General features: G+C 37.2%; 3 protein-coding genes across 4 annotated transcripts in view; 1 reads left to right on the forward strand and 2 right to left on the reverse strand.

Annotated features, from left to right (window-relative positions):
- LOC131150518 (uncharacterized) overlaps positions 1-1925 on the forward strand; it is a 21766-nt gene extending 19841 nt beyond the window's left edge. For both annotated transcript variants that reach the window (XM_058101276.1, XM_058101277.1), the window contains exons 10-14: positions 60-123; positions 212-308; positions 394-512; positions 1417-1439; positions 1543-1925. In XM_058101276.1, coding sequence (XP_057957259.1) covers positions 60-123; positions 212-308; positions 394-512; positions 1417-1439; positions 1543-1633 — 394 coding nt within the window. In that variant the 3' untranslated portion in view covers positions 1634-1925. The remainder of the gene's footprint in view (positions 1-59; positions 124-211; positions 309-393; positions 513-1416; positions 1440-1542) is intronic.
- A 7965-nt stretch (positions 1926-9890) lies between these two features.
- On the reverse strand, positions 9891-25319 carry LOC131150519 (large ribosomal subunit protein mL43). Its single transcript, XM_058101279.1, has 4 exons — positions 25145-25319; positions 24583-24687; positions 11756-11862; positions 9891-10359 (listed from the first exon to the last, which is right to left on the reverse strand). The coding sequence occupies exons 2-4, from the start codon at positions 24660-24662 to the stop codon at positions 10187-10189; spliced, it is 360 nt and encodes a 119-aa protein (XP_057957262.1). The 5' UTR covers positions 24663-24687; positions 25145-25319; the 3' UTR covers positions 9891-10186.
- Positions 25320-26525: 1206 nt separating this feature from the next.
- On the reverse strand, positions 26526-46926 carry LOC131150520 (protein THALLO). The gene is made up of 16 exons (XM_058101280.1): positions 46327-46926; positions 45312-45403; positions 44809-44890; positions 43777-43925; positions 43397-43543; positions 43126-43265; positions 33006-33093; positions 30628-30807; positions 29324-29497; positions 29149-29226; positions 28783-28925; positions 28543-28684; positions 27625-27881; positions 27319-27379; positions 27157-27225; positions 26526-27037 (listed from the first exon to the last, which is right to left on the reverse strand). Exons 1-16 carry the CDS (start codon positions 46430-46432, stop codon positions 26906-26908), a joined length of 2040 nt encoding a protein of 679 aa, XP_057957263.1. The 5' UTR covers positions 46433-46926; the 3' UTR covers positions 26526-26905.
- Between the last annotated feature and the right edge of the window lie 16044 nt (positions 46927-62970).

Raw genomic sequence — 62970 nt, forward strand, 5'->3', positions numbered from 1 at the left:
TGGTTGGATGTAAGCTTATCTACTAAGTCATTTAGTAATGTCTTCCTTTACTATTGAAGGATTAGGATATTTCTCTACGATGGATCTTTATACTTCAAGAAGATGTTTGACAAGTTGTACCAGGTCAGTATTGTCAGCGACCTTTCTCTTAACTGCTTTTGAACCAGCTTCTCTTGCTCAAATATTTTATTTTCATATACATTATACACAGGTTGAGTGGAAACCAGTATCTGCAGATAAGTTTGGGGAAATAGCTGATCTTGTTAAGTCTGTTGACTCATTAAAGATTGAAGAAACGAAAACCCAAGGTTTATATCCTCTATAGAGTTAAATATTTGTCTGATTTGGAATTTTTCAAAAATCTTGGTTCATTGGAGTGGCTGGTTCATTCAGGACAAGGGTTAAAATCCACTCAAGCCTCCCGGAAACCAACCCCTTCCAATCCTTCTGCACAGAAACCTGCTGCATATCGACCACCACATGCTAAGACTGCAGCTGCCATTCAGGCAGAAGTATGTGTCTTTTTACATAAATGTTTTTTGTTTGTTTCTATCATGGACTGGGCCTACTGTTTTAGTGCTTTGGACATTCACATGGTGCATAATTTTCTTGTTTCTTCTAGGGGCATTCGGGCTTTATATGTAGATGGAAGCAGTCCATATTATTTTCTTTCCCTTATTTGAAATGATGTTTTCTTTTCATTTGTTAAAGTTTTAAACAGTTGCAATGGATTGCAATCTACTTGCAGTATATTATAAATGAGGTCATTATGTTATCATAGCGAATGGCCTCATTTATGTTGGTGATGATGTTGATTTTTTGGTGTTGGGAAACATTTTTGTGACAAACCTTATTTATTAGTGTTAGCAAGAATGAATATGACTACTTCTACTTGCTATTGAGAATGTGATTTCTTTTTCTTCTTTGGGGTTTTGGTTGGACATTACCTTTACCGCACCTGCAAGATATACTACCGTCTTATTCTTCTTTCTTGATGGGGGTTCCAAAGGGTCTCCAAGTTGACAGGCCCATGCCTTGCTATCTTTCCAGAGGGAACATCTGACCTCCTTTTTAAGAATGATGTGTAATGCATCGGACCCATGATCACACACACACAAACATGTAGAGGATTAGGTAACTGGACTCGATTGATCATGACAGAGAGCTATGAATGATGGTCATTATAGCACAACTGAATTTCATTTGTGAGGGCATAATTCACAACTGTAGTTCGCATCTCATTTCAACATAGTTCTAATTTCCTGATTGCAAAGCTCAAGTTCACCGCCTTGAGTCATCCTTAATTATGCCTGCTTCTCTTTAAATGTGCCTTTAATTGTTTTATTTTGAAATGAGCATTGGACTGACTGAAATAAATTTTCTGTTCTGCAAATACCAATGGCTCTGCAACAACAGCTGTTTGGAGGGAGTCCTACAGAGTAAGTACTCTCCATGCTTGTGTTTTCTGTTTTTTTCATTCTTCATTTACATGTTTTACAAGAAGGCTAATTGTGCCATTATATATGCTCATTGATTATATAGAGAAACGAGCAAGAACGCATCAAGGAATAAGAAAAAAAGGGAGAAACAAAAGGAAAAGAAGGCGGCTGCTGCTGCTGCTAATGATTCATGAAAGAATGTGCGATAGCTGTAGAATAGCTTCTTAATGTATTGTATGCCGTCAACATAAATACCCAGATTCAAGCCATGAAGCTTCAGGCTTAGTTCCTCGCAGAAGATTTGATTGTAATATTGCTTCTTCAGCAGGCCTACATTTTGTCTTTTCCAAAGGAAAATTTTGGTATTATTAGAATTAACTTATGCAGAACAAGTATTTGGTTTTGTAGGTTAAGTTTTTCTTCTATCTATTGTTTGTTTCAACAACATAAGTTCCTATAATTGCATGTGTTTTATGTTTACAACTATATGTATCAGTATGGAAGCTAGTCCTAGGCTCTGATTGCTCTTATCTTGTGCTTTTAATTATGCTAAGAGTGGCTAGGCTTTGTTAAAAGTATTTAGCCCTTTTTGTGTTAAAAGAAGGTAAAAGATGGCGACTCTGTAGTCCATATGGACAATAGTCTGTAGTCCATATAGACAATAGATGTGAGATACAACAATAGCCAATATTTCGTAAAATTTAATAATATAGAATCATCACCATGCTTGGATGACAAGTCATAAACATTTTCAAAAAAATGAGAATCTTGTTCTTGAAAATATAGGATGTTCACTTAGTGAAATATTTTTATTAATTGTAAGATTATAGAAAATATAAAATGTTTGTATTAGTGTATGGTTTAACATAAAAATCTTTTAAGACATTTTGAAAGGAAGGAGTTCTATGAATGATAACATATGAATAGTCACTTTTTTACACAAAAAGATTATGGAAAAGTTCTAAAATTATCAAAATTGAGATCCTCTCGCACAGAAAAGCAACAGTGGAGGATATAGAAGGTTGATATCACTAGGTGAATCCTCAAGTCAAACTTCTCGTTCTGGGGGAAATTTTAAGAAGATAAGACATGATATAAAAATGGAAGAGAAAATTCTGTACTGTCCTCTTCATTATCGACACAAACATATGTATACACACACACACACACACACACACACACACACATATATATATAAATACATTATAATCTCGGGCATTTAATGAATGTGCATGAGGAAATTTCCCCTCGTTCGAAGAAACTGGCTTCTGTGTGAGTTTCCAAAAAATTTGAAAGTATCAAGTCTTTCTTTAATTTCCTGCAATGACTGCCTTCAACGCCACACCACCTCTTTCATCTAGAACTTTTCCCTATTAAGAACTCATTCATAGGTGCCAAAAGTCTTTCTTTAATTTCCTGCACTGATTGCCTTCAACGCCACACCTTCTCTTTCATCTAGAAATTTTCCCTATTAAGAACTCATTCATAGGTGCCAAATTCTCACAAAACTTGCAATTGTGATCAGCAGATTTTTTTGGCTCATCTTAATTGGTTTCCTTGAGGCCCTTGCTCTTGAACATCCTGCCCATTTCCAGCACTCTTTGCCTCTAAAACTTGTTTCTGTTGTTGTTCCAATCTTGAATTTTCAGTCATATAAAGTGAGATCTTCTTGTGCGAAAATGCAGGATGGAGCATATGGACGGTGAAAATTGTTGGCAGATCAGAATTGATACGCAATGTTAAAGAAAATTCTGTACTACCCTCTTCACTATCTGGATTAACATATAACACGACAGCCTTGGGCATTAAATGTGCCTTGAAAAATAACTATTACTGCAGCCATTTTTGCATTCTCTAGACTTCACATTTTGGAACTAGACTCATAAAAATTAACTTCCCTTAAGTTGTTAATAATCAAAGTAAACTCAGCAAATGCCACCCGTGACGTTTCCTTTGATCAGGAATGGGTGAGAATTGGATAGCTAATTTTTAGTTGGGAGACTATTGTCAGCTTAAGGCTAAGAGGAGTCTAAATATGGATAATTTGGTGTCCAAAAAGAGTTCCCTCTAGCATAAAGTGATAATCAAAAGCAAATCTGCTTTGCAAGATAACAGTGGGACAGCAAAGCTACCCACTAGAGTCCTTGGAAGTTCATTTCACAAATACATTCTTTGTTTTCCCTTCTCTTAAGCATGAAGTGGGTGATAGATCTCACATATGTTTCTCGGAGGAAGTGTGGGTGGGGGAAAGCCTCCTTTTCTATCTTCTCCTCTTGTATTTATAGACTTCATTTGATATTTAAGCTTCTACTTCTTCATTCATGGTTTTAGGAAAGGATTCTCTTTCTTGGAATTTTCACTTTTGAAGAAATCTTAATTAATGGTCATGAGGCTGTTGATCTTTCTTGACAGTGCAGTTTGTTAGATACTTTCGGTCTTCATTTAATTTAGGAGGGATTCTAGAGTTTGGACTTTGGATGGTTGTATGACTTTTGCTTGCAATTCTTTCCTCTCTCATATAATTTCTTCTCATGTGTCTTCCTCTTGCTATTTTCATTTGGACAGCTTAGGTTTTTGTTAAGGTTAAGGCATTCATTTAGAAGCTACTCTTAATAGAGTTAACGTCAACAAGCTGCTACAAAAAAGAAGGCCAAATAAGGCTTCATTCCCTCTTTATTTTTTATTTTTGAAATGATGTTATTTGAACCCTTTTGAACACTCGACTAATCCACTAGGATACTCGACCGATTCTTCCACCCTATTTAACCATTATCTAACCGGGTCTCTACTCCATTGATGAGTTCAACTGGTGTTTTACCAGATTCGATCATGTTGAACCACTTTTTTTATTTTAATTTCTTTTTTATCTTTTTTTTTTTTAAAGATGTTTTAAAAATTCACAAAATTTAATAAAAATGAGTGAAAATCATAAAAAAATTGCAGAAAATTACTGAAAAATTCTAGTGAGTATCCTAGTGGATTAGTCGAGTGTTTAAAATTATGAGATTTTAAATTAAAAAAAATCCAAAAAATATATATTTAAAATAAAAAATAGGAAAATTTTGAAATAATTCATTTAAAATCATAAAAATTGTAGAAAATTACTAAAAAAAAAAAAAGGAAAATTTTCATAAATTCCTTGCCTGTTTTTGGCAATTTTCTAGTATGTTTTGAATTTTTTCTGAATTTTCATTGCACGATTTTACCTGATTTCATGCCTATGTGTGCCTCGTGTGCTTGTGTGTGTGTGTACACCACTCCCATGAGAAAGAATTTAATAAAGCAAGATTATATAGTCCTCAATCGGCTCCATCGTTAATCGTTCTCCTATTCCAATAATGAAATTTGAAAGATAAATGCATGATAGGTTTGAGGAGTAATGCAACAAGGTGGAAATCATACATACACAAATTATCAACAAAAATATTGGAATGGAATTGAATATAATTCGTCTTTATAATTTTAAATATTCATCATAAATATAACTTTTCATTCTATTCCAATCCCATAATTCCATTCTAAAAATTCCAGAATACCAAACATTATGTAACTATGAAACTCTTCAAGAAAATAATTTGAAGTACTAATTAAAATTTGACATATCTACAATCTACTACACCAATAATAAAAGTACAAGATAAAATTTGTTAATTCTACCTTGTCAAGTTAGAGATCATTAATAAATTACAACTATAATTAAGAGCGTGCAAACTCGCAGCTAGATCCTAAACTCTACTTCGATCATACATGTTCCTTAAAATTCATCAAAATCAAATTTCAAGTGACCCTCCCTTTTTGGCTATTTCAAAGACATAGAAATGTTGAATTTATAAATTAAGCTTTAAACTAGCTCCTAATCATTTTATTTCAAAATGATCATTGAACTTACTGAATTGATTTTTCTGTTCTAGCTATTGGGAGGGATTCCTACGAAGTACTCCCATGCATGCTTGTGCATGCTACGATTGCTCTATAGATTTGCACCGTCCAGAATCTACTATTATTAGAAAACCTTACTCTCCATACACCCATTTACGTCCACTTGAGCCAACTCTTGAAGGCTTAGCATCGATCACAAACAATCTCTCGAAAGTTTAGCATCGATAAAACAATCTCTTATGGATTGAAACAAAAGAGCTAGAAACACGAATTAAACCCAATCCATGGATTGACATTACAGATTAAATGCTTCGACAAAAGCGTACGTACGTAGGTAGCTAGGATGGACTAACATTATTTCTCACACATATGCAAGCACGTTGACGTACGCCATGAATGCATGGCCATTACACATACTATATAAATTCAGAGGCAAATCCCACCCGCAGAGGGAATGTTCATGCAAAGGCCATTGCAGCAGTCTGTTGGGTTAGCATTGGGGTCGCACTGTTCACCTGAATAAAGGCATCGGACGGGTTGGACCCCCAGCTGCTGCAGGATGGTTTGGAAGACGAGGAGTCTGTTCGGGGTGGGGCGGCCGGCGGAGGCCGGCGGAGCAAAATTGGCCAGAACTACCACGGCCGCCATCACCGCCACCACCAAGCTACGAACCTTCTTGCTCTCCATGTATGTATGAAAATGATGATGGATGGGATGCTGTCTAGCTAATTGCCTTTCTTCACTTCTAATGCATTTTCCTCTCAACGTACGTGTATCATTTTTATAGCCACGAGAGAGAGATCACTAGCAAATAAATTACTTATCCTACCCCAGCTCCCAAAAGAAAAAAAAAAAAAAAAAACCCACTGACGATATTCACCCTCGGATTAGTTTTATAATATTCACCCACGTTATAATATTCATCCTCGTGGGTCACGCGTTTAGGGTTTTCATCTACGAGAGAGTTCACTAGCTAATAATTAATACAAGCACACACACAGTATTAATTAAGAGCAGGCTTGATAATTTTTTAACTATCTATATTTTTGAATTACCCCCCTAAAGAAAAATTCCAATACCCTTTTTCGCCCATCTGTCTGGATTAAGAATTTTACTTAAGAAAATGAAAGAAAAAAAATATGAGAGAAATTCTTTTTTTTTTTTTAATATTTTCTTCTCTATTGATTACTATAAAAAATAAAAATTTATTTTAACATAATAAAAATTTTAAAAGAATTAAATATTAATGATGAGTAAAATTATAGATTTTGTATATTTTTTATTTTCTTTTTCACTTTCTTTGATAACCAACCGTAAAAAAAAAATTTTACCCTAATATTTTCCGAGTTTCAAATGAAGTCTTTCTGTTTTACATATTTTTTATTTGAAATTAATAGGTTAGATACATAATATTATATTTCACTCATTGATTTTTAAATTTTTCTATGCATGTCCCCCATTCTTCTCAATCATAATTCATAATATCTTTTTTAGTTGTAAATCTAACCTTTAATTGAGTTTGCATAAGATCAAACATAATCATCCCTATATAATTTAGCGGTATCTTTTCTTACCTATAAATCCATTAAAAGATAATCTTAAAAAATGCATGATCAGTGAGGGTCAACGTATGATATATATATATATATATAATCCATTGTTCATAATTTGATGCACAAGGGTCGATTGTGGACACTGTAGTGTAAGATATATAGATAAGAGTGGTGAGGCTCGAGTATTATATTATTGTTCAGAGCCTTGGCAATATCACTGTCAACCACTATTTTCCTTACTACACACCGGGAATAATAATTGAAGTGAAACGACGCTCAGTAAGTATAGGCTAGATTATTATCAGTGTGTAGTTGAAATGAGATTTACAGTGTAAAATATTAATTTAATGAATTTAACAATTAAAAACCTCATATATATATATATATATATATATAAATATACATACTGTCCTTCAAATCATCATTTAGGCCTATTAAATGGTCATGATCACATAAATATATAAATATGTATCAAAAACTCTTTTGGCCTATTGGTGTCATGTTTACCCTCATGACAGGATTGTGCGGTCCGAAAATTGGACTTAATATACATACTGTCCTTCAAATCATCATTTAGGCCTATTAAATGGTCATGATCACATAAATATATAAATATGTATCAAAAACTCTTTTGGCCTATTGGTGTCATGTTTACCCTCATGACAGGATTGTGCGGTCCGAAAATTGGACTTAACTGGTTGATCGACCAAACTAAATCAAACATTATGTTTGTAAGTGAGATTTTTCTATCACATCCTGGTCCGGACAAACTCACTGTCATCCACCAACACTTACATAACAGTGTGGCTGCACTCATACTCATCTGTAGTTACGGTACCGAGCATCCACAACCTTTGAGCCATCAGGGTTCTTAAAACATACAATTATAATTTATATAGTAAAAACAGTATCATAATAATTATGTCCGATTATTTTACTATCAAATCATTGATACTTATAGTACATATACATATATGTTCAAAAATTGTATACTATTTTTTTTATATATAATTCTTAATGTGTAGGGTTTGCAATTGTCACAACATCAACACAATGCCATGCATTACAGTCGAATGGAACTTTTGATTTTTTTTTTGTATTTTTTTTTTATTTGAACAGATGGAATTTGTATAATTTATTTGTATTTGTATTTGAATTTGAATTTTGAATAATTTATGAATTTTTTAGCAATGATGGTTTAATGTTACGTATGCAAAATTGTAATTACAAATTTTTACAGGAATTAGTGATTAAATTATTAGTGACGGTTTTAAAATCATCACTAATAACTGTCCATTTTTTAAGTATTAGTGAAATTTTCAAAACCGTCACTAATAATAGAATATTAGTAGTAACGAATATCAAAAGCGTCACCATACCCTTATTATTAGTAACGGTTTCAAAATCATCACTAATAATTACCCATTTTTTAAGTATTAGTAAAGGTTTCAAAATTGTCACTAATAGTAAAGTATAAGTGACGAATTTTAAAAGTGTCACTAAAGTCTAATTATTAGTGACGATTTTGAAATCTTTACTAATGCTTGTGAGTAATAGTGACGACTTTAAAATCGTCACTAATAATATACTATTAGTGACGAATTTAAAATCGTCACTAATACTATGACTTTAGTGACGATTTTGAGTCGAACCAATGTAGAATTTATAGTGACGGTCTTAAATTTTTAGTGATGGTTCTAGTCCATCACTAATAAGTATCAGTAACTGCAGATATAGCGACAAATTCTAAAAGATTGTGCACTCGCTTTCATTAGGTAAGAACTCTCTCTCTCTCTCTCTCTCTCTCTCTCTCTCTCTCTCTCTTCTTTTCTTTTCTTTTCTCTTAAACCCAACCACAGAGCTGATGTTTCTCTTCTTTTTTGTTAAACAGAGGCCCCACATACTCTTTTTTCCTTTTTAAGAGACAAAGAAGGGCTTTTATTAAAACCAAAAAACCTTGGGCTCAAGCAAGTAGCTTGATTAACAGAAACAACATCCAGGAATAAGGGAGAACTGAGTATACAAACTTGAAGAGAATCAACAAGGCTAAATAAACAAAAGTAAGCTAACCAAGATAGACTCCGAATACGAGACCAGAGGGAGGAAAGCACTGGTCTCCTCCCTAATCACACTGGAAGGCCAATAGCTGCCTGAAGTCTCCCTAATCCAAATCTACCATGCGCTTGCTAACTCGACTCCAAGTAGAAACAGCCTGGGACTCAAAAAGAGCAATATAATGACCTCAATAGGGAGTTTAAAACCATTATACATCATGTTCATAGGTGACAGTAGGTAGGCACACGATCAATTCCCTATGAAGGCTTGTGGGACATGCTACCGGGCATGCCATACTTTTGACGGTCAATATTATGATGGACGAGAGAGAGAGAGAGAGAGAGAGAGAGAGAGAGAGAGAGAGAGTACATGATTTATGAGAGGATCATTATGCTGGTTATATATATAAAAAATTTTGGGAGGGTGCGTTAATCAGCTGCGGTGTTCATGAATGAATGGGCTCTCTCCTCTGGTACTATAAAAAGGAAAATGTTTAAAGTCGCAGGTTCTTGATGATGCGGGCTCACGTAAATGCTTTCTCCTTCTCTTGTGACTATAAAAAGGAAAATATTTTAAAGTCACAGGTTCGTAATGATACGAACTCACAAAAATTAACTGGACAATGCATACATGAGTGAGAAGGTCGCTTATCATTGGGTGGTGGTGTTATGGCAGCCATGGTTGTTTTGGCCAGCTTCCTCATCCTCCAAAAGATAACCCAGCTGGACCTGGGTGCAGACCGCGGAGCCCAACCCACTGGTCGCCTAGCTAAGGGTGAAACCTGCGCTCCCTCTGACCCTCACTAGTTTGGATTTATTTGTATTAATTTTGAATTGGCTCTGCTATATTATTATTACTTCCATGTACTAGGTCGGATTTATTTATGTTAATTGAATTAAGTGTATTTGTGTTATTTTCACTTTTCACAGCCGCAGAATTGAAGCTGCATTAATTTAATACAAAATTTTCTTTTATAAATCATACAACCCTTCTATTATTATAGTACTACTCCACTTTAAAGCACAATGATATACAAGCTAGAAGTTGGAAAAAAAGAGGTGAGAGAGAGAGAGAGGAGGAGAAGAAAAAAATTTATAGCAATACATGCAGTAGCAGGGCAATACCAACAGTTCCCATTGAGCCTTCTCTTGACAGCAATAAATCGCATTACAGACCATACACCTTGCCTTGAAAAATTGAATGCCATGGGAACTAAACAGAACTACTCTAAAACAAGGTAGCTGTCTTTTTCCCTGAAACTCAAATTTTAACATCAGTTGTCCATGTACCTTGCACGCTAGGGTGTTTTGTGACATGTCTGGTTCTCAGCTTCACCACCTTTCTACCCAATGCATTCCTCAACCGGGTTGCATGTAAGAGTACTTCTTCTGGAGTCATATTCCTCACGCACACTACCCTCTGGTTCTTGTTCTCTGTGCATTGAGCAAACAGAACAATTGTCAAAAATCAGAGAGAGAGAGAGAGAGAACATGCAGGCAGAGGGGAGGCCTCCTTTTGTTAAAAATGGTTAGAGATATTATATGTTAAACACTAGTCACAAAAATGGGAAATTGTCATTATAAATAGAAAGAACAAGCTTCAGTTTCATAAATCTGAGAGTATGAAACATTTGAAAAATTAAAACACAAAATATTGGATGGATCAAACAACAATAAACCACCTTGAAAAACATAAGGCCGCACAACCAAAAATTTTAGAATTTAAGGATCTGTTTGGTATCATTGTTATTTTCTATTTCTATTTCTGTTTCCCCACAATGAAGAAATAGATTATAAAAACGCATTTGTTTATGTTGTCAGCTTTCTATTTCTGTTGTCGTTTTTAGTTGTTTGCCAAAAAATTGAATATCAGATTTTATGATTTTCGGTTGTTTTCGCAACCTATTGTTAGAAAGTTTAATATCCAAAAATAGTTTTTTCGAATTAAATTATTCATTTTATACACTTTCAAATTAAAATCAAAATTAAATTATCATATGAATTTAAATATAATTCAAATAAAATATACATAAATTTCAAAAATAATAATAAATCCAATTACAAGACATTTTCACTTTTTTCCAATTTTCATGTCCAATAAATTTTTTATTGTAAAGTAAAATTTAAAAGTAAAACAATTAAGTAAAATAACTATAATAAAATTCATTTTTATTATAATAATTTTTTTCATGTGTATTCTTTGTAATTTTATTATTTTAATCATATTTTTATAATATTATTTGATTTAAAGATGAAAATGAGTATTTTATAACTTATTTTTTAATTTATATTAGTTTTAAAAATGTTAACCAAAAAAAGTTGGTTTCTGGTTTTTAGCTATTGTTTCTCTAATTTTTGACACCAATACCAAACGACTCCTAAAGTGTTTCCATCCATTTCCTATGCATCTCTGCACTTCTGCAGCAATGTTTTTAATTTGATCATCAATTGTAAATATAAGATTCAATTCCTTACAAATGAAAGAATTTGAATAGAAGACCATGTACAATTTGTTCATTCAATTGGCTTAAAGTGGCGCAAGATATCTCCCATCTAGACCAACAAAATTGGATAATCTAAAATGAGAATATAGTCCATCAAAGAGAGAAAGTTCAATTAATGGGATATAAATATATGGATTATCAAAATGCCCAAACTGAAAAATTAGTAACCTCTGCTGCAGAGCAGCAACATCATAAAATAAAAGGAATAAATATTTAGAAAAGAAAAAATACACAACAATAATCAAATTTATAGGTCTCATATAGCAGAACTCGCAATAATTAAAACAAAAATTCTGAGCAGGAGAGAGAGAGAGAGAGAATCATACTGTAAAATCCCTTTAAATGTGGGTGCTGACCACGGATGAGTTCAGTAACCACCTCTAGTTGAGGATTGTGATCCTTAAATGCAGGTAGATGCGACTCCATAAATGCCCTGCCACAGCAAATATTAAATCATTGGTTGCTATTAAGAAAATGAAAGGGTACTAAAAACCGCCAGTTTAATTTTCGACAGGCATATAATGGACTATTAACAACTTATAATATATCACCAAGGAAGATATCTAAGCATGCAAGTCATTGTCATTCCAGGTAAATGCTGCTGAATGCAAAGTTCTAGGAAGCACTGATGTGCATACAGGATTAAGGGTAAAATATGATATGGTGTAGTGACAAGAAAAATATTGAAAAAACTGGATATGTTAGAACAAGGATATGCTAATAACATGCACATACAAATGAGATGAAATGCTCATACGTGGTTTACCAGCTGTGTTCAATAACTATGTATTTTGAACGTCAATATCCATATACAAATATTTTGGCATGTGAGTTTTTGACATATATCCAAAATTATTCAATAGAGTTAATATGGATAAAACTACCCTCTACAAGTATCTGTGCTCCATAGAAAAGGCCGTTCCCACTTTCCCCTTCAAAAAAAGGGCGGGGGGGAGGAATAAATGAGATGTGTATAACAAAATAAGAAATACCGAACAATCAAGGGAGGGCTTATCCATACAGAAAATTGATGAACGAGACAGTGGGTTGGATGCTAGCCTGCAGCAAAGAGAGAGATGGGATTGCTTTGGACAACTGATGAGTGTATGGGTCAATTAGGCAAAGCAATTATACTAGTAAAGGAATACAAGGCTCTCAAGGAATGATTGGAAGCAGCCAGGGCTTGACGTGTTTCCAGGATCAATGTTGAGGGGTGCTCCAAGCTTATAATAGACTGCTTGAATACGAACTAGGAAGCATCAAACCCCCTGGCATCTTTGGTCCCTTTTGAGAGATATTAATGTTCTTACAATGCAATTCCAATAAATCAAATTTCCCATGTCTATAAAGAAGCAAATCAGGTTGTCAATGCCTTGGCCAATCCAGGCCATTCACACTGGTTTATCAATTCTCTGTGTACTACCCCCTCCAATGACTGCTTACACATTATACACAACATGGCAATAGGCGCAGTGTATGAAAGCATGAGCCACACCCACATCTTGCAAAGCATTCTCATAAATGACAACCTTAGAGCCATCAAAAGCATTAAAAGTCTATAGCGATGAGACAAGGGGTACTCAACTTTTTCCCCCCTCCTTAGCAAGCAACAAAGCTGTTTTTTTTTCCAGCAAGAAGGAATAAAGAAAGGTGGAAGTAGGCCAAAGATTAGAAGGGTAGAAGTAAGGATTTAGCATCCTTAGATATTTTTGAGAGAGAACTCAGTTTGTGATGCACTTAATGTCTTAATATTTTCACACACAACCGGTCCCAAGCCTAGGTAAATGAGGAGGGTTGTGATAGGTAGCTGACAATCAGCGTAAAATTTGTCAGATCACTATGATATGAATCCTTATTGAATATTCGCTGGGGCACCCCTTACAAACGACACATTGTACCTATACGACCCGGGTGTAGCGTAAGTGAACGAGAGTGGTCAAGGTTGTCGCCCCGAAGTGATGCATTGTATCGGCGCCCAAATATGATGTCAAATATGCAAGAGTTCCCACATCATTCTAGACGTGGGCGGATAAAGAAGTTAATTCAGGATCTTAGGATTAGATTAACATATAGGGACACTTACAAGTAAAAGCATAGAAATAGTGAACACTATGATTAGAAGAAAATTACTATAATTTGCCTTCAAGAAACTAAGTGGATGGGCAAAAAAGCTAAATAAATTGATAAATCAGAATTTAAACTTTGATACATTGGAAAAGAAAAATATAAAATGGGGTAGGAATTATTGTAGACAAAAATTTTAAAAATATTGTAGACGTAAATAGAGTAGGGAATAGAATTATAAAAATCAAGATGATTTTAGGCCAAGAGATAATAAATTATGCTCCTCAAGTAGGCTTAGCAAAAAATCTTAGGAGACAATTTTGGAAAGATATAGATAGTATTATACAAGGCATATCATGAACTAAGAAAATATTCATAGGAACAAATCTGAATTAATGTGTTGGAAGGGATAATAAAGGTTATGAGAGGATTCGTGGAGGATACGAATATAGAGACAAAAATAAGCCTGAGGAAATTATCATAGACTTCACTATGCCTTATGATTTTATTACAATGAATGCTTGCTTTAAGAAGCGAGAAGAACACCTAATAACCTTTAAAAGTGGAAAAAATAAAAGTAAAATAGATTTTTTCTTAGTTAGGAGGGTAGATCATTTATCATGTAAGGTTTGTAAAGTTATCTCAAGTGAAAACTTAACCATACAACACAGAATTTTAGTGTTAGATATATGTATTAAAAAATGGGAGAGAAATGATAAAATAAACCAATATAAGAGAACTAGGTAGTGGAACCTAAAGGGAGAAAATATAATAAAATTTAAAGATATTGTGACTAGACCATAGAGGATCGTATAGATACAAATAATCTTTGAAGTAAGATAGCTAGCTCTATTAAAAAGATAGCAAAATAGATTTTAGGTGAATTAAGAGGAAGATTCTCGAATAGCAAAGAAAGTTAGTGATGGGATCAAGATGTCCAAAAAGCAATAAAGACCAAAATACTTTGGTATAAAACATGGCAAAAATGTAGAAACATAGATAAGTTTGAAAAGTATAAAGAGACGAGAAGAGATGTAAAAAAGATCGTTAGCGAAGCTAAACATAGATCATTTAATAATTTGTATAATAAATTAGATACAAAAAATAGGGAAAGAGATGAGCTAAAGAAAGAAAGAGTAAGGATTATAACTTTGAAAAGCATAAAGAGAAGAGAAAAGATGCAAAAAAGGTCGTTAGTGAAGCTAAACATAGATCATTTAATAATTTGTATAATAGATTAGATACAATATATGGGGAAAGAGATATATTTAAACTTATTAAAGCTAAAGAAAGAAAGAGAAAGGACTAAATTATAAAAATAAAAAATTAAATAAATAAATTTTAACTTAATAAACAATTTTATACTATTGTGTAATTGTTCTAACTTATTATATTTATTATTTATATTTATTACTATAGTAATATTACTTAGATTACCATATTATATAACTAATATATTAGATATTAGAATAATAATATATTAGAATATACAACTATATTATAACTATATAATATAGAATATTAAACTATTCAAAGAGTAAGGACTTAGGTAATGTAAAATGTATAAAAAGTGTGGATAATATCGTCTTCGTTAAGGAAGAAGACAAAAAGAAAGATGATGAAGTTACTTCAGTAAGCTATTTAATGAAAACCAAATAAAAGGCTTAAACTTAGAATTGAAAAATGAGAAAAAGACTAAAAATATGATATTTATTCATAAGATTAGAGTTAATGAAGTTAAGTTTGCACTAAAGAAGATGTAAAATGGAAAAGCTATAGGAAAAAAAAACATCCCAATTGAAGTTTGGAAATGCTTGGGTGATAACGAAGTTATATGGTTAACTAATTTATTTAACATAATTATAAAACAAAGAAAATGTCAGATGAATGGAGGCAAAATATTTTAATACCTATATATACAAAAATAAAGGGGATATTCAAAATTATAATAATTATCGTGGAATTGAACTTATGAGTCATATAATGAAAATATGGGAAAGGGTAGTTGAACAAAAAATTAATGTTAGAAACGAAGGTCTCAAAAAATTAATTTGATTTTATGCCTGAGAGATCTACTACAGAAACTATATATTTTTTAATAAGATTAATGGAAAAGATCAGGGAAAAGAAGGGGACTTGCATATAGTATTTATTGACTTAAAGAAAGCGTATGATAGAATGCCGAGGGAAGTACTATGGTGGGTTTTAGAAAAAAAGGGTGTATATAGTAGGTATATTGATATCATTAAGGATATGTAATGACTAGTGCAAGGACTATAGGTAAAGTGACTAGAGAATTTTCAATCACTATAGGTGTACATCAAGGATCTACTTTGAGCCCTTATCTTTTTGCTTTAGTGATGGATCAACTGACTAGGAGCATCCAAAATGAGGTTCCATGGTGTATGTTATTTGCAGATGATATTGTATTGATTACTGAAACTAGGGATGGAGTAGAGGCTAAGTTAGAATTATGGAGAAAAGCTTTAGAATCTAGAGGCTTTAGAATAAGTAGAAATAAAACAAATAATTTCAATAATAGTATGAGGAATATTGGAGATAAAGTTAAACTTGATGATAAATAAATAAATAGCACTTTTAGATTTCGATACCTCACATCTATTATGCAAACTGAAGGAGAAATTGAAGAGGAGGTAATGCATAGAATTGAAGCAGGTTGGGTAGAATGGAGAAGTGCTTCAAGTGTTCTTTGTGATTGTAGAATGCACTTACATTAGAAGGAAAGTTTAATAGGACGATTATAAGACCAATTATGCTATATGAATCAAAATGTTGGGCAACTAAGAAACAGCATATCCAAAAAGTAAAAGTTAGCGAAATGAGAATATTTAGATAAATGAGTGGTATAACATTGAAAGATAAATTAAGAAATGAACATATTCGCGGTAAGTTAGATGTAGCTCCTATATAAGATAAAATAAGGGAGAGACAACTAAGTGGTTTGGGCACTTGCAGCATAGGTCACATAGTGCGCCAGTGTGAAAAAGTGAGTTGCTGTGAGGGGCAGCAGGAATAGGGGTAGACCTAAAATAACTTAGAATAAGATAGTAAGTAAGGATTTAATAGCTCTGTATTTGTTGAAATAAAGTTTCCATGATCGCATAAATTGGTGAAAAAGGATTCATGTAGACAACCCCACTTAGTGGGACTTAAGGCTTGGTTTCGTTATTGTTGTTGTAGATATTTCTAAGAGAGAATGGAAGAAAAGGATTCATGTAGTCTGTCCCAACTAGTATGAGATTAAAGCTTTGAGAGTTATTCAATTGCAAATGATTCATTTAGGGGGGATAGAGTGCTACACAATAAGTTAGATAGTTTTATTTACTGAAAGTATGGGAATTGTTTCCTGATCTCGCTCAATAGATTCTAGCTAGGCCTGTTTCTGATCAGTTTCATGTTTATTTTGAGTCCAGAAATGTTGGACGGGCCCCTACTCCATTTCGGTTTGAGAACATAAGGATGGATTATCATGGTTTTCTTAAATTGATGGATTATCATGGTTTTAATTCGGCCAAGGAGTCTTGGAGTAGTTGTGATGTTATTGGTTGGGAAGGATTTAGATTTATTAAGAATCTTGAAGAGTTGAATGAGGAGTTTAAAAAGTGGAATTTGGAGATGTTTGGAGATATTAAAGTTATAAAAGCGAGCATTTTGAGTGAGCTGATTGTGTTAGGTAGGAAAGAGATTGGGGAGGGGCTTTCTAAAGAGGAGAGTGAGGATAGATAGTTTGAAGAATGAACTAGAGAGTGTCCTTCTAAAGGAGGTAACCTTCTATTTGGTTTTTGGAATGGAAAACACAAGAATGGAGTTAAGTAGGAATAGAATTGAGGCAATAATGGAATCCACTTCAGAATGTGACTACCATGTTCGGTTACTCACGTGGAATGAGTCTCTCAATGGAATGAAATATTAGGCATTTTCCAAAGTACACTTTTAAAATCAAAATTCTGATTTTATTTTTATTCTGTATCTTGAAATTTCTTTTACAGAAATCTAATATTTTAAAAATTTTAATTTCAAGATCTTGGAGATAATGAACCTTGTTGTCAGAGAAAAGGGCACTACTCAAAACAATTCCTAAGGAGAATAAGGTGAGAGCTGCATCATCTCTGAACAAGTCCTCAAGGTCATCAAACGACGATGTCAACAGATTTGCAGTTTCCACCAGTCTCCATTTTGAATGAAAATCATTTCTGCAGTTGTTTTGTTGGGATAAATGAATGAGGATATGATTTTCAACTAGCCATGATCTCCGAAAAGCCATAATTTCTGACCATGGCAACACCTGCCACTTGCTGAAGGCTCAGGAGGGGGAGGGCATGGGTTCTATTATGGGAAATGGAAGTGATTCCATGGAAGGAATAAGGATTCCAGCCCATCTGGACTGGAATAATCAAATTCAAAATCCCATTTTCAAACCAAACATAGGAATGGGAAATAAGGCCTAAATTTTTATTCCATTTTGGCTCTGATGCCGCAAACCAATTGGAGTAAGGAGTTGAAGCCAAAAACTAAATTTTAATGGGTTAGGGAGGGGGATTGCAATTCTAAAATTTTTCATAAGGTGGCAAATGGGAAAGCATAATCATATGAGAAATGGAGTTGAGATCTGGGCAAATAGTGATTGATGAGAGAATGACAACAGATAAGGACACTAATTTTTTTTAAAATTTGTTCAACGAGGAAGATTTAGAGAGATCTATGATCTAGGGGTTGGAGTAGAGTCCTATTCCGGGCCTTCAAAAGTCTTCGTTGGAGAGGCCTTTTGAGGAAGAGAAAGTGAGGGTAGTAGCTTTTAGTTGTGAGATGAAAAGATTCCTAAGCCTGATGGGTTTAATATAGCTTTTCTTCAGCAGAGTAGGGATATGATGAAAGGGAGTTTAATGGAGGTTTTTAATGAGTTTCATGGTAATGTTAAACTGGGGGATGAGTGTGAATTCTTCCTTTATCTCACTAAGCCTAAGAAGAATAGGTTGATTAAGGTTTTAAACTTTCGGCCAATTAGTATAGAATCTAGCTTGTATAAGATCATAACTAAGGTGCTTGCTAATAAGCTAATTTTGTCCAAGTGATGCCCTTTCTCTAGCTCGGCTTTTGTGAGAGAAAGGCATCTTGTGGATGCTATCTTGGTTGTTAATGAGGTAGGGGGGGGGGGTGTTCGTTATAGGAAGAATAGTGGTAAAGTGTTTAAATTAGACTTTAAAAAGGCTTGTGATAGAGTTAGTTGGGATTTCTTGGGTAGGGTGCGTAGGAGGAAAATTATTGGAGTGGGGTGAGGAGGAGCAGGATTAAGGGATGTCCATCTAATGCATATTTTTCTGTAATTATTATTGGGCAACCTAAAGATTTGTTTTTTTATTCTAGGGGAGTTAGAAGTTAGGCAAGGGGAGCCATTAATATCCCTTTATTTTGACCTTATGTTAGATGTGTTGAGAAAAATGATAGATAGGGCAGAAGGATTGTGAGAGGTATTGAGGTAGGTAAGGAGGAGGTTGATGTGTCTCATTTGCAATTTGCAGATGACACCATTATCTTTTTAGATGACCATGGCGACTCTTTTGTTAAACTATTCAACAGATTTTTTCATCCCTGGTCTTAGAACAAATTTGGGAAGAGTGGTATTGATCTGACTAATGTTAGTAGCAGGAGGGCCTAAACTAGGTGTGGTCTTCTGCAGTGGCCTTGATCTATTTAGGAGTTCCTTTGGGTGGCAAGCCTCTTTCATTAACCTTTTGGGACCCAATGGTTGTGCCTAGATAATAAAGCAATTAGATGGGTCAAAAGAAGCTTTGTTTTCTTTAAATGGTAGAATTACTCTTACTCATACCAGCCTTTCTACAATCCTTCCATTTTTTTTTCAATCTCCTTTTAGGATTCAAGATGTGTAACTCAACATATAGAGTGGATTATGAGGGATTTTCTTTGGTCAATTGTAGGGGAGAGGAGAAATTATTTGGTTAGGTCATAGGTGGGAGGTGGTCTGTAGGTCAAAAGAAGAAGGTGGATTGGCTATTGATAATTTGTGCCTAAAAACATTTCTCTTGCTAAACGATTGTGGAGGTTTCACTTGGAGGTGAATTCTCTCAGCACAGAGCAATAAAAAATTATATATGGCTTACAAAATAATGGGGTGGGATGCTAATTGGGATGCATGAAGCTCTTTTTAGTGTCCTTGGAGGTTCATTTCTCAGGTTTATCTTTCTCTTCTTCCACTGAAAAAATTTCAAGTAGGGAGAGGTAATCATATTAGGTTTTGGGTAGATGTTTGGTTTTGCTTTTTTTTTGGGGAGGGGGGGTGGGGGGTTGGGGAGAGAGAGAGGGGTGGACGCATTATCTTCTTCTGCTCAATTATACCACCTCTGTCCCTGTCATAATGACATGATCCTCATTTATCATTCATGAGAGGATTACTTTTCCTAGGTTTTCATTTTAAACGGGAATTTAAATGATAAAGAGGTGAAGGAGCTGTCCTCTTTAATTATTTTACTGGAGGGTTGCTGTATCTCCAGTAGAAGTGATAATAAAGATTGGCTTTTGGACTCTTTGAGGGGATTATTCTTGTAAATCTTTCTCATCCATCTAAGATTAATGTGATCTTTCCTCTATAGGGGTGTTTGGGAAGCTAAAGTTCCTTCAAAGATAAAACTTTTCCTTGGGTGGTGGTCCTTAATAGAATTAACACCAGCTAAGTGCTGCAGAGTAGGGAACCTTCTAAATCTCTATTGCCAAATATGTGTTTCTTGTGAGAAAATAGTTCAGAGGATGTGTTTCACTTGTTTATTCATTGTTATTTTGCTTGGAACTTTCTCTTTGAGGTGCTTGGAGATATATGGGTCGATTCAACTTCATTGTGATGTATGTGTGGTTTTTAGATCTAGTTCTAAGGTATGCTTTAGAAAATTGAGAACTAGACGCAAGATAAGATTTTAGTAGATTTTTTATTTTAGCTTAGATTAATTTTGTTTTAGTTTAGATTGCTTAGGGTAGGTGGTGTGGGTTTTAGTTTTTGCTTTTTTGTCTTTGTGAAATAAGTTTGCATTAAAAAAAAAAATAATTTTAAATTATTAAAAACACACACACACACACACACAAAATTGTTGATTCTTGTACTTCGCCTATGTGACACAAATTATCTTTGTACACACAGTCAGTCCCAAGCCCGAATAAAGGAGTAGGGTTGCATTAGGTAGCTAACAATCAACTTAAAACTTGTAAAATATTTATGACATGAATCCTTACCAAATTATCACAGGGGTGTTCCCTACAAGCTATGCTTTGCACTTGTACCACCCTAGTGCAGTGAGAAATGGATTGGGTGGAGTAGATTGAATCAGTCTAAAAGGGTGGGGGCTAAGAATTTTGCACACGAAACTAAGATTAGATTAGCAACTTGAATATAGGGGCGTTTGCAAACAAAAGCATAGACAATTAGAAGGAAAATAACTTAATCTACCTTCAAGAGACTAAATGGGTAGGGGAGAAAACTAGAGAAACTGAAAAATCAAGATTTAAACTTTGGTACAGTAGAAAAGAGAAACATAAAAACAAGTTGGAAATCATTATAGACAAAAACCTAAAACATAATGTAGCATATGTTAAAATAATAGGGGATAGGATCATCAAAATCAAGATAGCTCTAAGCTTAAATATAGTAAACTTCACTAGTGTGTATGCTCCCCATAGGCTTAACAGAAAATCTTAGAAGACAATTTTGGGAGATATGGATAGTATTATAGAAGAAATAGCAACGACTAAAAAGATATTTATAGGACTTTATGTGAATGGACACATTGAAAAGGGCAATATAGGTTGTGAGCATGGTCTTAAATTTCCACGAAATTGTCGAAATTTCTGTCAAAATTTCCGATTTCCGTCACCCTCAAAATCGAAATAGCAGTCAATTTCCGTCTTGCATAATTTCTGTCGAAATCTCAATGAATCATCCGAAATTTATCGAAAGCTCGAAATATTAGCGAAATTTGTCGAAATTTTAACTACACAATGAAATTTTGTCAAAATTCAAACGAGAGATTCAAGAGTGAAGTGAAATTTCTCTTTTAATTTATTTTATTGAAACAAAAGGTTACCACAAGTGCTTTTGAAATTATATGAAAAAATAAACTTATAGTAATTTTTCATTTAACCATTCATGTCTAAATTATCAATATTTGTATAATAAATAATATTTAAATGAATTATGAATTTCATTTGCATTAACTGAATCTGTTTAATGTACATTATCTTACAAACATGTTTGATACACATACTATTTTACAACTTTTCCACCCTATACAAAACATAGATGTATTTAATTTGTAATATATTAGTCTTAAAACTTAAATTATTATATTTGTTAACCATTTCTAAAGTTTCACAAAGAATTCCATGCTTTACTACTAGTTTCCGTTATTTTTTCAAATCAAAATCGAAATTTCCGTTCTTTTGGAGCTTCGAAATTTGACTCGAAATCGAAATTTAAGACCTTGGTTGTGAGATGATCCATGAAGACTATAGATATGGAGATAGAAATGAGGCAGGTGAAACAATTTTAAATTTTTCAATGTCCTACAATTAGTTATATTGAATGCTTGTTTTATAAAATAAGAAGAACATCTAATAACTTTCAAGAGTGGGCAAAATAAAATGCCAAATAGATTTTTTATTTACTAAGACAAAGGATTGTCTATCATGTAAAGATTGTAAAGTTATCCAAGGTGAAATTTTGACTACACGACATAGAGTCCTAGAAGTAGTTTATATACTAAAAAATGGAAGAGAAAGAACAACATAAATCAATGCAGAAGGAGTAGGTGGTGGAGCTTAAAGGGAGAAGATATATTCAAATTCAAAGATAAAATGATTGAAGAGAGTGATTGGACAATAATGGATAAGGTAGATGCGAGCACTATGGGGATTTAATAGCTAACTCTATCAAATTAGCAAAGGATATTTTAGGTGAATCCAGAGAAAGATACATGGGTAGTAAAGAAAGTTGGTGATAGGATCAAGATGTCCAAAAATCCGTAAAAAAAAAAAATGAAATTGGAATAAAACATGATAAAGTTGTAGAAATATAGAGAATTTTTAAAAGTATAAAGAGACAAGAAAAAATGCAAAAAAAGGTCGTTAATAAAGCTAAACATAAAGCTTATGATACTTTATATACTAGACTAGATAAAAAAGAAGGAGAAAGATACATTTATAAAACTTGCTATAGCTAGAGAAAGAAAATGCAAAAATTAAATAATATAAAATGTATAGAGGACAAGAATGATAATGCCTTAATCAAAGAAGAAGACATAAAAAAGAGGTGGTGGAGATGACAAATGAGGAAAATACCAACAATAGGAGATTTATTTTGCAAAATTAAAGTCCTCGAAGTTAAGATGGCTATAAAAAAGATAAAAGTCGGAAATCTATAGGGTATGTTGTTTGCAAATGATATTGTCTTGATTGATGAAAGTAGGAGTGGAATGAAATCTAACTTAGAACTTTGGAGAACTATTTTAGAGTCTAAAGGTTTTAGGATAAGTAGGGTTGTAGGAAAAATACAGAACATAAGAAATGTAATTTCAGTAATGTAAGGAGGAGTATTGGACAAAAAATTAAACTTGATAATCAAGAAATTAATAGTACTAGTAGATTTTGATATCTTGGATCTATTATGCAAGCACAAAGAAAAATTAAAGAAGATGTAACAAAAAGTTAAAGCAAGTTAGGTAAAATGGAAGGGTGAGCAAGGCGTATTGTGTAATCGTAGAATACCCTTAAAATAAAAAAAGAAAATTCTATAAGGCGGCAATAAAACCAGCTATACTTTATGAATCAAAATGTTGGGCAACTAAGTAACAACATATACAAAACGTAAAAGCTGTTGAAATGCAAATGTTAAGGTAGATGAGTACTATAACATTAAAAGATAAATTAAGAAATGTACATACATGCAATAAACTAGGTATAGCACCAGTTCAAGACAAGAAAAGGGATGGACGTCTTAAATAGTTGGACATTTGAAACACAAGCATAGTAGCACACCTATGAGGAGGAGCGAGTCAGTCATTGTTCTAGTATTAAAAGGGATTGGGTAGACCTAAAATAACCTGAATTGAGGTAGTGTTTAAGGATTTAATAGCTCTTAAGTTAAAGGAGAAAAATGCTCTCAATCGAGTGAATTGGCAGAAAAAGATTCACGTAGCCAACCCGCCTAGTGGGACTAAGGCTTGTTATTATTGTTGTTGTTGTTCAAATTCAATGAGATATAAGTTGTCTATTTCTTTTGCTAGAGGGAAAAGTAAGGATGCTAAAAGGTTGTGTAATGTGCTGGTGGGGACTGTGCTGTGGGGAATTTGCCTGGAAACAAATGCTAGCAGTTTACAGAAAAGATATTAGCAATGGCATTTGTTTAGGACCAGGATTTGATACTTGGCTTCTCTTTGGGCTTATAATGCAGGCTGTTTTAAGGGTTTCTGTTTTCAAGATGTCAGAAAAAACCAGAATGCTTTATAAGATAATGTAGTTTTTTTTATTTTGCTCTTATATTTGAGGACAACTTGTTCTCTTTTTTTTTATCTTTTTCTTCTTCAAGTTTTTAATAAAGCTTCTTTCTCTATCAAAAAAAAGAAAAAAAGTTCTTCTTTGGCCCTAAAAAATACTCCCATCTTGAAATTTTCATTTTGATGGTTGGCTTCTCCTTTTTCAAGATCTGTATAGGATTCAGCAAAGAATCCCCTTTGAGAGGCATTTTGAATGTTATACGTTTTTAATAGTTTTTTTTATACTTGCAATAGGCAGAGGCATTGATGCATACACAACAAGTTCTATCATTCTTTGAAGATGACTGACTCAATCTCCATTAAAAATACTTAGGTGCCATACTCGACAGGGAACATCTTCTAATAACCGCACTCCATTTGATTCTGCCATTGTTTGACTCGCTCTATTTTTTTTCCCTGTTTTATGTTTTTGGTTTTCTAGAATAGGAGGGGGATTGCAAGGAAAATACAAGCAAGGCACAACTAATATCCAACATTAAACAAGACCGTGCAATATAATGATTTAGAAGGCATACCTGATGCCCCTGCTACTTCCCCCCCAATCACAATAGCTCACAATCAGTTTTTGAAGTTGCCACACACCCCTCAGAGCCATTTCAACTTCAAATCAACTATTTTTTCTGGGGAATGATGCAAAAATAGATATCATAAATAAATTTAAAAAATAAATAAATAGATAACAGAAGATTTTTCATTTGCTTCATCAACAGTAATTAGGATTAACAAAAGGCTGCCACAGAATAATGCCTTCCAATCAAACACAGCATTTAGGTTTTAGAGGTGCCCAAAATCCCAGTACATGAATGAGTAAACCAATGAGAATCAAGGTTTTGAATGGCAGCTTTAGCACTAATTTTGAACACAGATAATATGAAATAATACACCACGCTTTTATACAAGTGAGAAATCAAAAGACGCGAAACCAAACACAAACGATGAATAAATCGATTAGAAAACAAGCACAATAGGAGTCGCAACAAACAGTGGAGGTTAGCGTCTGAGAAGCCAATTAGGGTTCATATAGAGAAGAAGAAGAAGAAGAAGAAGAAGAAGAAGAAGAAGAGAAACAGATCATACCTTGGGAATGGCCGCCCCTGCCGACCGGGAGCAAAGAGACGGCTATTGAGTATTGAGCTTTTGGGGACCGGATGCTCCAAATGAAAATCTTATGATTGAGATTGGAGAATCAACTCATTTTATATTTTTTAGCATAAACCAAAAACTCAATTTTAATTTAATTACACTTTAGTTTATTAAAAATGAATGAAAATACTCAATATTAAATATATCATATAAATGCAGAATAAAAAAATTAATAGCGTGCTCCTATGGACATGGCATGGTGAAAAGGCATTAGCACGTAAGGAGTATCGGGGGTAAAATTCCAGGTAGATATACTCACAGAATCAGCGGTACCTGTGGATGGTGAGAATTTACTCTATGAGCTAACGAGGATTATGGATAGTGAGAATTCGCTCTATGAACTAGCGGGAATCGTGAATGGTAATGGAGATATGTCTCGGGAGTCGAGTTAGCCTAACGTCCAACTGATGCACGGAAGTCGTGTCCACATTCCGAACTTTACTTGATCAGCGAGACATAGGGGGAGGACGCTAATCTGTAAGTTTGGTGTCGCATCAGGAGGTCCGAAAGGCTTGTTAGTGGCTAGAATTTATATGTTATAAAAAAAAAACTAATAACGAAACAGAGGTTTAATTAAACTCTTAAATAGTATTACAAAATTCAAATTACACTTATTATTCTAATTGAATCTAATTTGAACTAAATTATAACCAAGTTAAATTGAGTAATGAAACAAATTGAATTTGATTATCTCCCAAGTCAATTGACTCGCATTGTGAGCAAGTAATTTAAATATGTTGAACTAATTTTAAATTTTAACTTGAACTATTATCCGAATCAAAATGTTAAATTATTTGATTGCCCATTAAATTATTTTAAGCATTTAATAATTAACATACGAACATTCATATTTTTTATTTCAATTCTACAAAATATTTAAAGTAGAGTTATTTAAAAAATAATTAAATAAATCAAAGTTTTTAAGTTTAGCACAAATAATACTTCTTATCTCTTACATTTGTGTACCAATTAGACAAACATTATAGTACAAAAAATAGATTTACCATGACAATTTCAATAACTCAACACATCAAGTTTTCTTTAAGATAATGGTAGACATAACTATAGAGAGTATAAATTGGCAAATTAGGCACTTGCATTAAATAACTTTTAGTACAAAAATCAAATTAATCTATTCAAAAATCTATTTTTTAACTCAAAATTTTTAGGCAGCATGCATATTTCAACTCCAAACTTCACAAATGGGAAACTTTAAGAAACATTTTAATCATTTTATAATTTTTTATTGCATAACCACATTTTTAAGAAAAAAAAACAAAACACAAACAAAAAAGTAGAGCAGAACACACAGCAGTACGTTCAAAGGCCCATAAGAACACCCACTAATTTTCCAGCACTAAAAAAACTTCAGTGGGAACGAATGTGTAACTGGGGGTGAACGAGAGAGGCTCATTCCACTATTTCAGATCTCAATACTAAAACCCAAAGGATCATACAGCAAGTTACAAAAATTGGTTGTACAAATTATTCATTTCGAGATCACGTGATCAAGCAAATGATTGTATAGCAAGGACAAAATTGGATGTATAGAATGGCAAATGAATCCACAGCAAAAGCTTCAGTTCTTGAATCTGATGCTCCAACTGATCGCTGCTGCACTGCATTAACTCAGAAGGATCCCAAGCCAGCAAGCCTCTTGACGTGTAGAATAGCAAATGAATCACAGCAGAAGTTTCAGTTCTTGAATCTGATGCTCCGACTGATTGCTGCATTAATTCCAGAAGCTTCCCCGCCATAAGGACCAGCAGGCTTCTTTATCTCTCGCACCTGTCCTTTCCGATGCACCACTGCCTTCTTGTGCTTCAACTGCGCACACACACCAAGTGGAGGGGGAGAGAGAGAGAGAGAGAGAGGAGAATAAGCAAATATTTCATGGCACAACATAAAATCTAACGATCAAAGCCTCTATTGTTTCCGTCAATTACCTTGTACTTCTTTCTAGGATTTTTGATCAGCTTCTTGCGAGCACGAGTAAGCCCTCTATTTTTCTCCATCTGGTATAAGTTGGATACAGAGCATGATTTAAGCTGCGAAATGGATTGAAAATGATGGTAAAATAAATGCAGATGAAAATGTGCAATACCAACCTGATAAGAAATCTGGCGTTTTCCATCAACAGATTCAGGCAAAGACGGAACTGCAGAAGTTCTACAGAAGCAAAACCCATGTTAAGAAAGCAAATATTTAGGACCGTGAGTAAAAGAGTGGCAAAGTAAAAGAGTAGGACATAGATAATTGGAAGATTTAGATGTAAGGTTCTTCCACTTACAATAACCTGTGCACAGCAAGCACACACACACAGGGATCAAGATACTGTGATCCAACTATTAATCCATACACAGAAACTGTAATCAAAATTAAAAGACCAGAAGGAAACAAGTGCGGATACACACCTTGAGTAGGCCTCTGCCTTCGCGGCAAGTTTTGCAGCTCTTTGTTCTTTCACTTGCTTATAAAATTCATCTTCTGACTCTTCCGTTTCACTAGCCTCCACTGTATTAGCATCTTCATCATCTGAAATTTTGCCGAGGCCATCAACATCATCATCCTCGGACTTGATTCCAGCTCTTGCCAAAACACGGAGCTCATGCTTCCTCCTCCTCTCGCCAACATCATCCCTCTTGGGCAGATCATCATCCCCCGAAACAACCTTCAAAAGACCAAGTACATGTAAATGATATTCAAAAGTGATAGTAGCTGAATCACCCAAGTTTTAGAGCAAACTAGGTGTTTTTTAAAACAATTTTTATAAATGGGTCCATGTTGATAAGCTGAACATTTTCTTATCATTAAAATAATCATTTTAATGTGAAACCATGATTGATGTGGAAAGCATTAAGCGGTAAGAAAATCCCTCACCCCTGCATTAACAGTTTCTTATCATTAAAACAATAAACCATAATCAGTTATTTACTAACCATGGTTTGTGTACACACACACACACACACACATATAGCAAGAGTTACAATAATTTTTTGTTACAAGCCGGCATGATAATTTATTGCTTTCCAGTAACCTCTGACTGAACTGATAACTACAGACACTCCTAAACAACACACTTTTAATATGTCACAGTGAAATAATTACTATTTAAAAAAAAAACTACTGCCATTGATAAAGTAAATGTGGCAGGTTAAAAAATGGGTATCAAAAACCTCATTCCAAAAGCAAATTTTAAAAAAAGAATCAATGTATTAGTGGATTTGGGGACTACAAAAATAAGGCCAATGGGCTCAGGTTGAATTTAACCATCAGATCATCACATGCACACAAGACAGGTCAAAATAAAGAATATAATATAAAGATTGTACCTTAGGTTTATTCACTTTAGGAGTGACAAGCTGGGAAATTTTACTTGAACGCAATAAACTAGTTTTTCCATTACCCAATCCACGAGTGCTCCCATCCACATCTATGGTATCGTCATCAAAATCATCTAAGGTTTCAAGCTGTCTGTACAATTCCAAGTTATATAGATTAATCACCAAACTGTTAATTGAAGCACATATTTAGTTAAATCTAAAATAACTTATTCTAAAATGACTTAGTACCCATTCATTGGTTTTGAAAGATGTTTTTGAGCCCTGTCACGCTTGGATGCAACAGAACTAACGATACCCTTCTTCCTCAATTTTTCTTCAAGGGCAGCTCTCACTTCCAACATTTTCATGCTCTGTATACCAACTTGATTGTTCTGCCATAATTCAATTCATATTAGACCCCTAACCACTTATTAGTAACAAATGCAACAACTAATAAATGGAGGAAAAAATGATAACATGGACAATATATATATATATATATATAGAGAGAGAGAGAGAGAGACAGACAGACAGACAGACAGACAGACGGAAAGAGTAGAACTAACAATCTAAAAAATTTTAAAAATTTAAGACTTCTAATCAAGCATAATTCACCTGACTCTTGCTTTTCCCTCCTTTGTTCTCATAATCTCTCGAAGAATTGACTTTTGCCGCCTCAGCTTTTTCCAAAGGCTGCAATTTAGTAGAAATCTTAGAGGTAAACTTTCTAAGAGCATCACCAGGATATTAGAAAAACTTTGCCAAAACACAAGATTAAAAATGTAATTACGGCTGCTGCCTCTTGTGTTTCGGCTGGGACTCCAGACAGATCACGATCTTTGCTTGAAGAAGTGGAGGCCAATGCAGCATTCTCTTCAACCAATGCTGCTTCAGTTTCAGCTCCATAGTCATTTTGGAGGATCTCCTCAAGTTCAGGCTGAAGATTCCCATCAAGCTGATTCATCTGTCAAGTGATGCATATGTTAGAAAGTTGCAAGCTGCAAGCAACTCCCATCTCAAGAATAACGAACAAAAAAAGATGCCATGATAAAAGTACCCAATCATTTTTATTACACAAAATGACAAGAAGGAATAAGCAGCTGGAATGCAGTTATTGGTGATGTTGGACAGGTTTTATGACTGTCAAAAATTACAAGCATTTAAGAAAACGGTATTATTTTCTTACCTAATGCAACCAACCAGCCTTGGCCATGTCATGATGATGCAATTGATCCATCACTTTTTCTCTCAGTAGAGGCTATTAGGGGGGAAGGGGGGGAGGAAATTCTTTGCTTGTGCATGCACACATTTCAATGGTGAGGTTTATTTTTGTGAACGCGTAATAAGGGAAGGGGGGAATGACTAATCCAAGATGCCAATTTGTTTTCTTAGGAGCAAAAGTCGAAAAAGTTGATCGCATCCATTTCATTACCATCTTTGAGTTACAAGTATGATAAATTATATAGTATAGTTTCTGAGTTACAAGTATGTATATAGGGTGATTCAATTTGAAAGAAAATTTCACCATTTAGACAATTAATAAATGAATCTATTTATCCAGAATCCCTTACCCCAATTTCCTTTATTTGAATAGAGTCCAGGGCATATATATAGTGTCACAATAAATTCTACTCATAACATTTTCCTGGGCTTAATTTTATTCCCAAAAAATTGATAGAAAAATTAGAAGTTTGACCGTCTTCTAATAATGACATTAATTAATAGTGTATCTCTAGAATGTGTTTGCATATCAAATAAGTTCCCAAAAAATTAGAAAAATAATCAGTTAGACCATACATCGCAGCTATTGATTCAAGTATCAGTTGCTCCAAAAATAACTGAAGCAAATTGCAACTATAAGCAGACTGCATAGGTACCAACAATAAGATGCTCCAACCTCCACCTTTAATGAAGTGACTTTCTAAGAGAGAGCCTATGATCAGAGAAGAGTTATGTAGCATAGTATGTGCTTTACTATTAATAGAATTGATATAAAAAATTTGTTATTTGGTAGAAAAAAAGTAATTATAATTTCATAGACTTGTAAAAAAAAAAATATTTTTTTTTTATGTAGGGAGATAGAGAGAGATAGACCTTGTCCAATAAATTTTTTATCTCAACGAGGCGAGCTATGACCGGATGATCACGAATTGGATGCCCTTCAGACTTGAGAAAAAGATAAAAGGTAATGGCTTGGCAATAAGCCAGCAAAAGAAGCTGTTTCACTTCCAAATAATTCATTCTTTCTGCCTTCGTGCTTTCCTTCTTTTTAACCTTCAAAAAGACAAGAAATCATTTTCCATGAGAATTACAAATGAACAATCAGATAAAGTGTTGTATGGCTGTATGCCACCAAAGGAAAATTAATTATATATGTTCATGAAAATCCATTGTAAAATATTGTATAGAATATTGTTCTTTATTGCACATTACAACATCAAGTTACAATCCAATGTTTCTACAGCTATAAGGGACTTTTAACATTTCACCGAGGAGTTATGTTTGATTGAACCTCCTTTGCAGTGTAGGGATTTCACGTAGTCTAACAACAGGGAAGCTGCTGCAAAGTCCAGAACTGATCATTTCAGATTATCCATTGAATGGCAAGATAGATTTCCTGATCTTTTGTAGATGTCCCAACCTAAACCCACTTCAGATCAATTCATCGCTGCTGGCTTGTGGGTAGAGAGCAACCGGTCTGTTTTACATTGTGCAGTAACTATGGACATCTGGAGCTTAATTTGGCAATTGTTTTAGATTGTTTGGGGGATGCCATATGGTATCTCTTCTCTACTTCTGATCCGGAAGTTAAGGGGATGCAACTAGAATACCTGGGGAGTGATTTAAAAATTTGGCTGTGACCATTATGTAATGCCATTATATAACGGTATCAGGGCCATTGCAGGAGGATTTCACACGTGTCCTGATTCACATCCATATCATCAGATACAGCCCTCTACCTGTTATAGTGTGTTAGGCCATTACAGTCCACTACAGGCTGTCATTCTTTCAGAGTGGTTATGAATTGCTTTAACAATTTTTTACACTAATTTCGTACTTTAAAAAAAAAATTTCGAGTTTCTAAAAACTTGAAACAGAATTTATAAACTATATTCATAATACTTACTATCAAAGAGTCAAGAATTTAATTAAAACCAATTGGAGATAAAAAAAAAAAAAGTCTTGTGTCATGTAGGAGAGCGAAAATCATATTTTAGATTCTTCTACTGGTTAGAAACTATAGTTGTAGCACAGGCTCACATCCCTCAATTGCTAAAAGAAAAAATCAGATTAAAACTTAAAAAATTTCAAGCCAGGTGCTCCTTAGCCTTTGCTCCGTTCCATGTACTCTTAGATTAGATGTTTCTGCTTTCATGGATTATGCAATGAAATGTGAAATATAAATATGTCCCATTATTATATTTCACATTTAATGATTTCTTAACTTAGCTTATATTTATACTCAATAAATGGTGACTAGTAACACCTACAAAGATTTTCTCCCTTTAGTAACAAAAGAACCGATATAACATTCAACATGCTTAGCATATGCCACATGTAACTTGATAAAATATTTTCGTAATAATCATTTAAGGACATCGGTAATGCAAAATTTTGGAGGCAAAACATGTGAAGCTATTAGTTTTAACAAGTTTGGTTATCCCATAAACGAATTCACAAGCGCTTCATCCATGATGCATTTTGCAACATATGCTTTATGCAACATCTGAAACAACAGCAGCCACTGCAGCCACTGCTACACCATCGCCATTAAGCAGAACACCACCATTTTTTTTAAAAAAAAATGCCCGGGGCATGTTTCCCACTTGTGCTATTTGGGGAATTTGGAGAGTAAGCAATAAGAGGATCTTCGAGGGACAAGTGGCCTCAACAATAACTGGGAGATACAACTCTTTAATCTAATTTTTTCCAGAGCTCCATATCTTTTACACCAGATCTCTGCTCATGGGTGGGATTTTTTTTATTTGTAATTCCTCTTTTGTAACTATTGTCTTGCCATTTTCTGGAGGTTGATGCAGTACAAGGGTTTGGAACACCCTTGGTGCCCACTTTAATGAAACATTCCTTTTTTTATCCATAAATAAATAAATAGAGATGTAATCATTAGCAGAAAAATATTTAGTCATTCTCATATCCAAACATTTGAATCTTGAGGACACTGTCCTCAGTCAAGGAGAAGTCCAGCATGACTTGGATCAGGCTGTCAAGACTCGACTCAAAAATCCTACGAGGAACCAATCACCAAAGACTTAAGACTGGACATCTATGCATGCAGGCATACCTGCAGGTATGTACATATGCATGAAGATGTAGATATGCATGAAGGCATGTATGACTACCATAATCAATTATGGGCCCTCAGTTGTGATTGACAAACACTCCCTCAATGAACAGGCTCATTGGCATGAAATGACCCTTCAATTAGAAAGCAAACAGGAGAAGAACAATACCTTGCTCAGAAGGGGATTAACTTTACTTTCAAGTTGCTTGAGTGCATCATTCAGCTCCGATAACAAACCAACTAACTCTGGAGCAGAACTGTAAGGCACAGAGATAAGATAACATCTGGAATCAATGTATGCAAATCAACAGAATGCAGATAGAAATTCATTCTCATTATCAAATGCACTAATTGGGAGCAAAAATGTCAAAAACCAGGAAATAATTAGGGTACATGTAATGTGTCAAATTAAACTATAAAAAGAAAATATAAATTTTAAAAAAATCTGATCATGCACGTTTACCATCCACTTTGCAGAACTCCAGAGCACAACCGACAGTTAAAAGCTCCTCCATTTAATCATCCAACAATTAGAGGGGCTCCCGAGTTCTCATAATTCATAGCTACTTTTTTAAAAAAATAAGTCATAACTACATCATGACCCATACATAATTGAGGTGAATGAAAAATCTCAAAAAATTTAAGCACAATTAGTTAACACATACTGACACAGTTGAGATCAACTTTGGTGGATGCTCTACAGGAGACCTATTTGCAGGAATTGTGCAGATCACAGACAGGGCACTCTCTTTACCTTCTCCAGATATTTAGGCAAAAAGGGAAAAAAAAAAACAGTTCCCTTCTTTTTCGACTGAAGGAAGCAATAAACAGGAACTTAAAACATACACTTGCAGAAGGTGAACTTATAATGTGGTGTGTGGGAGTAAGAATGACTAGCAAGTAGGAGGAGAACCTTTTATATGTTCAGAGCCACAAAAGATCTTTCCAGCATCTAAGTATCGCCTTTTTTCTTGGTTTTGAGATTTGGAAAGTCAGCTATAGACCTTCTTTTAACTGCTCCAAAACTACAAGGAAGCGTTTGGTCGCAGCATCAAAACATTCCCAAGGAATGGCATTCCTGGGAATCTCATTCCTGGGGATGGGGCACTTGCCTTAACGGGAATATTTTTATTTGGTTCACACCGTAAGGTTCCCAGGAATGTATACAAGATTCCCATGTTAATATTTGGTTCAACATGAGAATCTTGGTAGGCATTTCAAGAATGTGATTGTTAACCCTTTGACATGTGTGTAACCAATATATGAAGGATAACCATAGTTTAAACTACAAAACCCTACTAAGAATACATGCTTAATTATCCATATATTTTCAACACAAAAACCAATCAATATATGAAGAATAATTATATTTTCTACACAAAAACCTACGAAGAGTACGTGCTTAATTAAATCCATATATTTTCAACACAAAAACCTACCAATATGTGAAGAATAATCATATTTCCAACACAAAAACTTACTAAGAATACTTAATTAATTAAATCCATGTCCTAAATTTTCAACAATCATAAATAAAAAAACTCCAACACAAAAATAATCAATTAACTAAAATAATTGGGGGCAATAGTGCCTACATATCATCACTTGATTCCATCTTGAAATTTTAAATTAAAAAAAAGTCAATGAAAAAATTGGATTCATATCACATATATTTCATAGCATGAGCAAGTATGTAAATATGAATCCAGCTATTCATGTAAATAACAAACAAATAAACAAAACCAAGCCTTAAGTCCCCTAGGTGAGGTCGGCTATATGAATCCTGTTCTGCCAATTTATGCGATCATGGACCATTTCTTTTGACAGATTCAGGGCCATAAATCCTTATTATTTCCTTCCAAATTATTTTAGGTATACCCCTACCCCTTCTACTATCCCCCACAATAACTAACTCACTCTTCCTCACTAACGCACTATGTGGCCTACGTTGCAAATATATATATATATATATATATATATATATATATATATATATATATAGCAAAAGAAGATTTCATCAATTGGGAAAGAATATACAAGAGGAAGGATAAGACATATCCTGAGAAAAATCTGGGACAAACCAGAAATTAAAAAAAACAAAAAGTAATAAAGAGAAAAGAAGCGTCAAACCAACATGTTCCTCTGATCTCTTTGTAAATCAGGAAAACTATCACCCCTGAAAATTCCAAACCTGACACACCACAAAGAGACCATAAACTGAATCTTCTCCCACCAGTACCGAATTTAATTTTTCACCCAGAAAAATTCCTGCATTACACTTCAACCATAATCCCCACAAAACTGCAAATATGCCACATTTCTACAAGGCTGCCCCATTCTTCTTCTTTCCAAAACCTGTGAAAGAAGCAGCAAAAAAGTTTTCCACTGAAGAAAGACAAACCCAACTCAAAAAGAACAGACCCAACTCTCACCCATAATACCAAATAGATTATTCCAAACCCTCCAAGCAAATTCACAATGCAAAAGAAGATCAGAATCTGTCTCGGAGTTCTTATAACAAAGCATGCATACATTTGGAGAGACAGCATTCAAATGTCTCTTAATCTGCAACAAGTTATTAGTGTTGATTTTTTTAAGCACAACCAACCAAGTAAAAGACATGGTTTTGGGGGGAATTTTGGCCTTCCAAATAATAGAACAAAGAGGAAAAGAAGAATTGGAACGGGTCAATAATTCAAAATTTGAGTTGCAAGAATACACCCTCAAATGATCCAAAGTCCAAGAATAAACATCCTTTCCCCAAAGAAAGGTTACAATTGTCAATGACAACAAGGAAGACAATTCCACCATCATCCTATTATCAAGAGGTCACAGAAATGGACATTCCAAAAAACCAAAAGGACTGCCAAAATCACCAACAACGAAAGAAATGACTCTAATCTGCTCCGCTCAATCAAAAGATACGAGGGAAAGATGTGGAAGAAGCATTCTCCAGCCATGGGTCTTTCCAAAAACAAATCTGAGACAAACCCCGCCCCCACCCCAACCCAAATATAGTGTGAGGAATGAAATAAGGATAAATATGGGAAATAGACCTCCACGGACTCCCCAAAGAGTATCTGAAACTAGCATTGGAATCTGAAACATTCTCATCCAACCCAAACTTACTTCTTATTACTCTATGCCAAAAGGAAGAATCTTCTAAGGGGAAGCGGCATTTATAGACAACAACTTACAGAGACCCTGCGCCCCCCCCCCCTCCTCTAAAGACCTACAAACCACTTCCTAGCTCACAAGTGTTCCCTATGTCCCCTTGCATCAGACCACAGGTCTCTTAATCTCTCATAATTCTTTCAAGCTTGCTACAGTCCCCACTAGAATCTTAAAGGCAAACAAAAAACACAATGGAATACTAGAAAGACAAGCCTGAATAATAGTGATCCTACCCCCAAGAGAGAAAAAAAACCCCTTAAAACCATCTAATCTCTTCGTCACCCTTCCCACAACTGGATTCCAAAAATCCGCAACTCTAAGATTTCTCCTTAGAGGAACCCCCAAGTCAAAGGCAAACCCAACAAACAGCCCACTCACTAACAGGCTCAATTGGCACATTCATAGCTGCTAAACCACTCTTCCCCCATATTAATTTTACGCCTAGACACCCTTTTGAAGATTTGGAAAAAACCCAATATTCTCCTGAAAGAAGGCCTACGATTTTCTAGAAAGAAAACGGTGTCATCAGCAAACTGAAGATGAAACCACCACTCCTCTCTCCCATTCCTAACCCTCACACCAACAACCCCTCCCCCCCCCCCCCCCCAAGGTCCACAGCCCTACCCAAGATCCTACTTAATAAATGTCTGCTAGGTCGAACAAAAAGGTGGATAAACCTATACCACGTTTCTACATGCAAAAGAGTTTCTTTATTTATGCTTCAAGGAAGCCACATGTCATAACATATTCACCTATCTATATTTCAATATATTTTTTATAATTCAAGAATCATCTTTACAATAAAATATAAGTAAATAATTGAAAAATAAATAAAAAAGAATGAGATTTGGTCCTATCAATTTAAACAATCTTGTTTTTTGAACATAAAGAAATAAAGAAGCCATTGCAATTGTTGGAAACCAAGCCAACTAAAGGCACAAAAATAGAGGGGGAAAAAGAATCCCCTTGTCTACTGCCCCACAAAGCACTAAATCAAGATTTGGGCTCACCATTCACAATCATCAAAAACCACAAATTAGTCAAACAACCCTTAATCTGCCGACAGCATCACTTACCAACCAAAACCCTTTCTTGCAAAGACTATATCAAAGAAACTCCAACTCACTCTATCATAAGCTTTCTCAAAATCTAACATGAAAACAAACCCCCTCTTCTTATTCCTACAAATATTCTCCACCCCCTCATCAGCCACACGAACAGCATCCACCATTTGCCACCCCACCACCAAATGCACTTTGAGCACTAGAGATAGTATTGTCAAGCACCCCACTCAACCTATTAGCTAAAACTTTAGTGATAGTCTTAGACACACTAGAGACAAAACTAATACGTCTAAAATACTCGACACCAAAGCTATAAATGAGGATTAATGCTCTTGCTCACAATCCCGTTCCGATGAAAATTGGTAAAACCCTTAATAACTTCCCAATAGTCTAGGAAAAGCAATATGAAAACCATCCAAGCCCGGGCCATATCCTTTTCCATCCCAAATACCACCCCCCCCCCCCCCCAACCCCAACTTCCACTTCATCGAAAGGTCTCTTTGACCAACACATCTTTTCATCAATTATAGGATTCCACTCTAGCCCCTCTATCATTGATCTAAAATAGTCCCCCTAATACAAATTATGAAAGAAAATAGTAATGGTCAATGCGATCCAATAATGGTCATTAATAGCTCTCCCACCCACACCCATCCCAACATCCAGCTCCCTAATCAAGTTTTTAATCTTCTTTCCATTAGCTAGCCTATAAAAGAAAGAAGAGTTACAATCACCATATTTGACCCATTTGAGTTTGGTCTTTCGCCTCCAGCTCCTCATTTCTTGAAAACCGAATCAATACCCTTCCCAACCCCTCTCTATTTTTTCTCCCCAAAAATCCGTAACCAAATGCTTAAAAGTATGTGGTCCAACCATATATTCTCAAACCTCAAAAGGGTAAGACCCCATGACACCTTACTAGATTCCAACAAAATAGGGAAATGATCAAAAGTAGTCCTTAGGAGAACACTTTAAGAAATATTAGGAAATTAATCCTCCCATAGGTAACAAAACAAAAATCTATCCAGTCGACCAACCACTGCTCTAGCCCTCCCCTCCCAGGGGAGGTCTCTCAAACCACAAACCTTGATTAACAAATCAAAATTTTGCATACTAATGGTAACTCTACCACCACCAACCCCCCCCCCCCCCGACTTCCTCTCTCTAGAGAACCTCAACGCTTTAAAATCATCACCTATGATCCACTTAGGGGAGCAAGAACCATAAACATAATAGAGCTCTTCTATAATAAAAAAAACACTCCTAAGAGCTGTTTTAGATACACTAAAGAAAACCACCACTAAACCCTCCCCTCTAACTTTAAATAACACGAAAAAGGGGGGAAAAAACCTCATTAGAGTATCAACTCTAGAAATAGACCAAGAATCCCACATGACAAGGATACCTCTTGAGACACTTCGTGTGAGTAAGAATTCCAAATCCCTACATCGACACCCCAAATACTCCTAACAATCCCCCCATCAATCAATTCCAATTTACTTTCATGAATAAGAACAATGTCAGTGGACCACATCGTTCTCCATTGCCCTTGGGCTAGCAATATTTGGAATGTCGCTTTGACTCTTATCGAAAAATGGTGGCTTACTGCTAGATCTATTGGAGGGGAGCTTTGGGCCTAGAAAAGGATTCGGGCAACAAAATAAAAAAGGAAGATTTTGTCTCTCATTCCTCGTGTTTAGAAAGACAGGAACAAAGGAATCTTCAAAAATTCAATCTAAGCGCTTCAGTTCAACAAAAAACGATGGTTTACTGCGGTTACTAGTTGGCATAGTGGACTTGTAACAAATGAGTTTAATGTAATTTTTTATTTTTGTGACACACTTCAGGGTAGTTGATTTCTAGTACTTCAGATTGGCATCCCCTTGATACCCTAGTAATATATACTTTCTTTATATATCAAAAAAAAAAAAAAAATCAGTCCAAGACTTGCTTTATCAAGTTCCTCTTTCTAATACCTCCCAAACTTCTAACATTCCAGCTAACTATCTCCATAGCTTGACACACTTACCACCTTTTCCACCTTCATAATTAGTCAAGGTAGCCAAGTTTCTAAGCTCTTTCTTTACTTTCTTCTTTCTCCTCTCCTACGTCCTAGGGCTCAAGCCCACCCTCACCACATTCCTAGCAAGGTCTAATAATTCCAAATCCAAGTCACCAAGGAGTTTTTTGCAGGTCTCTCCCACGTAGCTAAATACACAACCCTCCCCCCTAATAGAATCCTCCCTACAACATAGAATTTCCAACTAAAGAATGGGCTGAGTAGGAAGGGAAATAATGCTTTTGCTAATTCTAAATGAACAAGGATCCTCCATAAAAGAATCAACATTCCCAAAGTAACCCTCTCCCTCCCCCCTCGAGACCAAGAGGAGGAACAACCGAATTATCCGCTAGAGAAAAATTGAGCCCAAAGTCAGAAGGCAAAGGCCCCTTAACATATAAACTTACAACTGGTAAAAATTGTGACTAACAAAATTTTTACTTGCTTGTGCATTCTCAAAATCCGAATTAAGATTGTCCCTCTCCAACTCTTGTAGGATCGTTTTCGGAATTTCACTCTTGTCAGACCCCTCATCTTCAAAATCTCCTCTAATACCTTCAAATAGCTTAAGCAAGTCATCCTCTTTTGCAAATTTAAGCTCATCTCTTAACTAGCCAACCAATAGTTCCTTCTCTAATTCACAAATACTACCCAACTCTTTGTCCAAATCATAAGGCAAGTCATATTCTATTTCTCCATCTGATAACATTTGCTGCTTCTCCCTTATAACTTAGCACAAAGGAGAAAATTGGTTATATGCTTTAGTTTGCTCCCTGCTTTTCAAGGATACCTCTTTTGCAATGTGTTTTTCCTCCAAACCACCTCTAGGCAAGCTAGCATTTGTGTTTTGTTGAACCGAACTATCCAAGCTTGCATGTATTGATCAACTCATTTCCCCTTTCACCTCCTCCGCAAACCTATGTTGTTTCTTATCTCGTGTCTGGCTCTTGTATATTGCCCCTTCTAAACTTGGGCTCCTTTTATGACCCATAACGACAGAGGTTTCTTCAGCCCGTATGCTTTGGGCCTATGAATTACCAACCCAAGATCACCTACACCTTCTAGCCACTCAGAAGGCCCCCCAAAAGATCTACAAAGTCTCCCTGTTTCCCCGCATATGAGTTGCAATGAATTAGGACTCATCTTAGGAAAGAATCCTTACCCAATACCTGTGTTTTCGGAAGGCTTCCTTCTTCGTCTCTAACCCTGTCATCAGAGCTCCTCTAGTCATGTTGGGGAAATTGGAGTTCGACAAAAGCCTCTAAAACGTGTTGATCCTTTTGCGCTTCTCCTCTAATCTCTAAATGTTTGAGGAACCACATTTGAAACATCACCAACTACCATAGTTGGAGTTAGATGATTCATTCATGATTGATGATAACTCCAACAGAGCAGCAAGGAAGGCCCTCCACCTACTATCCTAATTCGCTCAGAAATGTACACATCTTGAAAATTCCCTTCTTCAAACATACGTATCTGCCTCTATCATTCGTGAGAATCTTCAAGCTAACACATTTCCCCGGTTTTCTAAATCTTAAGCCTCTTTAATCCCCTACCACCCCATTATTGGCTTCACACAGCACCCCTTGTCAACCTTAGAGCCCACATAAGCTCCTCCTTCCTCAGCACAACAAACAACACATGCTTTCTTACAAATTTTGTGATGTGGAAGGTCGAGAAGTCCAATAGATTTACAATAATCACCTTCTTCCCAATTTTGAAGGCTACATTCCTCCATCCTTGCTACATGAGCAAAAGAGATGACCAGGATTGTGACTAGGTTTACTTCAAGGAATCGAGAAGGAAATAGGCGATCATGTGCGTTCCTAGTAATAGGCAAGAAGTATCTGGTGGGCATAGATAGTTTTTTGATAATGTACAAATGTTTATAGTAGTTGATGAGAACTTTTCTATGGACAAGTAGAATTTTCTAGTGTTATGGAGGTGACGAGGTTCAATTTCAGCGGAGGGATATTGTGAGAATAAGATTCCTAGGACTAGGGGTTTAGAAGGAGGGAGAAAAGATGGTCGCCATGCTCAAAGTCTCAAAAGGTAGAGCTGTCGAGAGGTGAACATCACAATCCTTAAGTTTCATGAAAATTCTTGGTCCAAAAAGTAGAATTTTCATGAAATTTACCGAAGGGAGAGGATGGGAATAGGATGACCATATTTTGTGGGAATCCTTTCATTCCCAATAATGTGAATATTTGATGGGGATCAACATGCCCTACCTATGTCATTTTCAGATGTTGTGACACGTGAACGGCCTCCCGATGTCCACATTTCTTTTGCCGACATGATGACACGTGGACGACCTCCCAATGTCCACATTAGTTCTTAATTGTTTGTAGATTTTGAATGGATTATTTGAAGACTTATTTTGAAAACTTTTTAGTGTGAGAAAGACCCGAGTAGAGATGCCGAAGCAAGTCCGAGTCCAATACCCATGTGGGCCCCACACAGCTCCATTGGGCCCCACACAGGATTGGGCCTCCCTTTGACTTTTGTTTTGTTTTAATTTGTAAACATGCAAGACAACTTGTTTGCATGTGCTTGTCCTTAGTAATTTGTGTGTTAGTAAGTTGTGCTTAGTATTTATTGTGTCTAGAAAGTTGGAGTATTTATTTTTGTTAGTAACTTGTAAGAGTAATTAATGTCTAGTAAGTTGATTTCTTTATTATTTGTGTCTCCCATGCTTGTGTGGGAATTGTTATTTGTTTAATATCTTTGTCCCCCCATGCTAGCTAAGCTTATTAATGCTTTGTCCCCCCATGCTAGCTATATATATACCCCTTCATTGTAAGAACTATTTAGAGAGAGAAAAGTATTGATATTGAATTAAAGGATATTTCCTTTGTGAAGCTTGTTAAGCTTTGTCCAATCCTAGTGATTGTGTAGTGAGAGGCTACGTTGTTCTCCTCGGAGATCAGGTGGTGAGAGACCACTATTCTATTGAGCAACTCTATCCCTATCCCACCTTCACGACTTCCCTCCATCACCCACATGGCCATCACCAAGTTACACCCCAAGGCCACCAATCCATCATTTCATCTGTTGCGTACGCATCAATATTTCAAAGTGTGCACGAAGAACTTCAGGCGAGTTCTAACTATCCTCCAACACATCCACACGACCACACCAAAATACCCCCCACACGGCCACTTTCCCTCCATTACATAGCTGCGTTCGTCTCGGTGTTTCAAAGCTTATTCCAAGGAATTTTATGGCGAGGTCTAAGACTTGTGTTGAACAACATCAAGTCATCCAAACAACTCTCTTGGTAATTTCAGTACTTGTGTTTGAATCCTTCCTATATATTGTAAACCCTTGCTTATATTGAAGCCTTTACTTGAAATCCTGAAATTCCATACTTGAATACCACATTTGAATCCATATTGATACTTTGCTAGTTTAAAATCAATTGTGGGAATATTGCTTGCTAACAATTGAACTTAAAATCTTGAAATTTTGAATAACATCTTTGTTGCATATAACTTGATTCCTTTGTGAAAGAACTCTTGGTACTTATTTCTGAACAGCATCATGCATTGTTTAAAAATTCAACATATGAAATGAAGCTTAATTTATTGTGTTTATGTTTAGTTAATTGAGTTCTTAAATCAAGATGTCTTGAGTGTATGTGTTTGCGTGAGTGCTGAAATCGTAGGACATAGGTCGACCACTCCCGTCCTACATCAATATTCCTGAAACGTCAAACTCCATGCTTAAACAAACGTGAGAATTGAGATGTCAAGGGCAACACATTCCTGGGAATCTTGAACGATGCGGTGAACCAAACGCCCAAAAGGGATTATGTTGTCTTTGAGGGTACACTTTCATTCTACTTTATCTATATCATTACCCTTTAATTTCTAGAATTTTCTTAAATAAATGTCATGTACCATTTGACATCGGGAATCAATAATGAGATGACATAATTTTACTCCTACTTCCTCTAACAATAAATGCAAACTAGATCAGAAGAAGATCACCTATATACAACATCCATCTGTTCCTCCCTCGACAAAGCAGCCAAATCTTTCTTGACCTCCATATAAGCTGTCCCTGTGTCATCATCAATTTCTTTTTCTGTTCGAGATTTTGATGAGACTTTCCCTTCAACTAAAATTTCCTGCAAAGGAGAAGAAAACTAAGTGTGTGTTGTTTTGAAAAATCTTACAGTTCATAAGTTCCAATTTGGACTGATGAGCTTTTTAGTAATAAACTTATTTCAAAATAGAAGGATGTTGGGCAAACAATCACCTCAATGGTTGGCTCCCCATCACCATCATCCGCAGTAACATCTTCAAGACCAAAATCTTCCATTGATAAATTTTTCGCTTTTTCCCTCTGCAATCTTAACACTTCCGCCTCCTCCATAGCAGGAAGATCATCATCGCTTGATTCTTTCTTAAAATTTTAAATTCAAAAAAAAAATTTAAATGAAGAAGTTGGATCTATATCACATCTATTTCATGGCATGGGCAAGTATGTGAATATGAATTCAGCCATTTATGTAAATATATCATAAAATTTTATAAGTATTTTCCTCAAAGAATGCTAACAATTTAGTTTCCTCTTACATGTGACAAATAAGAGGCATAAAATGACAGATGTGTAGCATTTTCCATCTGAACCCTTACCTCATAGTCAACATCATCACGAGTATGATATATGTGCTTTTTTCCACCCCATACAGCACTTCTTCCTTCCTCATCCTCATCCTCATCATCATGCATTTCATCCTCAACTCCTCCCATCTTTGCCCGTAAAAATTTTTGCTGCCGTTTAACTACAATGTGCAATAAATTGATTAGCTACAATATAACTATCGAGCAGGTGTACCAGCTCATTATATGAAACCAACATAGTCAAACCATTAACTATAGTGAGAGAGAGTCCTTTGTTTCTAAAAAAACGTGTCTTCCTACTGCATGCTAAAATTATAATATTAAGTACAAGTAATTCCATAAAATTAGCCCTTTAAATTGACCGGTAATCAAGACTCTAGAGTAACTTTCATAAACACTTTATTGACATTCTGACAAAATTTTCTTGATTTATTAATTTCTTTCATACTATATGAACCTATTTTTAGAAGTGTAACCCTAACTTTCACATGCATTTCAATTAGTTCCCTGTAAATATTGTAAATAATAAAAACAACTAGCAAAATAACTGAAAATTCTCAAGTAATATAGAATAGTTAGAGAAACCACTCTTTTGCTTTCTGTTTTTCTTTTTCATAGTCTTTTCCCATATACAAATTCATCCTTGTGATTTCTTTAGTGAAATTACTACAGAACAGCAAAAGTGAATCATCACCATTCCTGATACAGAAGATACTCTGAAAAAAAGGGTAACTTGAGGCATTTGAAATTCATTAATTCTGTGCTTATTAAGTGAATCAAATGCTGTTATGTTTACTTTATTTTTTTTCTCGCTCCAAAGTTAACAAATGCACTCAAAAATTCTGCAGTCAGATACCACTTAATGTTGCACCTATGAAACCTATAAATAAACTTGAGCCTTGATATGCACACAAATTGCTGAACTTTTTCTGTTTTGGGAATATTACTGTATCTGAAATTTTAAAACGCAAGAAGTGTTACAGATGTGTACCATGATACTTCCAAAAGATTTATCTTTACAGTTTACAAAAAATTTGAACTTACTTTTTGCAACAAGGCTAGTATGTGGGGTATCATCATCCATGTCGTCGTCGTCACCCTCATCGTCGTCATCATCATTTATATCCTATAACCAAAGCTTGCAGTAAGAAAGCACAGACAAACAGACTCATAGAACATAGAGTTCTGCACTCATTACATGTAGAAAATTCATAAAAAGAATCTGTATATATTTTTTGCTTGTTTCCAACTAAATTTATTTGGATGTAATTTCAAAAAATAAATAAATATATATATACACAGTGTTAGCATTTCTTGAAGCTGACAACATCTTATACAATTTCCCAAAGTACACGGAAACATGTCCATTCTTAAAGGATCCTTCTAAGATGATATAAATAAATATCCAATTGTTCTTTCTTGGAAAAAGTGAACATTAGTAAATAAAACCCAAGTCTAGGTTCTTCTAACAATGAGATGATATCATACGATAACATATAATAACTTCAAGGTAACTATTACGATCTGAGAAAAAGAGAAGTACAAACCTTGTAATCAAATACAGGTTGCTCATTATCTTCATCTGATTCCATAGCATCCTCATTTACATCCAGTGGAATAACACCCCTCTGTTTGTGAACTGCAATGACAAAATTAAGAAAACCCAACTTCCATTGTCTCAAATTGTTAAAGAGTTCATACTATGCATGTGCAAATTGTGAAATCTTGGTCAAATATTTGTGTAAACATTTTTGGATGCACTTCTTTTGCTACATGTATCAATTTAAATTTAAAAAAAAAAAAACAAAACAAAACAAAACTTCCCAATCAAGGCAATACTAATCCTTCTGAAATGCAGACAAACGATGAACACTTCCAGTAGAAGCCAAACTGGGAAAAAAAACTAGATCATAATAAAGGTAAAGAAGTAAGCATATGGCAACTCCCAAGTTTTTTTTACCATGAGTCACAATGAGACTAATCTACACACACTTTGGTGCCCACTTTTATTCCCAAATGACTATATTGGAAAATATAACATATCCCATTATAAACCCATCACAACTTATAACTCACACATAAATATCCCATTACGCTTAACTATTTCATAAATCATAACTAAACCCATAAACACCTCTAACTCGTTCTTTGGTGCATGCTTTTAGGATCCTAAAAATATTTCTATGCAACTTTTAAGTTTCAATAATTGATTATATTTACCTTGACAACTGAGACTAACTCATAGTGAGCTAGAAAGCAAATTTTAAACACAAAGAAAAAAGAATTAATTAACTTATAAAAATGGAAATTAAAAAAATAAAGATTTACTTACTTTACAAATAAATAAATAAATGAAGACATATTGTTTGTGCTTGATGACTAGTAAGAATAGAAGAACTTGATGGGCAACCATAAATACTTGTCTGGGTTCGTCAGGCAAATAAGAGCGTGCAGGACGTCAGGCGTTTAGGTTTTTGCAATGAAAAATACATTTTACAACCTTACATACAAATCCAAAAAGCACACGCACACACGCGCGAGAGTGATGAGAAATGAAATTACAGGCATCGATTTCGTCGTCCATGTCCACCGGGGCGAAGTGTTCATCTCGAGGTCTTCTCTTCGGGTTTCTGGAGTCTTTCTTCTGGCTCCTCCCTCGCTTACCCATTGCTTGCAATCTATTCAGTGGCTCCTAACAGCTAAGAGGTCACCGGGAAAAGGAAATGGAGGGAAAGAGAGTCGCTGATGTGACCTCCAATGGCTGCCACCTTCGCACTGTAATGTGGACGACAATACACAAAGCGGTTTGAAGGTGCGCGCCGGACGGAGCGCCGCAGGAAATCGCGGGTGGATGGCCCGCGGACTGTGGAACCTCGCGCAGTGGTCTAGGGTTTTAGGTAAGAGTGCAGCAAAAATTGGGCGGATGGAGAGCAGACGAATGGGACTGAAGGCAAGAGGAGCTTAAGCTAAAATGGAGTTTTCGAATCACGATTTCGAACTCTCACTGAACTTCCACCAATATTATTTAGAAATAATAACAATAATAATAATGCCGAGACGAGGGGGTTGAGCGAAGGTTTATGTTTTGGAAATGCTCATCCAAGTAATGTCTGGGAAGATGAGCATATACCAAACTTTTTCGAAGAACATCACCGATTCACTAAATAAATTTTTGATTTGGCTCAATATATATTCATTGAAATAAAATAAAAATATAATTTAAATTTTATAAATAAATCTAATAATTATTTTTTTTATTCTATTATAAAATATGTAGAAAAACAAATAAAAAGATAAATTAAAATAAGATAAAAATTTTACGGATATACCTACTTCACAAGCAAGTGCTGCACTATTTTAAGGGAGAATTACAAAATAATATGAAACTTGCCTTGAACAAAATATCTCTCTCACTTTGTGTTATATATCTCCTCTTTCTTTTCGCTTCTTTCTTTCTCTCTTCTTCTTTTCTCTTCTTCTCTCATTTCCTTTCTATCTCTCAGTTTTTTTCTTCTTCTGTTTGTTCTCCGCTAGCTATGTGGGAGGAGACTTTTATAGCTTTCACAAGCCAGCCAATACTTACTTTGGGATGCTCCTTCGACTCTCGTTGACCTGAAAGAAAGAAAGAACAAAGGCTTGGAGGACCCGGGGTGTACTCCAGGGGATCACTCCGATACATAAGTAAGAGGAAGGCTTTTAGGAAGGCTAAATGCAACAGTAGAATAGTCTTATGTCACTTACCTTTGCTTGTATCCCCAGTCCCTACTTATAGGGGCTTGAGTTGACCACTGGTTGACTCGGATTTATTGCGTGGGGGCGCGAATCGCTCTTCGGCCATAAGTGCGTGCGCCTATTACTCTGTTTTTAAGGGCGTCGGCGTGAATCTCTCTTTCTCTTTATTAGGTCGGAGCTAATCACTCGTCAGAAAGTCAGACTTGGAGAAAGTATGAGACAGGTGTTGACTTGCCCTTATTAGCGTGATTTATTATGGGCATATCAGTTGTCCCCCCCCCCCTCAGTTTCAAATTTCTGGATAGAATTTTGAATCATTATTTGTGTTTGTATCTTTCGGTTTAAACACTTCCTCGTCTTCCCTCCCTTTTTTTTTTTTTTTTTTTGGGTAGGATACTTGAGTAACTCATGCCGACTGTTTGCGCCGAGCTGTTTCGTGCAGAGCTGTTTCGTCCAAGCTGTTTGGGTCGAGCTCTTTTGACCGAGCTCTTTGAAGCAGGACCCGTGCCGAGCTGTTTCTGCCGAGCTGTTCGGGCCGAGCTCCTCGAGGAAGGATTCATGCCGAGCCGTTTCTGCCGAGCTGTTCGGCTGAGCTCTTTGAGGAAGCATTCGTATCGAGCTCTTTTGTCAGAGCTCTCCGAGGCAGGACTCGTGCCGAGCTGTTTTCTGCCGAGCTGTTCGGGCCCAGCTCTTCGAGGAAGCATTCGTGCCGAGCTCTTTTGTCCGAGCTCTTTGAAGCAGGACTCGTGCCGAGCTGTTTTGGGCCGAGCTCTTCGAGGAAGCCTTCGTGGCGAGCTCTTTTGTCCGAGCTCTATGAAGCAGGACTCGTGCCGAGCTGTTTCTTCTGAGCTTTTTGGACAATCAGGCCGAGCTGGCCAACCTACTCGGCTGTGCTACATTACACATAATGCTCGTGGCTTGGCTTTCCGCGTAATGAGTCGTGCTCATCTGTGGGGTTGTTCTGGCCTCACGAGTCGTGCTCGTCAGTTTGGGCCATCCTCCTGATGAGTCGTGCTCATCTGTTGGGTTGTTCTGGCCTCACGAGTCGTGCTCGTCGGTTTGGGCTTTCCGCGTAATGAGTCGTGCTCATTTTTTGGTTGTTCTGGCCTCACGAGTCGTGCTCGTCATTTTGGGCCATCCTCCTGATGAGTCGTGCTCATCTGTTGGTTGGTCCTTCGCACTTTCCCGAGGCACTTGCACGCTTCTGTTCTGCGAGAGATATCAAAAAGCAGGTATTAAATGCGTCCTACCTTGGAAAGTGGGTTGGAGGAAGGCATTATTGATGGCCATCCGTTTGTCGCTGTGTCCGAGGCAACTTGGTGTTTCCGAAGTGGCGTTTGTCCTCGGGAAGCCTCGTCTGTGCATTTGTCAGAGATTTTCTGTTTCCTATGCCTTCCTCAAGACGCAGTCCTTCTCGTAAATGAAAATTCTTGAGATTCCCGCCACAGGGATTCGTGCCCTCCTCTCTTTATAAAGGGCAGTGGACTCCTTCATTCCGCACTCGTCTTCATTCTAAGAGGATTTCTTCCTTCTCTACTCCTATCCATTCCACAAGTCCCTTATTCGGTGCTAGGTATGCTTTCCTTTCTATAGTATTTTTGTCTTGTTGTTCTTCATGTTCTTCATTGTTCTTGCGCTAGCTTTGTATGTTTGATCTTGTCTTGTAAGATTGCCTTGTTGTTTGTGTGAAATTTTACTGTCTTGATCTGTGTTAGCCTCCTTTCTTCTTGATCTTTGCTGTTGCTTGCTCTGCTTGACCCTTAGGTCTAGGTAGTGTTTCCTTCAGGCTTGTTTTTTCCTATGAAGATGTCCTCACAGCAATTTAGGGTACCTACAACAGTTCGGAGCACTCGTTGTGAGCTCTCCTCGTCTGACCTGCAGAACGCCCGTTATTTCTTTGCCGTACCATCGAATATCACTGTTAGGTTACCCTCTGCTACTGAGTCAGCTCTTGACCAAAAATCCGAGGAGCTCTGCCTCTATACCGATTATCTAGACTTGGGTCTTAGGCTCCCTTTTCCCCTTTTGTTTCTAGCGTACTACGTTTTTACCGCATAGCACCATCACAACTCGTTCCGAACTCTTATCTTTCACTCACCTGTTTTGTTGTGCTCCTGCTCCGTTTGGGCCATCAGCCTACCGTCCCACTTTTTAGAAGTTGCTTCCAAATGCAGTCTCATTCTGCAGAGAAGGAGTTGTATTATTTCAACTCTCTACCAGGTTATAAACTCTTCTCACCAGGTAGTTCTTCCATCCATAATTGGAAGACCCATTACTTCTTTGTTTCGGGAGAGTTGAATTACAACGGATCCTTCGTCTGGTCTTCTCCTCTTGACGGTAACGTTGTTATCTTTCCCCACCCTCTTTTTCGGGGCTTACAAGTAGGTTATCCGTCTAACCCATTTTTTCTCCTTTCACCCCTTTTTCCCTTGTAGTTCGGGTGCGCCATCTCCTCCCCAGACTTTCCCCGAAAGAGCAGGCCACCCTGAAAGAACTTCGTACACTCGGTGAATGGGGTATTATCCCTCATGAGGAGCTGCTCCAGGAGCGTGTCCTTGTGCAATGGGGAATCAGCCCCGTTTCCTCAAGTCATTCTCTCCCCTGATTTTGTGTATGAGTATTTTCAGGTGTTATCTTTACTGTGGGTGTTCTTACTCAATTTTTCTTTTATGCTCGTAGATATGGACTTCACCAGGTATGAATCGCTCATGGGAGAAGCTAGAAAGCAAAGGGTGAATAGGAGTAGGAAGAAGAGAAGAGAGGTCGAAGGAGAATCCTCTCAAAGGGAAGCCCCTGCAGTAGGTGATTCCGGCGCCCTTACTGACGAGGTCCCTGCTGCTCCTCCTACGCACTCGCAGGCTCAAGTGGAAGCCATTTTTCACGAGCCGACCTGTTCTGCGTCTGCTCTTCGTCTGGCTGTGCATGTTGAGGACTTTGTGCAGGCCCAATGTACCCTTCCTGACGCTCTCTCGGCAAAGATCCGCCATACTTCGTACCAGGTGTCTACTTTACTTACTTTATAAAAATTTTTTTTTTTTTTACTTACGCGAGCTCTTTCTAACTGTTCCATACCTTGCATTTTTCCCCAGCTGGCGACGATGGCTCTGGCCCAGGAGGAGAAAGTCGCGGAGATGTATCGCCAGACATTGGATGCACGGGAAAAATATGTCCTCGCTCAGAACGAGCTACACGAGGCCGAGCTCCGCAAGCAAGCTTTGAAGGCAGAGATCGATCGCCTTCGTAGGGAGGAACTTCCTGCCCGAGAAGCTACTGCTGCTGCTTCTGCTTCCCGAACTGCAGTGAAGAGATACAAGGACTCCAACCAATTTGTTATCGACACCTCTAAAGCTTACCGAGTTGGATTCAGGAGGTGTCGTGATCAAGTAAGGACTAAACATCCCGAGATCCCTCTTGATGGTGTAAGCTCTCATGGCTATGGCGAGGAGAGCCCCGAGTCTGCGGAGGATCTGGAAGAGGATGAAGAAGGGGAGGAGGAGGAAGCTGGAGAAGGGAGCAAAGCAAATTAGTTCGTAGGGACAGAATATGTATTTTGAATTTTTCATCCTTTATTGATGTAGTGCAACTTTTGTAAGTGACACTTTTATTACAGCACTGCAAGAAGCAGTTTTTTAAGAATAGTATTTCTTTAACATTTCAGAGTTCCATGTGTTTTTGACTTCTTTCCCCCCTACATCTTCCAACTTGTATGTTCTGGGTTTTATTTCTGTTGTGACCTTGTATGGGCCCTCCCAGTTAGGCTTTAACTTGTGCGACCCCTGCTCGGACGGGTTGTTTCGCCTCTTCCTCAGGACTAAGTCTCCTGAATGGAAATTTCTTATTTTGACGCGGTTGTTGTAGTACTTTGCTACCCTCTGCTGGTACGCTGCAACTTTTAAACTCGCCTGATCCTGTCTCTCTTCCAGTAGGTCTATTTCTGACCTGAGCTCCTCACTGTTGGTCTTCTCGTTAAAGTATTTCCTTCGCCAAGAGGGTATGCCCACCTCTGCTGGGATGACTGCTTCTGCGCCGAAAATAAGCATGAACGGGGTTTCCCCTGTTGCTGCTCTTTTGGTGGTGTGGTAGGCCCATATAAGGGAAGGGAGCTCCTCTGTCCATCTACCTTGCATAGATTCGAGTCGGGTCCTCAGTCCGTGCAGAATCGTCCTATTCATGTTCTCTACTTGTCCATTGCTCTGGGGGTGCGCCACTGACGCGAAGAGAAGCTTAATAGATAGGTCCGAACAGAACTTTTTGAAGCGCTCGTTGTCAAACTGCCTCCCGTGGTCTGTAACTATCGCTAAGGGAATGCCATAGCGACAAACTAATGAGGTCCATACAAAGCGTGTAATATTCCGCTTTGTTATGGTGGCTAGGGGTTCGACCTCTACCCACTTAGTGAAATAATCTATTGCTACCAACAAGAATTTTTTCTGGCCAGTCGTCTGTGGAAGAGGTCCAAGGATATCTATCCCCCACTGAGCAAAAGGGCAGGGACTGGTTAGAGGAGAGAGTAGACTTGAGGGGGCTCGTGGTATAATTGCGCACTTTTGACATCTGTCACATTTTTTTACGAGCTCAACCGCGTCCTTCCTCATTGTGGGCCAGTAAAATCCCTGTCGCATAACTTTGTGAGCTAGAGCCCTACTGGCAAGGTGGTTTCCACATACTCCTTCGTGGATTTCTCGTAGTACGTATTGCCCTTCGTCTTTGCTTAAACATCGGAGGTAGGGCAGTGTAAGGGATCACCTGTAGAGCTCCCGGCCCATCAACGTATATCTTGCCGCTTTCCTCCTCACCTTTTGAGCCTCCTTATTATCTCTTGGTAGGGATCCGTCCTGGAGGTACAGGAATAAGGAAGCTCTCCAGTCGTCCTTGCTGAATTCGGACGCCAATGAGTTAATTCTGTCCTCCTCGTATGAGGGTTTTCCTATGCGTTCAAGATAGATAGTGTCTTTCCATTCCGAACCGGTTGCCGAGGCTAATTTCGCTAATGCGTCCGCCTTTTTATTTTCTGCTCTCGGTACGTGTTCTATGTCGAACTGGACGAATGCCTTTATGTATTCTCTTGCCTTGGAGAGATATTTCTTCATTCTTGGATCTCTAGCTTCGAATTCTCCTTTGAGTTGCTCTACCACCAGCTGGGAATCACTCAGTACTTTGATCCGTGCCACCCCTAATGCTTCCGCCAGTCGCAGGCCGGCTAACAGGGCTTCGTACTCCGCTTCGTTGTTGGTTGCTGTGAACTCCAGTTTTAGGGCGAAGAGAGTTTCATTGCCCTCCAGGTCAGAAAGGATGAACCCGGCTCCCCCTCCAGCAGCATTGGAGGACCCATCAACATGCAGTGTCCACTCGTCCGACTTGGTGGACGACTCGGGTAGCCTTTCTGCGGTAAAATCCGCGAGTACCTGAGCCTTGACCGCGGGCCTCGATTGATACTGTATGTCGAATTCACTTAATTCTACCGACCACCTCGTCATTCTCCCCGAACTCTCCGGTCGCTGTAGAATTTGTCTCATGGGCAGGTTTGTTAACACGACAACCCTATGGGCTTGAAAATAGGGTCTTAATTTGCGCGCTGCACAGATGATAGAGAAGGCGGCTTTCTCCACCGTACAATAGTTCTTCTCGGTGCCACTTAACACCTTACTTGTGTAATATATAGGCTGGTGCTTTCTACCTTCTTCCCGGACCAGGACCGAGCTGACGGCATTCTCTGTGGAAGCTATATATAGGTAGAGGTCTTCCCCATTCTTTGCTTTTGTCAAAAGAGGAGGGGATCCGAGGTATTGCTTAAGCTGCTCGAAGGCTACCTCCTGATCTTCCTCCCATTCAAATCCTCCCCTCTTCCGCAGTGCTCTAAAGAAAGGTAAGCCTTTATCCCCTGAACAGGAGATAAATCTACTAAGGGAGGCTATCCTTCCGGTCAGAACTTGTATCTCCTTTTTAGTCCTTGGAACTTCCATCTCCAGCAGCGCTCGTATTTTATCCGGATTTGCTTCTATACCTCTGTGAGTCACCATAAAGCCCAGGAATTTACCTGCAGAAACGCCGAACACGCACTTCGAGGGATTCAACCTCATGTGGTACCGACGGAGGAGCTCGAACGTTTCCCTCAGGTCCTTACAATGTTGCCCTGCTTCCATGCTCTTCACCAGCATATCGTCTACGTAAGCTTCCATTGTCTTTCCGAGCTGTTCTTTAAAAATCTTGTTCACTAGCCTCTGATATGTGGGCCTCGCATTTTTTAAGCCGAAAGGCATCACCCGGTAACAATATAACCCCCTTTCGGTGACGAAAGAAGTTTTTTCCTCATCCGCGGGACTCATAGGGATCTGGTTATACCCTGAGTAAGCGTCCATGAAGCTGAGGAGCTCGTGTCCCGAGGTCGAATCCACTAGCTGATCAATTCGAGGGAGAGGAAAGCTGTCCTTTGGGCACGCTTTATTCAAGTCCGTGAAGTCTATGCAGGTGCGCCATTTTCCATTGGGTTTTCTGACCAGGACCACATTGCTCAGCCACTCGGGGTAGTCCACTTCTCGGATGAAGTTGGCCTGCAACAGTTTCTTCACCTCTTCGTCAATTATTTTGATCCGTTCCATCGCGAAGCTCCTTTTTTTCTGTTTTACAGGTCGGTGGTTGGGGTTGACCTGCAACCTGTGCTCTATCACAGCAGGGTCGATGCCAGGCATGTCTGCAGCCGACCATGCGAACAAATCAGAGAATTCGTCCAAGAGTTCAGTCAACTCCGCTTTCAAAGTATCGGGCAAGTGATTCCCAATTTGTACACTTCTCTCCTGGTGGCCTTGTAGTGGTACGTGTTTGACATCTTCGTGTAATGTACTGATCTGGGGATACTCTCCTCTAACCTCCAGGTCTTCCACCGTTAGAGCTTCTTTGGCCTCCATCTTCCCTTTCAAGGCCATTACATAGCAACTCCGGGCAGCGGCCTGATCTCCTTTGGCATATCCTATTCCTTGTGGTGTAAGGAACTTAACTTTGAGGTGGTATGTTGATGTTACCGCTCGAACTGCGTTAAGGAATGGACGACCCAAGATGACATTGTACACCGAAGGTCGGTTAACCACCAGGAACTCTGTCAACGTTGTTACCTGCTGCGGGGTCGTCCCTATTGTCACTGGTAACGTGATGGTTCCTAAGGGGTGAACAGTGTCTCCCCCAAATCCTACCAAAGGGGTCGAGACGGGCTTCAATCGTTCCTTGCCGATCTTCATCCCTACCAAGACCGACCAGAACATGATGTTGGCCGAGCTCCCATTGTCTACCAGTATACGCCTAACCATGTAATTGGCTACAAGTAGGGAGAGCACTAGCGCGTCATCGTGCGGCTGCTGCACTCCCTCTTCATCTCCGCTGTCAAAGGTTATAGCGTCACCTTTCTTGTTTCGTTTACTACTGGTTTCCCCCTTTTCTATCGTCAGCACCTATTTAGCATATCTTTTACGTGCACTTCCACTATCTCCTCCACTGGCGGATCCTCCAAAGATCACCGCAATTTCCCCAATAGCTTGCTCTTCCTTCTCTTTTGCGCCGTGCCTCCCCTGCTCGGTTGATTCCCTTTGTGAATTTTCTTTCTTGACAAATCTGGACAGATGTCCCCTTCTTATTAGGACTTCGATTTCTTTCTTTAACTGAATGCATTCTTCTGTGTCGTGGCCGTGATCCCTATGGAATGCGCAGAACTTGGACATGTTCCGCTTATGTAGAGGCGTTCGCATAGGTTCGGGCCATGAGACGTAGTCCTTCTTTTTGATCTGCATCAACAACTCTGAGCGCGGTACATTTAGAGGTGTGCAGGTGGAGAACTTGCTGTGCTGTCCTCTACTCTTTTGACCTATTTGTAGCGCACTAGTTTCGTGCCTTTTTGTAGGTCTGTACGCGTCTCCAGATTCTCTGCCGTTGTTTCTCCTTTTCCGTTCTAGACGATTTCCTCTCGTGTCCATCATCTCCTCTAGGTTTATGTATTTCTCTGCTCGAATCATTAACTCCCCCATGTCCACTGGAGGTTTTTTTCCAAGGGAGTATAAGAAACTTCCGGGTTGGAGAGCCGTTGTCAGGGCGGCCAAAGCTACCCCCATATCCAAGTTGCGGATTTCTAGGGTCGCTGTGTTAAAACGGTGCATGAAGTTCTTTAAAGTCTCCCGGTCCCCTTGCACCATACTCATTAGATGGCCTGTTGTTTTGGCAACTCTCCGGCTACTAAGGAAATGGCCGATGAACATTTGCTCCATCCCTTGGAAGGAACCAACAGATCCTGGTCGAAGAGTTCGATACCAGTCTCTGGCGGTACCCTTAAGGGTGGTAGCAAACGCTCGGCACATGATGGCATCCGGAGCTCCTTGCAGCTGCATTAACATTTTGAAATTTTCCAGGTGATCAATGGGGTCAGACAAACCTTCGTATCTCTCAAAGGTGGGCATCTTGAATCTGCTGGGCAATGGGGCTTCCATGATCTCTTTGCTGAACGGAGATTCCGCGCACTTTAGGGATGTTTCCCCATGGTAGGGCCTGGTTCTGCCCTCTTTCATCATCTTTTCTATGTAATATATCTTCTTTATTCTTTCCTCGAGCTCGGTGGATCTTTGTTGGTTGACGTCCACGCTATTTGCATCTTCTACCTTCTTGCTGGGATGAGTTTTCTCTTCTTTCTCCTTTAGTTCGTCAGCTTGTTGGTCTGCGCTGGGTTTCTTTTGCGGTTGGGGAAGGACGTGCCCCTCTTGACTCTTCTGTTGTAAGAGTTGGTTGAGCATGTCCTTCATTTCCTTCTGGAAGGCAAGGAACTCCTCCCTACTGACACTAGATGAATCGGAGGTCCATTGGATGGATTGGGATGGTTCTTTGTTATCAGGGAATGAGGTGGAATTGCGTGAGGTTGGCATTGCTTGAATGTTTGAAAGTCAAGAGCAAGATAATATCGCCTCCTAAAAGTGACTTCCCACAGACGGCGCCAACTGTTGCGGGGTAAAAAATATGGTTGGGATGCTCCTTCGACTCTCGTTGACCTGAAAGAAAGAAAGAACAAAGGCTTGGAGGACCCGGGGTGTACTCCGGGGGATCACTCCGATACCTAAGTAAGAGGAAGGCTTTTAGGAAGGCTAAATGCAACAGTAGAATAGTCTTATGTCACTTACCTTTGCTTGTATCCCCAGTCCCTACTTATAGGGGCTTGAGTTGACCACTGGTTGGCTCGGATTTATTGCGTGGGGGCGCGAATCGCTCTTCGGCCATAAGTGCGTGCGCCTATTACTCTATTTTTAAGGGCGTCGGCGTGAATCTCTCCTTCTCTTTATTAGGTCGGAGCTAATCACTCGTCAGAAAGTCAGACTTGGAGAAAGTATGAGACAGGCGTTGACCTGCCCTTATTAGCGTGATTTATTATGGGCATATCAAAATAAGATAAAAATTTTACGGATATACCTACTTCACAAGCAAGTGAGATCAAAACTGCACTATTTTAAGGGAGAATTACAAAATAATATGAAACTTGCCTTGAACAAAATATCTCTCTCACTTTGTGTTATATATCTCCTCTTTCTTTCCGCTTCTTTCTTTCTCTCTTCTTCTTTTCTCTTCTTCTCTCATTTCCTTTCTATCTCTCAGTTTTTTTCTTCTTCTGCTTGTACTCTGCTAGCTATGTGGGAGGAGACTTTTATAGCTTTCACAAGCCAGCCAATACTTACTTTGGGGGAGGTTTATTTTTTAATTAGTGCATACACATGGGGCAAGTTCACATGGGGACATTAATGGGAGTAGAAGAAGAAGAGGTGGATAAGATATGGATGAATGACAGTCACTCTCATTCATTCACAACACTCCTCCTTGACTGTCGCTCATATATTAACTTCTTTAGCTAAAATCTTTAAGATGCCGCATTCAAATAAGATGAACCAATTACTTGAATATTGTAGTTGACAAAACTTTTGGTGAAAAATCTACTAGATTGTCACCTGATTGAATTTGTTGAACATCTATATCATCATTATTTTGGAGTTCATGTGTATAAAAAAAATTTGGAGATATATGTTTTATTCTGCACCTTTTATGTATCCTTCTCTTAATTGAGTTATATATGCAATGTTATCATAAAACTGTTAGATTATCCTTGATTGATTGAAGACCATAATTTACTTGGATATGAGAAATCATTGATCTAAGTCACACACATTCTCTACTGTCTCTTCATGGATAGCTAGTATTTCAGAATGATTGGAGGTTATTGCTGTAATCGCCTGTTTTACTCCCAAATAGTATTGAATGTGCTTAATTTCATTCCAATGTCGCCAAGTATGAGTAAAGTTATATTTTACTAGTAGATTTACAACAAATGCAAAGTTGGGTCTTGTATAATTGGCCAGATACATTAGAGAGCCGATGACACTTAAATATGGTACTTCGGGATCAAGTAATTCATCCCCCTCATCATGAGGTCGAAATGGATCCTTCTTAACGTCAAGTGATCGCATCATTATTGATATGTAATCGATGCACATTCTTATCGAGCCATCCTTTTTTTTTTCACAAACAATATCAGCGCTCCTCTGGGTGACACGTTTCCAGAACCCCGTGGTAGCGTCTGATCGTCGAATCAAACTGAAATCGGAGCAAAATCGAAGAGAGAATGGAGAGGGTGTTCGTGGGTTTATTTAGAGAGAGAGAAAGATTTTAATGTTTTCTTTAAACAAATGAGGTTGCGAGATTTCCTCTATTAAACACTGCCAAACGAACCCGTCGGCGGTTTTTCTGAGCTCCATGAAACTGTCAACGATTTGGTCTTCACCAAACCAAATTTCCTTCTTTTCTTTATTTTTCTTACTATTTAAATTTTTCGGGTCTCTGCATTATCATCCAGGAAAAACTAATGTGGTAGCTGATATGTTAAGTCAGAAATTAGTGAGTGCGTCAGTGTCAGCAGTCGTAGCTCAACATTAGATCAGGATGGACCTAGAAGGGTTGGGTGTGGAGTTAGTAGAAGGGAATCACCAGGCGTTTATTGAAATTATGGTGATCCAATTGACTTTGCAGGAAAAAATTAAAGTCGCTCAGATGAAAGATGCAAAGTTGATGGAAATTGTGGAGAAAGTACAAAGTGGACAACCAACAGAATTTAATGTCTCAAATGAGGAAGTGCTAAGGTTTCATGCCAGACTATGTGTACCTAATGATGCAGAGATTAAAAGGATAATTCTGGAGGAGACTCATTGCTCTCTCTCTATACTGTTCATCTAGGAAACATGACAATGTATAGAGATCTACAAGAATCCTTTTGGTGGAGTAATATGAAGAGAGAGATTGCCCAATTTGTGGAACATTGTTTGACGTACTAGCAAGTGAAAGTAGAGCACCAGAGGCCAACGGGACCACTGCAACCACTTGGTATTCCTAAGTGGAAGTGGGAGCATATCTCTATGGACTTCGTAACGGGGTTGCCTTCAGCGGTGCATGGACAAAATGTTATATAGGTAATAGTGGATTGTCTGACTAAGACCACGCACTTTGTTCTTATTAAAAGCAATTACTCCATGTATAGGTTGGCAGAGTTATATATACAGGAGATAATTCGACTTCATGGTGTTTCGGTTTCAATAGTATCCAATCGAGATCTATGGTTTACCTCTTGGTTTTGGAAGAGTTTGTAAGAAGTGTTAGGATCTAAACTTACTTTCAGTACCTCGTTTCACCCACAGACTGATGGGTAGACGAAGTTTACAATTTATATAGTAGAGGATATGCTACGAGCCTATGTGCTGGATTTCGGAGGTAGTTGGATTCGATTTTTGCCACTAGTGGAATTCACCTACAATAACAGTTATTAGGCTAGTATTGAGATGACACCATATGAAGCGTTGTATGGTTGAAAGTTCTGATCTCCGTTATACTGAGACGATGTAGGTGAATGGAAGAGTTGGGGTCGGAACTTGTTCAGCAGACCTCTGCGAAGGTCAAGCTCATTAGGGAAAGAATTAAAATAGCATAGAGTTGGCAAAAGAGCTATGCGGATACATGCCGACGATAGCTGGAATTTAAGATAGGGGATAAGATACTTATGAGGATTGCTCCGATGAAAGGGGTGATGAAATTTGGGAAGAAGGATAAGTTTAGCCCTAAGTACATTGGGCCATTTGAGATTCTAAAAAGAATTGGTCTAGTTGCCTACAGAGTGGCGTTACCCTCTGTTTTGTCTAGGGTTCATGATGTTTTTCATGTGCCGTTGTTGAGGAAATACATCCTAGATCCTTCGCACGTGATAAGTTATTAATTCTTGGGAATTGAAGATACCCTATTCGATGAGTCGATACCAATTCAGATTTTAGATCAGAAAAATACAGAAACTGCGTACTAAGAAAATACCATTAGTGAAAGTGTTGTGGCAGAATCACGCATTTTAGGAGGCTTCTTAGGAACTAGAAGAAGAAATATGACGAAAATATCCATAGCTTTTTGGAGAAACTCAGCGCTAGACAGGTTAGTGTGTCAACATAGGTAGGTGTTCGGTTTTGTATATAGGTTGTGTAAAGTAGGTTTGTTTAGTTTTAACAGTGTGTTTACGGTTTTAGTATATGGATGATCTTTGGGAGAGTTTTGTATGGGTATTGTAATCTCCCGAAACATTGTGTGTAACCACGGTATTCCTCCGCCATAAGTGAGGGTATTGAATAAACTTATGATGGGCCCGCTATGTGGGTGGCTACCGACACTTTCGTAGAATTAGATCATTATTTAAGGAAAACTCCATAAGTTGTGACTGGTAATGGTTAGCAAATTTCGAAGACGAAATTTTTATAAAGGGGAGAGATTATGGGGACTTGAACTTGGAAAATAAGAGAAATTAAATAAAAAAGAGAGAGAAATAGGGCAAAAGAAAAGAAAATGAGGAAATTGGTTTGGCAGGATCCCAAACCGTCGACGGTTTCACTAAGCTCAGGAAAAATCATTGACGGCTACAAACAACCGAGAGCATTGAACTGCCAAACCGTTGACGGTTTTAAGAAGCCCAAGAAAACCGTCGACGGTTTTCCTTTAGGCTGGCTTATTTAAGTGCTAAGCAAGCCTTTTGTTTCATAATTATAATATTTCCTTCTCTCTCTAAAGTGACTTTTGAGACTCTCTTTCTCAACTCTCACTCTCTCGTGACTCTCTCTTTCCCGTAGGCTCACTTGGAGCCCATCCTCGCCCTTTGATCGTCTCTCGTTGCTCTCTCGGCTTGCTGGCTCACTTTCGGTGCCTGGTTCAAAAGTTAGGGTTTCTTGTTTTCCGAACGCAATAGGCTTATTTTCAGGAACATGTAAGGGGATTAAGTTATGTCAAGTTTTTATTGAATCTTAACCAATTAAACTAGAGTATTTTGCTATAGGAATACTATGTGTGATTTTAGGGTGAATCGGGTCTATGAAAATGCCGATTTTGATGGTAACGTATTTGAGGAAAAATCAATGGGAGTAGGGTAATCATCTTCGTTTTCTTAAAAATCATATACTTGAGTTAAACTAAAACCCATAAATGATTATATCCTTGTTTTCAATAAATTATACTTTTTCGAACTATTTGTTTTATTATGGTGTATTACTCAAATAAGTGTGGCACGAGATTGATATTTTGGTTTAAATGAAATTATTGGTTTCTTTTTGAAATGTGGAAAGCTATGACTTCAAACTGTTTTCAAGAAATGTGGAAAATGATATGCCAGTTTAATACCGAGGGTTTGATGTGTCAGTTTAATACCATGGGTTTGATATACCAGTTTAGTATCTAGAGTTTTGATATGCCGGTTTAATACCGAGGGATTATGATATGCTGGTTTTATACTGAGGAATGAATGAGTTTGTGAAAATACATAATTGTTTTGAATGTCTTATGAAATGAAACCAGGTTGCAGTTTTTATTACTTAAATTGCATGATATGGTTTAAGAATCTTGATGACCAATTGTATTGAGAGCACGGAATCGTTGCTAGTGAGTTATTTAGTTAGCTGCAACCACACTGTAGTGGAAGTGTACGTGGTTTCAGTCGGTTGGCCTGTGAAGTGTTGTAATACCTTCCTTAGGGTCCGGATCAGGAAGTGGTAAGGCAATCGGACCTACAATAGAGTTTGCAAATGCCTACAAAAGTACTTGCAAATGGTTACTTTGACTTTGTTTGATTTGATCACCCATGCTAAGTCTAGCCTACAGGCCACACAAACCGTCATGGGGGTTAATCATGTCGTTTGACCCAAAGGGTGTCTTCTACGCATATATGTGAATTTATGTAAAAAGTGTTATCTATTAATCGAACTGGTTTATACAGTGGGAATGAATGTGTATTTCTAACTGTAGAGGTGTGAGTACAATTATGCAAATGCTATTTTTGATTAAATCGAGAGATGAATATTTTCTGATGTTACTAAAACTTATGTTGGCCACATCCTGATAATAATTTAATCCATCTTATTGAGACGTGTCTCACCCCAATGATCATTTGACTTTTCAGGAGGTACTAGGGATCGTGCTTAACAGGCTTAAGGGGTCGAGTTTAGTTTGTCTAGTTTTTTTACGTGGTTTGTATGGACGAAGTTAGTTTATTTCTTTTATTTTTTTGGTTTGTAATATGGGTATTTGGAGACCTCTATGTATGATGGTAGTTTAAAACTCCGGTGATGTAGTTGAGGATGTGTAAATTACTTCTGCTGCTTTTATATGAGGATTATGGTATCATGAATAGAGATATTACTAAAGTAGCACCTTGAGCCGCACGTGGTGGGTCGGGGCATTACAATATGCTTAACACAAGATTGGAATTTGTTGTTGTTGGCCTAGAATGACTTACTTTTTTTTTTTTTTTTTATATGATAACAAATCAAAGGTAATTTAACATGTTTTGGTGAAAGTGATGATACTTTAGGAATCGGGTTTTTAAACTCAAGTTCAAGTAATCATGAAACTCATTGCAAGACTACATGAAAAGGAAATGAAAGCTTAAAGGACATGAAAGCATGAATTCCAAAATGACTTGATGAAAGATTAGAGAATTAAAGCTTAAAGGCAATATGAACTCAGCAAATGATAAGCACGAAGACTCGAAACTTAGAATGTGTTTAAGTCTTAAGAGAGTCTCTATGTAAGTACTTCATTTAAATGATGATATGGTTGGATTTGAAGCTTATTAGGAAAATCATTGACTTGGATACCACATTTTGAAAAACCCTGAAAAATATTTTTCAAAATTCTTAAATTACTTTGGGGAATATAAAAGAGCAAAATTATTTTGGAAACAAAATAAAAAAACAGCAATTTTGCCTGTCTAGACGCCTAAATATGATGGCCTAGGCAACTGACATGTAGACAGAATGAATTTGGGGAAACCCAAGAAGGCCCAAGCGTCTAACTATTGACAACCTAGTCGACAGACACCTTACTGCCTTTGAATTTTCTGTGTGTTAAACTATCTAGGCGACTGACCCTTCATAACCCAGTCGACCG

The sequence above is a fragment of the Malania oleifera genome, chromosome 3 (genome assembly GCF_029873635.1).
Source record: "Malania oleifera isolate guangnan ecotype guangnan chromosome 3, ASM2987363v1, whole genome shotgun sequence".
NCBI lineage: Eukaryota > Viridiplantae > Streptophyta > Magnoliopsida > Santalales > Ximeniaceae > Malania > Malania oleifera.

What these genes read in the sequence shown, in the direction of transcription:
- LOC131150519 (XM_058101279.1), bottom strand. Translation starts at nt 24,662, where the DNA reads ATGGCTCTGAGGGGTGTGTGGCAACTTCAAAAACTGATTGTGAGCTAT. An exon ending in GGAAGTAGCAGGGGCATCAG is followed by an intron (nt 11,863 to 24,582) that starts GTATGCCTTCTA and finishes TTGCTGTGGCAG; the next exon opens with GGCATTTATGGAGTCGCATC. An exon ending in ACATTTAAAGGGATTTTACA is followed by an intron (nt 10,360 to 11,755) that starts GTATGATTCTCT and finishes CTCAATGCACAG; the next exon opens with AGAACAAGAACCAGAGGGTA.
- LOC131150520 (XM_058101280.1), bottom strand. Translation starts at nt 46,432, where the DNA reads ATGGGTAAGCGAGGGAGGAGCCAGAAGAAAGACTCCAGAAACCCGAAG. An exon ending in TACTAGCCTTGTTGCAAAAA is followed by an intron (nt 43,926 to 44,808) that starts GTAAGTTCAAAT and finishes TGCACATTGTAG; the next exon opens with TTAAACGGCAGCAAAAATTT. An exon ending in AAACACAAGAGGCAGCAGCC is followed by an intron (nt 29,227 to 29,323) that starts GTAATTACATTT and finishes ACTAAATTGCAG; the next exon opens with CCTTTGGAAAAAGCTGAGGC.